The sequence below is a fragment of the Medicago sativa genome, chromosome 1 (genome assembly GCF_051527215.1).
Source record: "Medicago sativa cultivar Bolivia chromosome 1, Bolivia_mono, whole genome shotgun sequence".
NCBI classification, from domain to species: domain Eukaryota; kingdom Viridiplantae; phylum Streptophyta; class Magnoliopsida; order Fabales; family Fabaceae; genus Medicago; species Medicago sativa.
In genome coordinates this window covers 72,256,776-72,319,683 of record NC_140749.1, presented here as the reverse complement: position 1 = coordinate 72,319,683, position 62,908 = coordinate 72,256,776, and the positions used below count along the sequence as shown (strand labels likewise).

At 34.2% G+C, this 62,908-nt stretch overlaps 10 protein-coding genes and 1 non-coding gene across 13 annotated transcripts; 7 read left to right on the top strand and 4 right to left on the bottom strand.

Moving 5' to 3' along the window:
- The first annotated feature begins 4,545 nt into the window (after positions 1 to 4,545).
- LOC146957108 (pathogenesis-related protein PR-4-like) lies at positions 4,546 to 17,202 on the top strand. 2 transcript variants are annotated; one of them, XM_085734129.1, is made up of 2 exons: positions 4,546 to 4,831; positions 16,941 to 17,202. In XM_085734129.1, the coding sequence occupies exons 1-2, from the start codon at positions 4,562 to 4,564 to the stop codon at positions 17,103 to 17,105; spliced, it is 435 nt and encodes a 144-aa protein (XP_085590255.1). In that variant the 5' UTR covers positions 4,546 to 4,561; the 3' UTR covers positions 17,106 to 17,202. The 2 variants fall into 2 exon arrangements, with proteins under 2 accessions (XP_085590255.1, XP_085590248.1); XM_085734122.1 differs by lacking the exon at positions 16,941 to 17,202 and adding an exon at positions 5,092 to 5,691.
- A 1,617-nt stretch (positions 17,203 to 18,819) lies between these two features.
- Positions 18,820 to 19,851, top strand: LOC146957107 (pathogenesis-related protein PR-4-like). Its single transcript, XM_085734136.1, has 2 exons — positions 18,820 to 19,105; positions 19,585 to 19,851. The coding sequence occupies exons 1-2, from the start codon at positions 18,836 to 18,838 to the stop codon at positions 19,747 to 19,749; spliced, it is 435 nt and encodes a 144-aa protein (XP_085590262.1). The 5' UTR covers positions 18,820 to 18,835; the 3' UTR covers positions 19,750 to 19,851.
- Positions 19,852 to 20,487: 636 nt separating this feature from the next.
- LOC146957106 (uncharacterized) lies at positions 20,488 to 25,156 on the top strand. The gene is made up of 2 exons (XM_085750065.1): positions 20,488 to 20,517; positions 24,205 to 25,156. The coding sequence occupies exons 1-2, from the start codon at positions 20,488 to 20,490 to the stop codon at positions 24,556 to 24,558; spliced, it is 384 nt and encodes a 127-aa protein (XP_085606191.1). The 3' UTR covers positions 24,559 to 25,156.
- Positions 25,157 to 25,573: 417 nt separating this feature from the next.
- Positions 25,574 to 28,561, top strand: LOC146957105 (pathogenesis-related protein PR-4-like). Its single transcript, XM_085734111.1, has 2 exons — positions 25,574 to 25,863; positions 28,220 to 28,561. Exons 1-2 carry the CDS (start codon positions 25,594 to 25,596, stop codon positions 28,388 to 28,390), a joined length of 441 nt encoding a protein of 146 aa, XP_085590237.1. The 5' UTR covers positions 25,574 to 25,593; the 3' UTR covers positions 28,391 to 28,561.
- A 3,134-nt stretch (positions 28,562 to 31,695) lies between these two features.
- Positions 31,696 to 32,750, top strand: LOC146957104 (pathogenesis-related protein PR-4-like). Its single transcript, XM_085734091.1, has 2 exons — positions 31,696 to 31,992; positions 32,465 to 32,750. Exons 1-2 carry the CDS (start codon positions 31,735 to 31,737, stop codon positions 32,633 to 32,635), a joined length of 429 nt encoding a protein of 142 aa, XP_085590217.1. The 5' UTR covers positions 31,696 to 31,734; the 3' UTR covers positions 32,636 to 32,750.
- Positions 32,751 to 33,589: 839 nt separating this feature from the next.
- On the top strand, positions 33,590 to 37,047 carry AIP3 (ABI3-interacting protein 3). The gene is made up of 3 exons (XM_085734100.1): positions 33,590 to 33,646; positions 33,728 to 33,838; positions 36,563 to 37,047. The coding sequence occupies exons 1-3, from the start codon at positions 33,638 to 33,640 to the stop codon at positions 36,821 to 36,823; spliced, it is 381 nt and encodes a 126-aa protein (XP_085590226.1). The 5' UTR covers positions 33,590 to 33,637; the 3' UTR covers positions 36,824 to 37,047.
- A 1,410-nt stretch (positions 37,048 to 38,457) lies between these two features.
- On the bottom strand, positions 38,458 to 38,618 carry LOC146957102 (U1 spliceosomal RNA). Its single transcript, XR_015025133.1, has one exon. It is a non-coding gene; the product is annotated as a U1 spliceosomal RNA (small nuclear RNA).
- Positions 38,619 to 41,944: 3,326 nt separating this feature from the next.
- Positions 41,945 to 43,766, bottom strand: LOC146957101 (PRA1 family protein E-like). 2 transcript variants are annotated; one of them, XM_085734074.1, is made up of 2 exons: positions 42,971 to 43,766; positions 41,945 to 42,137 (listed from the first exon to the last, which is right to left on the bottom strand). In XM_085734074.1, exon 1 carries the CDS (start codon positions 43,590 to 43,592, stop codon positions 43,011 to 43,013), a length of 582 nt encoding a protein of 193 aa, XP_085590200.1. In that variant the 5' UTR covers positions 43,593 to 43,766; the 3' UTR covers positions 41,945 to 42,137; positions 42,971 to 43,010. The 2 variants fall into 2 exon arrangements, with proteins under 2 accessions (XP_085590200.1, XP_085590206.1); XM_085734080.1 differs by having other exon boundaries at positions 41,945 to 42,100.
- A 3,792-nt stretch (positions 43,767 to 47,558) lies between these two features.
- On the bottom strand, positions 47,559 to 49,331 carry LOC146957100 (1-phosphatidylinositol-4,5-bisphosphate phosphodiesterase epsilon-1, putative (DUF1685)). The gene is made up of 2 exons (XM_085734069.1): positions 48,687 to 49,331; positions 47,559 to 48,103 (listed from the first exon to the last, which is right to left on the bottom strand). Exons 1-2 carry the CDS (start codon positions 49,165 to 49,167, stop codon positions 48,012 to 48,014), a joined length of 573 nt encoding a protein of 190 aa, XP_085590195.1. The 5' UTR covers positions 49,168 to 49,331; the 3' UTR covers positions 47,559 to 48,011.
- A 4,426-nt stretch (positions 49,332 to 53,757) lies between these two features.
- Positions 53,758 to 57,211, top strand: LOC146957099 (receptor-like protein kinase ANXUR1). The gene is made up of 2 exons (XM_085734051.1): positions 53,758 to 55,515; positions 55,701 to 57,211. The coding sequence occupies exons 1-2, from the start codon at positions 54,129 to 54,131 to the stop codon at positions 56,918 to 56,920; spliced, it is 2,607 nt and encodes an 868-aa protein (XP_085590177.1). The 5' UTR covers positions 53,758 to 54,128; the 3' UTR covers positions 56,921 to 57,211.
- A 1,402-nt stretch (positions 57,212 to 58,613) lies between these two features.
- On the bottom strand, positions 58,614 to 61,782 carry LOC146957098 (receptor-like protein EIX2). The gene is made up of 2 exons (XM_085734060.1): positions 59,220 to 61,782; positions 58,614 to 58,897 (listed from the first exon to the last, which is right to left on the bottom strand). The coding sequence occupies exon 1, from the start codon at positions 61,769 to 61,771 to the stop codon at positions 59,267 to 59,269; it is 2,505 nt and encodes an 834-aa protein (XP_085590186.1). The 5' UTR covers positions 61,772 to 61,782; the 3' UTR covers positions 58,614 to 58,897; positions 59,220 to 59,266.
- Between the last annotated feature and the right edge of the window lie 1,126 nt (positions 61,783 to 62,908).

Sequence of the window (62,908 nt, the reverse complement as noted above, 5' to 3'; positions counted from 1 at the left end):
GTTGGAAATATAAGAAGTAGAGCAACAACTTGCATGTTCAACCCAAAACCTAATCCAGATGTCTCGCAGGTCACAAATGTGAATATCTAAAGTAGCTGACTACGGTTTTGCGCCACTTGTTTTTTTCATGGGCTGGGATTTACTTGTTCAAACTTGGATCCTTATTATGTAATACCCTAAGATTATAAATAAGGATGTCGTAGGCAGCCGAAAATCATCTTCACATTACACATTTTTCCATTCAAACATTATGTGTGAACCTTCAATGCGAGGCTAAAAGTCCTAGGTCGATTCACTCATTACATATTGTTTATTGAGATAATGAGGTCGATTTTTCAATGTTATTCATTTTCATTCAAACTTGTTATGGTTAAAGATTGTTCATTGAGATATCGAGGTACTGTTTTTTCTACAAACAAACCCTTCAAATTGATTATGTCACCGCTCTTATTTATGGTTATTGTTATTTCATAGATCCTTGAGAAACGACCAAAGTTAAGTACCTTGTACTACATTTTTAAATATGCAGAAAATTATGTAGACTAGGAAACCTGGAAAAATTAACAATTTATAATGTAATTCAAAGCAAAAGTATTAATATATAATAATAATTAAAAAAAATTATATTTACTTATATTGGTCAGTCTTAGTAGAGCAAAAAGACTTTTTTTATAGCTTGTGTCTTAGTCTATTTAACTAAATAGTCTTATAGAAACGTCTTAGCATTCTCTATTTTAAAAAATAAAATAAAATAAATTGGCTTGGTCCAGGACTGTCGTAGGCTTGTTTAGATCGGTCTGACCTATTCACACCCATAATCATCATATACAAGCTACAAAACATGGTACACATCTACACCTACTATATAATTTAGAAAATAAAAAGTTAACACAAAGACAATATTAACCTTATTTAGGTTTTTTCCACATGTGCCATTGAAGGTTTCCATTCTAGCTTGGTGTTTGTTACGTGACAGGTTGCCGACAAAAATCAATCTATTAAATCGTGGCATTCTCTCTGCTACAAACTCATATTACTCGGCGGGTTGTGGACAGGTCGAAAGTGCTCAACATTTGTTTATTCACTGCGATCATTTTGGCATCATTTGGCAGCAAGTTCGACATTAGATTGGTGTTGCAGGGGTTGATAATCACAGCCTTCATGCCCATTTTTTTCAGTTTACTCATTATTTAGGCGGCACAAGGAATCGTAGATCATTTTTACAGTTATTATGGCTTCTGTGTTTGGTTAGTGTGGAATGAGCGAAATAATAGACTCTTAGCTCTCACACTCCCAATATGGAGCTTATAAATAAGGTTAAGTTTCATTCATACTGGTAGTTGAAGGCTAATAATGCCGCTTTCGTTTTTGGTTGTCAGCAGTGGTGGTCGGACCCGTTAACTTGTTTGGGTATCGGCTGACTGCGTCTTTGTGTATTTGCTTATTAGAACTCTGTATTTTGAGCGTCTTTTTTAGCACGTCTTGTGCTAGAAAGACGTCTCTGATAGTGTGATTATAATTTCATTTTTGATTCTTAAAAAAAAAGGTTTTTTCCACATGTCTTCTGTTTTGGTAAAAAAAAAAAAAATCTTTTTTTCCTAGGTAAAAAAATCTCTTGCTCATTTTCACTCATTCTAAAAAGTGAGAAGTCGTTATTTGTCAACTTTGTCTTCTATTTTGTATGTCACTTCATTGTTTTCACATTATTTTTTGAAAATGAGTCACTAAAGAGTGTCATTGAAAGTTACAATCTAGATATGAGACAATTGTTTTTCACTAATCAATATTTTTTTTTTGTATATCTTCTACGTAAAAATGAGAATAATTAATTTTTTATAAAAATCATACATGGGAAAAATATTTGTAACTAAAGAATTATAAAAAAAATTGTGTTTATTTTAATATTTTTGACTTAAACAAGAGAACAATTATAATTCACCAATTAATTGTTTTTACACTTCTTTGTCAATTTTTTTTTTAAACTTCATTATTTTCACTTTGTTTTTCTATAAATGAGTCACTACATAATGGCGTGCGTATAATTCATACATGAGACAACTGTTTATCAATAATCACTTATTTAAATTTAGTTTTTTTAATATCTTCTAAATAAAATTGAGAATGATTATGATATAGCACTTTTTTTTTATAAATACTTTACACACGTACATATTTTTCAATATCTTTGACATAAAAAAGAGAATAGTTATAATACTCCAATTATAATTTTTGCAGATTTCATTATTTTCACGTTGTTTTTCTTTAAATGAGTCACTAACAAGTGTCGTTGGAGCGTACAATTCATACACGGAACAATTGTTTATCACTAACCAGTTGATTAAATTTAATTTTTTTATCTTCTAAATAAAAATAAAAATAAGAATAATATTGAATATACTAACTATAATTTATTATAAAAATCATACACGAGACACATATTTGTTTGTCACTAATTAGTTAAATAAATTTAGTATTTTCTAATATCTTTTTTTTTATATATTTTAACATATTGACTAACTTTTTTTTAAATGAGACGCATTACGAGAATCTTAAGTATTTATATTTTCTCTATGTTTTCTCTTCCCCTCACACACTCTCTTTCCGTTTATACACATTCATCACACTCCGTTGGTGCAGGGGTCACTCTTGATTGGTCTAGGGTTCGCCAAATTTTCTGCACAAAGGTTAGATCTATCTAAATCGTATTTAGTTTTCAAATTTAACAAATAGTACTTGAAACATATTGATTAACTATTTTCAAATCATACTTGATTATATTTTCTAGATTATTTCTTTCCCTCACACAATCTCTTCTTCGTTTTTACATATTCAATCATACTGTGCTGGTGCAGGGTCACTTTGTTGGTGTAGGGTGCGTCACAAAGGTTAGATCTATCTAATTTGTATTAAATTTTCAAATTTGATATATTCTATTTGTTTTATTGTTAGATTAGATGTATGAATGACATTTAGTTATTATAATTTTTTAAATGATAGAAATATCATTTTTTTATCAACACTTTTGATAAATAACATTTAGATATTATAATTTTTTAAATGATAGAAATATTTTAAAAAACTGTAGCTATCAAGTTAAAGATTAAAATACTTAGAGGGCTGGTTTATAATTTACCCCCTCCGTTTCCAAATGAGTGTCGCTTTAGCCAATTGCACACAAATTAAGGAATGGAATAAAGTAGTCCAATGTCATAGCAATTTTACCAAATTATCCTAATCAACTACTGATTTGTTTTTCATTAAAGAAAAAATAATACTTTGGAAGTAGTGTAACATAGTATTAATTGAAGGGTACAATTGAAAAGAAAAAGTTACTATTGCATTGAAAACCGAAAGCGACATTCATTTTGAAACAATTTTTTTTGGCGAAAGCGACACTCATTTTGAAACGGAGGGAGTATTTTGTTAGGGGGTCAAATTCGCAAGATCGTGATATTTAGAGGGTCAAAACTGCTAGTAAGCCAAGATTAAATGTATCCATACATGTCAAATTGACACCTTGGAAATTCTAAAAAATAAAGTTGTTATTTGAACGCATTTTCTTTTAGTTCTTATTTACGATTGTATGCATGGATCATCTAAATATTTATCTCGATTTATATAGATTGATCGAGAAGACAAATCAAACAACAATTATATAAAATGTTCATGAAAAATATGGAAAAACTAGACAAAGAAAAACCAAATACAAGCCAAAGAAAAATCAAATCAAAAGGAAGAAAAAACAAGCATATGACTGAGTCAAGAAAAAAAAAATCAAATCAAAAGAGAAAAAACAAGCATATGACTCGGTCAGAACAATATTCCCCTTTCTTCCTCTCTCTCTTCCCTCCTTCTCAAACCCTAGCCGTCACCCCTTTCTTCTTCTTCTTCTTTTTAGAGGGGTGATTTAGGGTCAATTTTGACCCAAAAATCACCCCTCTGAATTGTTTTTCCTTCTATTTCAATTAAATAAGTGATTTCACATATTTTCTGTTTTCTTTGGTTTGTTTTTGTGATTTCGTCGTCTCTGAACGACTCTGTTTGTTTTGATTTCCCGTCTTTGTGCGGTGTGTTTTTGATTTCCCGTCTTAGTGCGGTGTTTATTTGATTCAGGTTGAAAGATTAGCTTTGAGCAAGTGCAGATCCGATCAATGACAATGACTTTGGCGTCGTCAACGTTGCAGATCCGGAGACATGAGTATTCCGGAGACATGAATATAGTCATATTAGTCATATTTGTAGGCATAGGTACTTTGTCGTTTTATGCTATTAACATGGATGTTGTGAGTTTGTTCACAGATTCACCCTTTTTGTTTTTAGCGAATTTGGATTTGTATTGTATCGATGTACTCTATCAATTTGAATGAATGAATATCGTTTATTTTTGTCAAAAAAAAAAAAAGCATATGACTCGGTCAAGAAAAGAAAGCATGATCAAACGGTTGAAAGGCATTAATTGTTAGACTTGAGATTATGTGGTGTGACTTCGTTTACCTCTCTCTCTCTCCAAGTCAATAAATTTGTGCACCATGCTTCTACTATGAAACACAAAAAAGAGAAAATGGAGAGCACACAGAGAACTTTGAGCTTGTTGGTTTTGTGTTTCCTTGTGGGAACGATGCTAGTGAGTGGTCAGAGTGCAAACAACGTTAGGGCAACATACAACAATTACAACCCTCAGAATATTAACTGGGATTACATTACTGCCAGTGTATACTGTGCTACTTGGGATGCAAACCAGCCCTTGTCATGGCGTAGCAAATATGGTTGGACTGCCTTTTGTGGACCAGCTGGGACAACAGGCAGAGATTCTTGCGGCAAATGCTTGAGTGTATGTCCACTTCTCTCATTTTAGAAAAATATTAAATGTACATCATTTTGAACTCAATTCAATTTTTACTGAAATTAATCCCTCTAAAATCTGACCAACACAAACTCACTAGATTTCTTCATTTTGGGCCATTTTTTGATTTAGTAGTTGTTGTCATGTGCATGAACTTAATTATTGCCAATTAGCTAGTCAAAGAGAATTGTGGATTACTTGTTAAAGTTCAATTAATGATAGTATTGTGGTGATGACCGATGATGCAGGTGACGAATACTGCAACTGGTGCTCAGGTAACGGTGAGAATAGTGGACAAGTGCTCCAATGGTGGACTGGACTTAGATGTGAATGTCTTCAATCAAATTGATACCAATGGACAGGGTTACCAGAAGGGTCACCTTACAGTTAACTATAGCTTTGTTAATTGCGGCGGTGATTTATTGACTCATCACTGGTGTAATAATTCACTCTTTATACAAATAAGTAGCTAGAGTTTATAACCCCGTAAATAAAACTAATGTAGCAATCAGCTCAAACGGCTATTAGAGAGAGTACAACTACAACAAAAATGGTTTAAAAGAAACCCGAAACAAAGGCACATATACCGCATGCACTATCTAGTGAACCTGCGTACAAGTGCGAAATCATGTAGTAAAAAATAGCGTCATGTGAACATTCACGTCCAGCGGCGTATCTAAGACCCTAGGTTAGGGGGTGCGAACTTTTTTGACCTATATAACTTTTAATTTTTTCCTCACACTTTAGTCCTCCAAAATATATATTTATGTTTACATAATTGGTCATTGTTGACTTGTTGTTAGCTTAATGCTGCTTCATTTTTAATATCTCTGGTTATTGGCTATTGCAAATCGAACTGATCAAATAATTGTTTGAAATCTTAATCCACTTGCAAAATGAGGGCATACATGTCTTTTTTTACAATTGAACTAGTTACAAACCCGTGCTTCGCACGGGGGTTCAGTAACGTATTTGACAAAATATTATATTGGAAGGATAGATTGTGAAATGACAGATAATTATAAACCATAATACAATATTTAGAGTACTCTTACATTACGGATTACAAAATTAAATCTTTAAAATGGTTTGATCACAAGTAACAAATGAAAACATATTTTGTCAGCTGTAGAAACACTTTTCCAGTAATAATTGATATCTATCTATAAACCAATGAAAACCCTATTACCAAAGCTGCCTGATTTATATCATTTTGACTTTCAGCTTCAACATATATAAATCATTTCACATGATCTACAGCAAAGACAGATATTAACTGCAATTTAGTATCTAGTTCTTTCAGGCGAACAAACTTCTGCATCAGATAGATAGCTGAAAGCCTCTCTACCTAATTTATATCATTTTGTGTTTTTAGCTTCAACGTATATAAATCTTTTCACATTATCTACAGCAAAGGCTAGGGATGTCAATGGATACCCATGGGTACGGATAATATGATACCCGTCCCCGCCCCGTTGGATAAGTATGATACCCGTGCCCGCCCCGTATCCTCGTGGGTACTCACTATACGGGTACCCGTGGGTATTGAGGTATCCATGGGTACCCATGGAGTTTTGAATTTATTTATTTTTTGGTACAAATAATAACTTTTTTTAATTACCAAAAAACTTCAACTTTTAAACATCCATACATAATCCACTCAAAATTTCATAAATCATACATAATTCATAGAAAATTCATGATTCTTATATAATCTATATGTTTTATGATGTGAATGAAGTGGAAACGGTGAACTTAATAAGATGAATTAAAAAAATTTAAAATAAAAATAGGTTATTATTGAGGATTTTTAGGTGGGGGGTAAAATTTTCTTCAATAAGGTACCAACTTTAAGTAATAAGATATGATATATAAAGATATATTAGTAATTTACTTAATTTATTATCGGGTATGGGTACCCATAGGTATGGATACAATCCAATCCGTGTCTGTGTCCAGATAATAATGGGTAGTCAAATACCCGTTTATTATACCCGTGGATACCAGTTTAGCTACCCGCTCCATACCCGTGACGGATTTTACCCACGGGTACCCGTGGGCATGGGTATTTTTGCCACCCCTAGCAAAGGCAGATATTAAATGCAATTTAGTACCACGTATATAAATCCTTTCACATGATCTACAACAAAGGTAGATAGTAACTGTAATTTAGTATCCATTCCTTTCAGGTGAACAAACTTCTGAATCAGACAGATAGTTGAATGCCTCTCTACTTGATTTATATCATTTTGCCTTTCAGTTTCAACGTATATAAATCATTTCACATGATCTACAGCAAATGCAGATATTAACTGCAATTTAGTATCGAGTCCTTTCATGTGAATTATACGCACTTTTAAAAACTTGTTTTAAAGGAGAGATGTTCAAATTACGGAATATTACCATTCTTAGTAAATTTGAGAATGAAGTTCGCATAATCCAAATATTTGTGATGCATGGTTTAAGGCATGGGGTTCAGTAACGTATTTTGTAAAAAAAATGTTCCGAAGGAAAAATGAACAAATTAATGAATATTGCACAAAAATTAAGAAACTTTATCAAAATATTTATGAAAGCTTTGTCAAGAGCAGGAAAACATCATAAATTACATAATAGTTAAAATTATAAAAGTGAGCGCTACTGTCATAGAGTTACCAAAAAGGGATTAACACCAATATTTATATGACACAAAATGAACGAAAGAAACACATTAAACTCTTTAGCGTCTTGTGTAGGAACTTGTTATTAATATTTTGACCGTTAAAAAATAAAAAATCTCTTTGACGTCAAAAAAGTAATATCAACAGAGCAATATTCAGTCTCTTCACATATGCTTAGTAATATTCAGTCTGGAAGATTACATTGAAAGGATAGATGGTAAAATGACGGATAATTGTGAATCATTGTAATATGTCAAAATATAAACCTTAAAAACCATGAACCATCAACTTAGTTTTAAATAGTTAAAAATAAAAAAATTGTAAAATAGTTAAAAGTTTTTAAAAATATAAAAATTGGAAAATATTTAAAAAAATTGGTGAGGTAGCACTCAACCAAGCAACACTAAAAAAATTATATGCATTAGCGTAACAAAAAAACAGACAGACGGACATAAAATATTACTCTAAACGTTAATGTGTGTATATATTCGCGAGGTTGAAGAAAGGAGATAAAAATATTTGGGATCATTAAATGACAGCGTGAATAAAAATATTTGTGACATTGTGATGATTAAACGATATTGAAATTAAATATATAAGTGATAAAAAGATAATAAAATTCCTTTGAAAAAAAGTAATAAAATTAAATGGAATCTCCTTAAAAAATTAATGGAACGGTTAAAAAAAAATAAAGTTAAATGGAAGAAAAAAACATATTGAAATATAATATTGAAAAATAAAGAAAAAGTTTCCGGCGTGAGTTGAAAAGAGGTGCTTGTGAAATAAATTGTCGAGAAGTAGTTTTTTAAAGTAACATTCAACAGCTTTTGGTCAAAGCTCATTCCATTCAATTTTATGCGTTCAAAAAAAGTACTTTTTTTAGTAAGTACTTAATTGATATTGTATTCGGCCTAACTTCTCCTTAAAAATGTAGAGAAGTTTGAAAAAAAGTCGGGTCAAACGATACCTTAATCTCCCACAACGGCAATGTAGAAGCAATTGAATTTGGGAGGAAAAATTGAAAAAATAGTTAAAAATATAAAAATTGGAAAATAATTAAATGTTATTAAAAATATAAAAATAAGAAAATAATTAAAAAAATTGGTTAGGGGCAAAAATGGAAATTCATAGGTCAAACCTTAAAAAAAAAAAAAAAACCCTCCAATAATTGAATTACCAAAATGCCCCTCATAGGGGCAAATTGGTAAATTCAATGGACATTTCCTTTCTTATATATATAAGTAGATTAGCACAGACCACGTAAGTCAACGTGAATTGAGTTCCAGTATACCTATGTACACTAACTTTACTTAAATCTATGTATAGAATTCACTGTATGGTTTGCAGGTGCATAAAAAAACGAATCGAAAACATTTAAATTGTTTAAAATTTCATTTTCCTGTACAATGTTAGTGGAAGATTTTTATTTATTTTGTCTAAAGAGTGGCCGGAAATTGTTTACTAATGCGTGTAAGATTAACTAATAAAGAAGTGCAGGATGGGACCAATTGTCCATGGTGTAATATGGAGCCAGAAACACCAGAGCATGTTTTACTGCAGTGTATTAAGAGTTCAAAGACTTGCAGTGCCGTCAAAGGTGAGAAATTTTGTATGGAGAGTGGCCCGAAATTGTTTACCAACGCATGTAAAATTAACTGAGAAGTGCATGTTGGGACCAATTGTCCTTGGTGTAATGTGGAGCTGGAAACAGCAGAGCATGCTATACTGAAGTGTAATAATAGTATACAAACTTGGTGAAATTTGGATTTGTGGCGTTATATAGAGAGTGCGCTGCAGCCGTAGATAAAATCTTTCAAATTTAGGATGTTCTTCCTGAAGAGGATATGTGTATGTTTGCTATGAATCTATGGAGTTTATGGAGGAGTAGCAACTCATAAATTTGGGAAATTGTTGTTTTATAATCCATAGAGAGAGCAGCTTGCTGGCAGAATGGCGGACTGGGCGACAAAATGTAACACAAACTACATCAGAACAGCATGTGCAGCAGGCCAGGTTGTATTGGCAACTTCCTCCAAATTATATTAAATGTAATGTTGAAGGTGTGGCGGAAGGTGGTTAGAATCCAAAGAGAATTTCTTTGGGGAGGGGTGGGAGGAGGGAAGAAGATTAGTTGGGTAAAGTGGGAAACGGTTTGTCAACATAAGAAGATGGGGGGTTTGGGGGTGAAAGATATTCGGCTCATGAATGTGAGTCTTTTAGCAAAGTGGCGATGGAGGTTACTAGATGGGGAGAGAACCTTGTGGAAGGATGTTTTAGAAGAGAAGTATGGGTCGTGTGTGGGAAGTTTATTAGAAGGTAATGGTTATGTGTGGCCGCGGCACTCTTCATTGTGGTGGAAGGAGATTAAGGTTTTATCTTGGAGATGGATGCTTCAAAGAATGAATACTCCGGTGTGTCTTTACTACGAGTGGTGTTGGGACCCAATATATTGTCTTGGGAGGGTTCAATTGGGCTTATAGCAGGTTTGGGGTGTGGGAGGTGTGTCTGTCGTCTGAGGAGTTCTGGCTGTTTTTTGGTTCGTTAACAGCAGGCCTGGAGGCAGCATCGTTCCCTTGGCTGACCTGCTGTCTTTTAGCCGCTGCCTTCTGGTGTGCAGCCTTTCTTTTGGCATGTTTCTGTTAGGGAACTACTACTATCACTAAGCTATCTAAGAAAATAAAAAAATACTGAAATCTTGCTTGTGTTTTATTGATGGTTCAAGTCCCTTTTATAGGGGATACAAGGAGCACATATAGGCCAGCAACGGCACTCCCAGTACAAGGGTAAAACAAAGGTAAAAATAAGACAGCAAAACAATGTTTGGAGTTATCTGCCAGCAACCAATGACACTGACAGTAGTTTATTTTGGGCAAGTTAATCCTCCAAGTTACCAAGGAAATTGTCCTCTAGTGCCATAAAAGGGATCCCTTATTTGGGCTGATAGTCACTTAGGTATTTGGGCTGATGTATTGCTCTCTTAGGGCGGCCCATGCTAACATTACCATCCGGTGGGAAAACCACCTTGTCCTCAAGGTGATACTGCAAAGTGAGAGTTTCCCAGTCTTCCCAGCTGGTGTCTTCCGGAGCTAGACCCAACCATTGTACCAGAACTTGACGGCGAGGTGGAGTGGTGGACATATCCATTTTAGAATCAAGGATGGCGAGGGGGGTGATGAGGGGGTGATTGTTAAATGCATCTGCTGGGAGAGGTTCAGTGATGGTTGTGAAGGCTCCATGGTGAGACTTAAGGAGTGAAGAGTGGAATACCGGATGGATTTTGGAAGAGTCATGCAAATCTAGTTTGAAGGCAACTGGACCGCATTGGTCAATGATAGTGAATGGTCCGTAAAAACGGGGTGAAAGCTTATTATGGGAGTGGCCGGTGAGAGATAGTTGGCGGTATGGGCGGAGTTTAACATAAACAAGGTCACCTACTTTGAAAGTGCAGGGACGACGTTTTAAATCCGCGTAATGTTTCATTCGAGCCTGAGTTTTGAGGAGTTTGCTGTGGACTTTGGCTAGCATTTCTTGGCGGGATTGTAGTATAGTATCGACTGCCTCAATGTTGGAGTTGTTGGCTAAGTATTAAGGGATGGATGGAGGGGGTTTGCCATATGTAATTTGGTAGGGGGAGAGTCCGGTGGATGAGTGGACAGATGTGTTGTATGACCATTCTGCGAGGGAGAGATAAGAACTCCATTGTGATGGTTTGGAATGTGTAAAGGAGCGAAGATAGTGTTCCAAAACACGGTTCAAGACTTCTGTTTGACCGTCGGTTTCGGGATGGTAGGCTGTACTCATGCGAAGCTTGGTACCACAAAGTGTAAAGAGGTCCTGCCAAAATCGACTGATGAAGATGGGGTCACGGTCTGACACAAGGCTGCGGGGCATACCATGGTGTTTGCAGATAAGATCAAGGAAAAGTGTAGCTACTTTGTATGCGGTGAAGGTAGTGGGTAAGGCGCCAAAATGGGCTCCCTTGGAAAAGCGATCCACAATGACCAGAATAGCTGTGAAGCCGTTGGAGGGAGGTAGGCCTGTTATGAAATCCAGAGAAAGGTCTTCCCATATTGCAGTGGGGACAGGTAGTGGCTGGAGTAGGCCGGAGGGGCGCCTGGTTTCATATTTGATTATCTGACATACCGGGCATTGAGCTACAAAGTCACGAACATCTTGACGCATTCCTGGCCAATAAAAATTATCTTGTAGGCGATGGAAAGTCTTCAGCGTTCCCATGTGTCCAGCCAGTGGAGAGTTATGATATTCTTGGAGGAGTTTGAGCTTGAATTCGCTTGCGGAATCAATCCATATTTTACCTTTGAAAAAGATCAAGCCGTCCGAAATGATATAGTCCTGGTGAGCTGAGGGCTGAGTCTGGATGTTGTTGAGCAGTGTTGTGAAAGCTGTAGAAGTGTGTAAGTTCTTGCGCAGGTCTTCCAGGAAGGCAAATTGAGGCACAGACAAAGTGTAACATGCAGCAGGCTCCACAATGCGGGAGAGTGCATCAGCAACGACATTCTTCTTACCTGTTTTATATTGAATTGTAAAGTCATAACCCAAAAGCTTAGAAAGGTATACCTGCTGCTCCGGCGTCTGAATTACTTGGGAAATTAATTCCTTGAGGCTTTTATGATCTGTATGTATGGTGAATTGGTGACCTAACAAGTATTGTCTCCATTTCTTGACAGCGGTTGTGATAGCATGTAGTTCCCTGACGTATGTTGATGCACGAAGTAACCTTGGGCAAAATTTTTGGCTAAAAAAAGCAATGGGGTGGTCGCGTTGCATGAGGACGGCACCCATGGCAGTGCCGGAGGCATCAGTATCCAGGTCAAAGGGAATGGAAAAATTTGGGGATGAGAGTATGGGGGCAGAGGTCATGGCCTGTTTGAGGGCTGTGAATGCGGATTGAGCATCGGGGTTCTATTGGAAGGAGTCCTTTTTGAGGAGGTTGGTTAATGGAGAGGCAATAGAGGCATAGTTGCGGATAAATTTTCTGTAAAAATCGGTAAGTCCTAGGAATCCTCGAAGGGCAGTGACAGAGGTGGGTGTGGGCCATTCGACCATGGCTTGGATTTTGGTGGGGTCGACTTGGATACCTTGAGGGGAAATAATGTGGCCGAGGTATTCCAATTGGCATTGGGCAAAGAGACATTTGGAGCGTTTGAGGTAAAATTGATGGTTAAGTAGTGTTTCAAAGATTTGTTCAAGGTGGTTGAGGTGTTCTGTGAGGGAGTTGCTGTAGACGAGGATATCATCAAAAAAAACAGCTGCTGATTTTCTGAGGAAAGGTTAAAGTAGTTTGTTCATGGTGGCTTGAAAAGTGGATGGGGCGTTGCAAAGACCGAAGGGCATCACACGATATTCGTAGTTGCCTTGGTGAGTTCGAAAGGCTGTTTTGTGTGTATCACTGGGGTTCATCCGGATTTGATGAAAACCTTGTTGAAGGTCCAGTTTTGTGAACCAGGAAGCAGGGCCCAAATCGTCAAGCAGCTCATCAATTGTGGGCATCGGAAACCGGTCTTTTATGGTGACAGCATTAAGAGCGCGGTAATCAACGCAAAAGCGCCAAGTTCCGTCTTTTTTTTGACCAATAAGACAGGAGAGGAGAAGGGGCTGTGGCTGGGTTTGATGAGGCCGGACTCTAGTAATGAAGAGATTTGTTTCTCGATTTCGCATTTTTGGAAATATGGGTAACGGTAAGGGCGTACATTTACGGGGTTGGCATGGGGTTGAAGGTGTATGTGGTGGTCGGAGGGTCGTGGTGGTGGTAGTGAGGATGGAAGGGTAAAAAGTGGTTCATATTTGTTGATGAGTGTGGTAATATCTGGAGGTATGTGTGATTTGTTGGGAGAGGTAAGTGGGGGGTCGATTGGAACAATGGCTAAGTGAAAGAAAGAAGAAACAGCATGGGTTTGTAAGCATCTTTTAAGTTGAGGGGCAGATAGGTCATTGGGCCTGTTGGTAGCATCAGCTTTGAAAGTAATGGGCCGACCCATGAGTTTGAAGGACATAGTTAGGGCTGAGTAGTCTGTGAGGATCGGGCCAAGACTTTGAATCCAAGGAATACCTAAAACTAGTTCGGTACCACCCAGAGGGAAAACATGGAGATCCAGATTAAAGTTTTGGCCTTGAATAGAAAGAGGGGTGTTGGTACAGATCTGTTGACAGGGCATAGTTTCACCGCTGCCGATCATGACATTGAGGGGTTTAGGGGAGTCTGTAAGGGTTAGGTTGAGATGTTTGGCAAGCCTGGTTTGGATGAAATTGTGTGTGCTACCACTGTCGACTAAGATTGTGACAGGAGTACGATGAATGGTTCCAGTAATGCGAAATGTATCGTGAGAAGAATAACCTGACATGGCGTGGAGACTGAGTTGGGCTGCGTCGTTGGTTGTATCTGTAGAAGTTGATTCCGGCGGTGGGGATTGCGGCATTTCTGGTGTCTCTTCAGAATCTGGGTCGTCATCTGAAATAAGGAGATAGAAACGACCTTTGCACTTGTGATTGGGTCCGAAACGCTCGTCGCAATTATAGCATAAATTGCGCTCGCGGCGAGATGCCATTTCTTCCGGTGTGAGTTTTTTGAAGCGGATGTTTGGGTTGGTGTTTGTAGTTGGTGTTGTGGAGGGTGAAGGCAGATTTGCGATGGTGGTGGGAGTATTATTGAAGGTTGAGGGTAGTTGGGGAGGTGGTGAAGGCAGTGTGGGGTTTGTTTTGTTTTTGAAGTAGCGGCGACGGTCATCAATTTTGTCTTCTTGGATTTTTGCTAGTGCTGTAGCATGTGGGAGGGACATGGGCTGAAAAGCTTGGACTTCTCTGCGGATTTCTGGTGATAATCCAGAGACGAAGCAGCTAAGGAGAAAGGCGTGAGGTAACCCAACCACACGGTTGGCAAGTCTTTCAAAATCGGTGAGGTATTGGTTGACGGTGCCGCGTTGGGTTAGTTTGAATAACGCACCGCGTGGGTCATCGTAAAATGAAGGTGCGAAGCGGGTTTCAAGTGTGAGGAGAAGGTCCTGCCAGGTGTTGATAAGACCGTTCTGGACATCCATTGGAACCAACTAAGTGCTGGTCCGTCCATATAAAATGAGGCGATGGTGAGGCGTTCGTGGTCGGGTGTGTTGTGGTAGTCAAAAAATTGGGTTATTTTGAAGATCCAGCCGAGAGCATCTTGGCCATCGAAGCGTGGAACTTCAAGCTTCATATGTGGTTTTAGGTTTGGTGGTGGAGGAGGTGGTGGTGGTGGTGGTGTGGAGTTGTTGCTGCTATTTCGCAGACTAGCAACGTCTGTGGCAAGAGAGTCCAGCTTAGCACTAAGGGCTGAGATAGCATCTATAACAGAAGGTGATTGGTTGAGATCATCAGTGGACATATTTCTGGGTAGGGTAGAGAAAAAGACAATGAAAGCACCAAATTGTTAGGGAACTACTACTATCACTAAGCTATCTAAGAAAATAAAAAAATACTGAAATCTTGCTTGTGTTTTATTGATGGTTCAAGTCCCTTTTATAGGGGATACAAGGAGCACATATAGGCCAGCAACGGCACTCCCAGTACAAGGGTAAAACAAAGGTAAAAATAAGACAGCAAAACAATTTTGGAGTTATCTGCCAGCAACCAATGACACTGACAGTAGTTTATTTTGGGCAAGTTAATCCTTCAAGTTACCAAGGAAATTGTCCTCTAGTGCCATAAAAGGGATCCCTTATTTGGGCTGATAGTCACTTAGGTATTTGGGCTGATGTATTGCTCTCTTAGGGCGGCCCATGCTAACAGTTTCGGTCTATTGTTGGTAGCTGCGGCTTGGAGTGTTTGTTTTGGTGGTCAGCTGGGTTGCTGGGCTGGTTTTATCCGTTGTGGGTGGTGAGGCGTAGATATGCAGGTGGTATTTAGCTTGTATAGCTTCGCCTCACTATTGGGCGGTTGGTTTTTTTCTGTGGTGCTTGGGTCTGGTTTTCCGTCTATATGCGGGACCTTTATTGTATTTGTCGTTTTTTTTTCCGCGGTAGATGCTTCTTGCATTTTATCCGACGTGAATAATATTAGCCATTTCAAAAACAAAAAAAATGTAATGTTGATGTCGTGTTTTGAGTATCATAACAACGCGGGGATTGGAATCTGTCTTCGAGATGAGTTTGGTATGTTTGTTGGATCTAAAACTGTGCAGTTGCATCCGGTTCTGACAGTTGATATCGGTGAAGTGTTAGACCTGCTAGCAATTTAGGAGTGGATGGGAGAGCTGGACTGTTCTATTTTGCTTGGATTCTAAATAAAAGGGTTGTGGATGCTTTCAACTCAAATGTGAAGATAACATAAACGTCATGAATTGAATAGGTGATGTCATTGTTGAAATTGGTTAACCAACGTGGCTGCTCTGGAAAATACTTGGGTGACATAATGTCACCGTGACATTAAATTTGGGTCATACAAAGGTGTTGTGTTGTGTGGCCCAGATGTGTTGTATGTGTTGTGTGGCCCAGATGTTATGTGATAATGTGTGTTGTGTGGCCCAGATTTAATGTCACGGTGACATTATGTCACCCAAGTGAGTGAAGAAGAAGAGGCACATAATTGTTTTAATAGAGCATTTAAATCTCAGCCATTAGTTTTTAATCCAAAGGCTGAAAATCATTCCTACCATTCTCACATAAAAATATCATTCTCACTTGATATGCCCCCTATATATATATATATATATATATATATATATATATATATATATATATATATATATATATATGAGACAGCTTATGAGTTATGATATGTTTACGAGATGTTTTGTCCAAAACACGATCTTTATATTCATCTCAAGTTTTAGTTAAATTAAAGAGCAATGCTATATCTTTAGAAAAATAACATCAAGAATTCTTCAAGAATAAAGAATAGCCAATCACAATGCACTATTTGCCACAATTCAAGGAGGTGTGGCTGAAAAATAGGAAGTGGACAAATAAATCATCCAATTAAAATTTGCCAACTATTTCTTGAAAAATTCTTGAAGCTATTTTTCTTGAGAAGTAGCATTTTCCTAAATTAAATAATTAAATTAGCAAGGAAGAGTTTCTTTATTGTGAAGATGTGGTAGCAAAAATATTAAAGCTATACAATTGAGTTTTCTAATATTATTGTACTAGCTTCTACTCCATATATTGGGCTGTCTTTACACTACACTTTATGTGTATGATTTTGATGTAATGTTTTAATATAATGGATTGAATTACCTTTTACTCTTGAATAACAATATTTTTGCGTAAAAAATCTTTAATGCGATACAAAAACGATGGAGTGCTAGCCAACAAAGATTCAAACACCAAGTTTTTCTGTGTGGCTTTTTGTGGACTTGTAAATGGACTTAATTATTATCAATTAGTTAGTCAAGGAGATTTTTATCTTTACCTTTGATAGTTGAATTAATATTAGTGGTGATGATGCAGGTGACAAATACTGCAACTGGAGCTCAGGCAACAGTGAGAATAGTGGACCAGTGTGCCAATGGTGGGTTAGACTTGGATGTGAATGTCTTCAATCAAATTGATACCAATAGACAAGGTTACCAGCAGGGTCACCTTACGGTTAACTATGTCTTTGTTAACTGTTAATTAATGCGAATGAATCACTCTTTGTGATGATAAGTTGTACTACTGTCTAATAATACCATAAATAAAACAAGCGGTGCTACGCGTATACTTGAATAAATCTATCTATATTCTTGTGTCTTGTTCTTATTTGTCATTTACTATATATATAACTTGCTATTTTGGATCTTATCATCTCTCACATATTGGAAAGAAGTAAATTCGAAGCTAGGCATATCAATTTTTTTTTTACTAAAGCACGGTTAACTCATCATTAATAAGAAAAAGTTCAATACAAGTAGGAGAATACTCAAAAACTTGGTGACTTCCTCAAGAAACGGCCTAGCTAAAGTATGAGCTGACATATTTGTTTGTCGCCTAATAAACTTCACCTTGAAGATGAGATTTAAAGATAACTGGCTCTTAATAGCAAAAACTATTGCATAAAATTCAAAAGCTCCATGTCGTTGTGTTGAAAGGGCAAAAGTACTAGAATCTTTTTCAAAAATCACTTTATCCCACCCCTTAGCATTGGCAAAAATCACCAAGATAAAAAAAAAAAAAAAAAAAAAAAAAAGAGTGATTTGGGATCTCCTTGCCTTAGCCCTCTCCCAAGCACAATAGGTCCAACCCAGTCAAAGTTCATCAACACCGAGTAAGTGACAATCTGACACTTTTTATAATAAATAATAAATGCAAATATATTTTTGTTTGTGAGCTTAGTTTAGTTGGTAAGAGATTTCATAATATATGCATAGATCGGAGTTTGAACCTTAGACAACTCTCTTATTCACCTTAAAAGATGAATTTATAACCATTAAACTACTTAAAAATAAAAATAAAAATAAAAATTGACAAATGTCAAGTCAAGAAAAAAAACTAGAGGGGAAAAGGATGTTTTTGTCATTGTGCTAGCCCTTTATTTTCTCGCCAGCCCTTTATTTTCTCAAGTCTATAGTAGATAGATGTATCCATACATGTCAATTTAACATTGTAGAAATTCTCAAAAATAGTTGTTATTTAAACACATTTTCTTCTAGTTTTTTTTTTTTTTACAATTGTATGCATGGATCCTCCAAATATATTTATCTCGATTTATATAGATTGATTGTGAAGACAAATCAAACAACGACTATATAAAATTTTCTTGGAAAATATGAGAAAAGAACTAGACAAAGAAAAATTAAATACAGGCCATCAAATCAAAAGAAAACCAAACAAGCATATGAAATTAGTGTTTTAGTCAAGAAAAGAAACACATTAGTTGGTCAAGTAAAAAAATAGAGAGGGGAAATGATGTTTTTGTCATTGTGTTAGTCCTTTATTTTCTTAAGTCTATAGTAGATAGATGTATCCATATATGTCAAATTAACAATGTAGAAATTCTCAAAAATATATAGTTGTTATTTGAACACTTTTCCTTTTGGTTTTTATTTACAATTGTACGCATAGATCCTCGGAATATTTTTCACGATTTATATAGATTTACTGTGAAAACAAATCAAATAACAACCATATAAAATGTTCTTGAAAATATGGAAAAACTAGAAAAAGAAAAATTAAATACCCACCATCAAATAAAAAGAAAAACAAACAAGCATAAGACTTAGTCAAGAAAAGAAACACATAATTACTTGATAGACTTTAAGATTACGTACGTAGAACAACGTCGTACGTGTGACGTCACTTATCTTTCTTAAAGTCTATAAATTTGTACACCATGCTTCTACTATGAAACACACAAAAAAGAGAAAATGGAGAGCACACAGAGAACTTTGAGCTTGTTGGTTTTGTGTTTCCTTGTGGGAACGATGTTAGTGAATGGTCAGAGTGCAAACGGTGTAAGGTCAACGTACCACCTTTACAACCCTCAGAATATCAATTGGGATTACAACAGAGCCAGTGTATACTGTGCTACCTGGGATGCAAACCAGTCCTTGGAATGGCGTAAAAAGTATGGTTGGACTGCCTTTTGTGGACCCCAGGGCCCTCGTGGTAGAGAGTCTTGTGGCAAGTGCTTGAGGGTATGACCGTACTTACTCATTTTATAAAAATTTATCAAAATATACTAGCTTATTTCATTGATTTATTTGAGTTTATTTGCAGACATATAATATAAGTATATGTAAGATAATTTCATTGATTTATTTGAGTTTGTATGAAGACATATATGTAAGATCGTTAAACACAGACTTGACCTAAACACATTTATAATTAGGTCATAAATCGTTTTCGGCTTGTTTCTATGAACTCTATAATAGCTATGAAAATAATTTATAACACATTTATAATTAGGTCATAAACCGTTTTCGGCTTGTTTCTATGAACTCTATGATAGCTATGAAAATAATTTATAACTTAAGAGTATATATAACAAAATATGATATCTCTATGAGATTTTTTGTCGGGGGAGAAGATCTTTATATTCAACTCAGTTTTAGTCAAGGAGATTTTTTTATGTTTACTTTTGATAGTTGAATTAATATTAGTGGTGATGATACAGGTGACAAATACTGCAACTGGAGCTCAAGTAACAGTGAGAATAGTGGACCAGTGCGCCAACGGTGGATTAGACTTGGATGTGAATGTCTTCAATCAAATTGATACCAATGGACAGGGTTACCAGAAGGGTCACCTTATAGTTAACTATGTCTTTGTTAATTGTTAATTAACGCAAATGAATCACTCTGTGATGATAATAAGCTATACTACTGCCTAATAATACAATAAATAAAACAAGCAGTGCTACACGTATACTTGGATGAATCTATATTCTTGTGTGTTATTTATCATTTACTATATAACTTGCTATTGTGGAATAATAGGGGATTTTGGAAAGAAGTAAATTCGATGTTATAGGCGTATCATTTAATTATGAACAAATAACTTCTTAATTTTAAGCGTTTTGTCGGTCAACAAAAAAAAAACTTCTTAATTTTAAGCCTCTTTATATAATTCGATTAGATAATATAGATAAGAGATTAAATAACTAATTAAACACTAAGGTTAACTAATTAGGAGATTGATCTTCTTCAAAAAAAAAAAACTAATTAGGAGATTGATAAAATCTGATAATAGTCTAAGTGTTAGATTGTTCTATTAGGTTAAAAAAAATAACCGATTAGATATGTAGATATAATCAATTATGATGATTTATAATCAATTAGGCATGTAATATAATCGGTTGTGTGCCTAGCAGAAGCGTAATAAATTATGAAGTAATTAATGAGTTTTGAGAGGGTTGTGGAGTATATATAATGTTAAAACTTAATAATCAATCAAGATTAAAGAATAAGTTACTAACTTTGTACCAAAAAATAAAATAAAGAGCGCTGCGATATAACAAGACAAACTCAACACACGAAAGCCACACGACATGTTGAACAGCACCCAATTCACTTTATTAATGGATTTCTTTTTGGCTATTGATGCTTTTGTATATAGTAGTATATTAAAAAACAATGTTAAGCAATAACTGACATACATAACCCACTTCCAATATTATATATTATAAAACATTTTTACCAAAGCAATGGTGAGGTAAGACACGTATTTAGACAATCGAATGAGAAGTTTTTATGATTTCTCATAGGAAATATACAGCACAAGCAAAATTTATCATTTTTTGTTGAATTCAATTTGGAAAAAAAATAGCAAATGATAGTTACAAACTTGTTCGTGCAAATTACACGACAAACAGTGTTTGTCGTGTATTTCAGCATTTTCCTAAAATAAAATAAGTTACTAACTAAGTTACTTGGGCTCCAGTGACAAAAAACTCATTCCAAAGACATACTTAGGGAATACCGGGTTCGATTTCTAGGGGAAACAACGCTTACCCAGTGTGCATGCCTCTACGCATGAGTCAGATTAGTCGTCCACCATTGGTAGAATGGAAACCGGTGCGGAAAAAAATTACTAGATAATTATTGTTGATGATATGGTGATATTAGCTATTGGGCATTTATGAGCTAAGTCAATATTAATATTGATGATGATCATTATGATTATACTCCCTCTGTCCCAAAATATAAGAAAAAATTGGCCAACGAAAGTTAATGTATTTGGTACAAATTTTTAACCAAATACATTAGCTTTTGTTGACCAATTTTTGCTTATATTTTGAGACGGAGAGAGTATGTAATTTGATTAATATCCTATATTTATATGCACGTGCATTCATATAAATAGAATATATTAGAGGTTATGGCTTGATAAAATCTAAATAGAAGGCCAAGAATGTTTGGTGGGCGACATTGGTATGAATATCTTAAGTTAATGATGCACTATAAGAATATTTTCGTTGAATACTAAATCACTTTGAGACTCAATTCATGGGATTGAAGGTGACTTTTTTTTACCCGTATCAATATGGAGTTGGCTAGAATCATATCGTGAAGTAGTTGATGATATTCGTATTTTTGAGTTATTACTTAGAATTAACTTAGAGACATAATAACATTTAGAGTTTATATTATTTTATTATATATTCGCATAATTTTAAATTTTCTTTTGAGTGACTTCTTAATTAATTTTTTTTTCAAGTAATCTAATGGTTGAAAATTCATTTTGTAAGATAAATAAATAGAGAATTTAAAGTTTGAACCTCGACTACTACATATTACATGTAATATTTCTATCAATTGAGTTATGCTCCCGTGTGCGACTTCTTAATCTATTCTAAAAGTTATTATGTGGACCAAATTGTCTCGTAATTTTGTCTTTATTTTATTTTATGGTAATTAGGGTAAATTATGTCCACTAAGCCATAAGTCTCTATCCGTTGGTCAGAACTATTCTCTCCCCTAAGTGCAAGCAATTTGAGGTCGGGCTAAGGTGAGGATAATTGACTAGTGCACCACCAAGTGGGTCACTAAGTAATTTTTCAATAGCTGGAGTAAATGTTAATCTCTTCAATAGGCTGGAATATTCAATAGGCTGGAATATTGGACACGGTCACTAATAAGTTTTACTCGGGTCCTGACGCTCTCAGTCTGAAGTAAAGATGAAAGCTTAATTTTAGGGGGAGAGAATGAGAGGACAAGAGATGAAAATCTTTCACCTTATTTGTAAGAGTGTTTTATAGAAAATGAAAAGAAACAAAAATTGTTCATGATCAATATATTTTTAATTTTTAGAATATTATTATGAAGACATTTGAAAGGATTGAATGAATTTATTTGAGTCCTCCAAAATCTTCTTCCACTATAATTTTTTAAATTCTCAAATTATAGAGATTTAATTATAGCAGGAAATAAACCTTCAATTTAAATTGGAGACTATAATTTTTTATTTTACGTTTTCTCTCTTCGAAATACCTCAATCTCCTCTCTTCCTGAACTTCCAAACATAGTCTCAATTGTCAACTATCAATTTGTTAATTGAGGTGATTCATTAGTGGTTGAATAAATCAATGCAGCCTAGTAACAGCATAAATTAAACAAGTGGTGCTTAATGGATAGATGTCATCTTATAATAGGGGTACGACTAGTACTCTAGTAGTGTTTAAATTTGCAACTTAAAAATTCATAGTTTTTTTTTTTTTTGAAGGATTAAATAGTTCTCTCTCATAAATGTAGTAAATAGTTCTCTCTCATAAATGTAGTATTAGTTCGAAAGTAAGCATATAATTTTTTGGATTAAATATGGTATTCATATAAAATAAAATCACATTTTTTAGTCATAAAATTTTCTATCAATATTTTTTTTTTAGCAATTCTATCAATATTTTTAGTCCTTGTAAAATTAACCATCAATATTTTCAATCCCTGTAATATTTTTCGTCAGTAATTTTGGTCCCTAAAACTGTTAAAAAAAATGTTACAGGAACTAAAAAATATGATTTTATTTTGTAGGGACTAAAACATAATTCATAATATTTATAGAGACGACTAACATATTTAACCCTAATTTGTTTCCTCTAAACTTAAGCATATCATTAATTGAGTAAATACCACTCTCTCTGGGGTCTAAATATATATATATATATATATATATATATATATATATATATATATATATATATATATATATATATAATTTCACACCCTTAAAAATAATTGTCTGATCTAATTTCACATATAAGGTTTGTGTGCAATACTGCACATGTTAAAAGAGCTAAAAGTATTAACTTTTTTATTAAAAAAAACAATTATGTATTAAAAAGTTAAATAATAATATTATTTTTTAATATAACTTTATGATTTGATTGGATTGTCATCTATTAAAAATTGTTAATGGATTCATTGGATTTTTTGCATGATTAGGATGGACATAATTTTATTATTTCGGTTTTAGCAGAATTTAAATAGATTAATGAATTGTTTTGGTGTGTATACTACAATTCAAATCAAACTTATCCAATCCATCTATTTTGTCATCCCTGTTTTATTGTTTTATTGCAGGTGAGACACTTCGAAATTGATTCCTTCATCAATGGGAAAGCCTATGAAACTATCATCTGTTGATTGCATCATGGAGCTAAGACCATCAACATCTAATAAAAATATAAACGGATAAAGATAACCCCCTACAATAAATCTTCTCCGTAAAGAGAATATTTCAGGTAGACTCTCATTAACAAGTGTTGATGCAATGACAAAACTAACATAATCTAACTTTATAATGATTTCTTACTTTTTTTCTTTCACTTATTACTTCCTCAGCAACCTCATTAACAATAGGCTTAAATATGTTTTTCGTCCCTGCAAATAGGGGTCGTTTAAAATTTCGTCTCTGCAATCGCTAATCCTTTTTTTTTGCCCTTGCAAAGTTTAATCACTTAAAATTTCGTCCCTTGACCCAGTTAATCAATGCCACGTCATCAAATTAGCAAAATGGCATGGGAATGGACAAAAATACCCTCGTTGACTAAGCAAAGTATGGCTTGAAGTGACGAAAATACCCCTGCTATCATTTTCTTTTCTCTTTTACTGCTCCTCCACCATTACCTTCTTCTTCCTTCTTTCTTCTCTCCCACCAACAGCAATAGCAACAACAATAAATTTTCTCAAATTTGTGACAATCTACCTCTTGAATCTACAATACAGTAACAACAAGAGAATGCGATCACCAGAAGCTTAACAAACCAAGTGTGGATTTAATTCTTTGCAAGATGAATTAGTGGTTGGGTTTTGATGTTTTGGGACACGGTTGCAGAAGAAGAGAAGAGGATGAAGAAGAAAGGAAGAAAATTGAAGAACACGGTCACAGAAGAAGAGAAGAAAGAGAAGATAGAGTGCCATCGTCGCCAGGTCTCGGTCGTAACTCTGCCTGCCGTCACCTCAACCATGCCTTCGCCGTGTGCCTTGTCTCACTTGCCTGTCCTGAACAATCTGAGGCGGTACGCAACCTCTGCTCCAGCGCCGGTACCGCTCTTAAACGCCGGCAATGTCAACACAGTCACAACACTTCAATCCACGACACAGTCACAACACTAATTCAACAACATCACAACATCAAAATCATATTCCGGTAACCGCAAAACAACATCATCGGAAGCTTATTGAAATTGTGTTGCAGTTTTCGGCGACCGATGACGGAAAAAGCAGCTTCCGAAGATGATTGTGCAAAATGAATGGTGAATGGGATTGTAGGACAATGAAGGTGTAAAACAGATTGATGATGGTGTAAAACAGATTGATGGTGTAAAACAGATTGATGATGATGGTGTAAAATGAACAAGCCATGTTTATTCATAGCCATGTTTATTCTTCAATCATGGAACACGAGAAAGAAGAGGGAGAAAGAAGATGAAATCAAGGGCATTTTTGTCCTTTCATGTTTGTCTGTGAAATCAGATGTTAATTTGATGACGTGGCATTGATTAACTGGGTCAAGGGACAAAATTTTAAGTGATTAAATTTTGCGGGGGCAAAAAAAAAGGATTAGCGATTGCAGGGACGAAATTTTAAGCGACCCCTATTTGCAGGGACGAAAAACATATTTAAGCCTTAACAATAATTTCTATGAAAGAACTCACGATTTCTTTGATTCATATTGCCATTTTAAGGACTTTCCTAATTAATACGCACTTTTAGAATTTTTTTTTTAATGATAAATGTTAATAGTTAGTTTGTTATATTAAGATTTACTTCTTCGTTCAAATTTGAACTCGTGACCTTCAACTCATTTTTGTTTAATTCAAACCAATTGAATTACCCAACTTAAATATTTTCTACATTGTTCTATATTTGATGTACTCCTAGAAATATTACTAAAAAGATATGTATGATGAAGAAGACAAATCAAACTAGGACTTTATAAAATGTTCTAGATTAATATTACGAGGAAACTAGACAAAGAAAAATCAACAAAATCAAATACACACGCTAAATAAATTTCAAAGCAAAATAAAGACAAGCATGGTAACGGTTCAAATGCAGTGTTGCCTTGTTGGACTGGAGATTAGTTAGGTGTAAATCATTAATGTCGTGTCGTGTATGGTTTATCTTTCTCCAAGTCTATATATTTGCACACAAACCTCTACAATGAAACACAAAAAATTGAGAAAATGGAAAACACACAGAGAAAGTTAAGCTTGTTAGTAGTGTGTTTCCTTGTGGGAACGATGTTAGTGAGTGGTCAGAGTGCAAACAACGTTAGGGCAACATACAATAATTACAACCCTCAGAATATTAACTGGGACTACAACACTGCCAGTGTTTACTGTGCTACCTGGGATGCAAACCAGCCCTTGTCATGGCGTAGCAAATATGGTTGGACTGCCTTTTGTGGACCAGCCGGGCCAACAGGCAGAGATTCTTGCGGCAAATGCTTGAGTGTATGTCCACTTCTCTCATTTTAGAGAAAAAATATTTTAAAAATATAAATCTTTTTATACTCAATTCAATTTTACCTTCAATAAACTAACAAAGAATACAATTTAATTGAATGTCAAGATTTTTCTATATTAATTAAAGTGATATTAGTTGATCATTTATAAGGATTTGAATTCCTATCCTTAATTTTTTTTTTGAAAGAAAAAAAAATAAGGTTAAGTTCTCACCACTCATCTCAAATTATTTTTTAGTAAAAATTAAGTTATTTTCTTGGTTGCGGTAATTCAGTATTCTCCTTTGTTGCACTAACTTGTTGGGTTGTCTTTAGTAGGTTTAGATGATTTTTTTTATTATACTTTATAAATATTACTTTATTAAAAAAATTAAATAAACTATCAATTTAGTCTTAAAATATCACTCTTCTCAATTTAGGTCCTAAACCATTATAAATATAATGAGTAGTCTTTAAAGTATTTAAAATATATCAATTTACTCTTTGTTGTTAAGATGTTAGAGACTAAATTAACAAGTTTTTATATGATTTAGCGGTTAAACTAACAGATTTTATATACTTTAGAATAGATGAAATTTATTATTGTGTAAAAAAAGAGACTAATTATATTTGTATAGTTTATGGACTAAGTTGAAAAATGAGACACTTTATAGCAATGTTTTAAAATCCGGACCAGTAGTCGATTCAGTTAAGGCATTGGATCACTGAGTCAGTGGTCGGACCAATGTGTCACTGATTGGACCGCATGACTATTGACCCAGTCTTAATAAAAAAAGTCATGACATAAATTTCTTAATATAAAAGTTAATAAAACTTCTTCTATGAAAAAATTAATAAAAATTCACACATTTAAATAATTACTGAATATATATCAAAATCATATTCACATTAACAAGAAAAAGTAAATGAAAAATATATTTTATAATATGTGACATATTATTATTTTAGGAACATGAGAGTTTTTTTTTTTAACAAACATGAGAGATATTTATATCATATATTAATAAACATGTATATATATATCTATATATATATATATATATATATTCGTGAGAAATAAACGTTTCAGTTAAATATATATAGTTCAGATGGAAATTTAACAAACAAGTTCACATAGCCAACTGGTAAGTGTTAACAATATTGTGCTGCATGTAGGCATGGTAATGGGGCGGGGTGGGGACAGGTTTTACATTTCCCATCCCCATACCCGATTCTCATATACTTACCCGTTACCCTACTCATACCCAACGGGGATGAGAATTTGAACCCCCATCCCCGTTCCCGACGGGTTCGGGTATCCTCGCCCCATCCCCGTCCTCGCATTGAATAATTTTTTTTTAATAAACAATAAAAGTTATTTTTTGCAAACCCTAGACAAATGTTGTAATGAATTATCCAGCAATATGTTCACTTAACATTTGTTAGACCGATTGATTTAGTCGCTCCTTTAAATATAAATGATAGTTTTTATAACACGACAATTATCAAACAAAATAACATGGCATATCAACGTAAAGTAATTTTCTGCATTCGAGACGGGTTTGGGTATGGGCTCGGGGTGGGTACCTATATACCCGTTACCCATCCCATATCCATGTTTTGAAATCGGGGAAAACCCAAACCCATACCCAAACCCAGTCAAAATGGGAAAAACCCGTCAAATTGGGTTTGGTTCGGGCGGGTAACCACAGGTATGGGTTTTGTTGTCATGCCTAGCTGCATGTACCCGGTTCAACTACCACTAGCCACAGTTTGATAATTTTTTATAAAATAATTATTTAGAATCCGGTCCGGTTCGCTGGTGGGTCATAACGGTTCACCGATTTGTCCACCCGACCCGCACGGGTCATACCGGGTTTCCTGGGTTGCTTGCATATCCGGTCTGATTAACTGACCAACCCACCCACCCCTCGGGTTGCCGGTTCGACCGGTCGGACCGACCGGGTCGGTCTGGGTTTTAAAACACTGCTTTATAGAATATATTGATCTTTTGAATAAAATTAAATTTTGGCCAACAGAGATTCTTTTATTTTGGGTTTTCTTTATGACAAATGTTAACATATGTCGTAGAAGTTCATGTTAAGGAACTTAATATCGAAAGATTTGTTTTAATAATCATTTATTCAACTTTTTAAAATTCAAAATCTTGTATTTTCAACTTAAATTTCTACTTTTAGTTTTAGGTTTCTTAACATGTGTTTTTTGAGTACAGGTTAGCAAAACTTTTTTTATTAGTATTTGTTGACATGAACTTAATTATTGCCAAATAAGAGAGAATTGTGGGTTACACTTTGCTTGTTAAAGTTTAATTAGTAATAATATTGTGGTGATGACTGATGATGCAGGTGACAAATACTGCAACTGGAGCTCAGGTAACGGTGAGAATAGTGGACCAGTGCTCCAATGGTGGACTGGACTTAGATGTGAATGTCTTCAATCAAATTGATACCAATGGACAGGGCGTTCAGAATGGTCACCTTACAGTTAACTATAGCTTTGTTAATTGCGGTGATTAATTGATTCATTCAGCAGTGTGAATGAATATATCACTCTTTGTAATAAAAATTATATAGTAGTACTACTGCTTCCTTAAATACCATAAATAAAACTAATGAGCGGTGCTACGTATACTTAATTGGATGAAATTAATGATGATGAATCTATGCTTGTTCTTCTCTTGTCGTTTACTGTACATGACTTGCTATTTGGATTTCATTTTTTGTCCAAATGTCTCTCACACACATAACAAGATTGCACTTGTGGCCAGAATGTCATGTGTGAAAGAGAAACATAAATGTTTTGTTATATGTCATAATTGAATTGATCAATGTCACGTAACATTATATCACTTAAACGCAATCTCACATGATGACAAGGGATCTTAGAAATAAATTAATTTGAAGTTAGGCATATCAGTAACTTTCTAATTATCTTCTTAATATTATAAGTCTATGCCGTCTATCACTTCAACACCGAGGAACATAATTTTCAAAGTTAGCATACGATGAATTAATAAGTTCTCTATTATAAGTCTATCATTTGCGTAGCTAACTATGAAAATAGTTTAGTGTCTTGAAAAATCTACTTCTAAAGTGAGAATTGTCTTTCGCTTATGAATTTGTGTTTAAGCTATATTTCTTTTAATGTGAAACTCTTAACGGAAAGCCGCTGAAATGATGATAATAAGGAAGATTGATAATGTGGCTTAGTCTACAATCCACAAATATATAATGTAATTATCCATTTTTTTCTAGGAAAACCACCTGACATAACCATACACGTAAATAATTTCGCATTTTCATTTGGATTGCATTTTCCTTTCTACTCAATCTTTTTTTTGGTTATGTACCTTTTTTACTCAATCTAAAAATTATATTACGTGAGTACATCAATATGTTGGGGCCTTAGTACTGCTCTCAAATTAATTTTATATTATTTATTTTGAAAATATGTAACATGTTGACTGAATAAGTTAATTTAAGACTTTTCTAAAAATCTAGTCAAATTTCTAGTCTAAACTTTTTAGGCAAGAGCCGATATATCAGATTTTTGAGACCACACCGCTTGTAAAACGTCAAGCCTGTCTTAATCGAATTAGTCTTGGTATTTCTTACAAAATCTATCTATTAATATATAGAGTTTGTTTAACATGTGTAACATTACACATGTTAAAACAACTAATAATAATAATTTTTTCTTGAAAAACAATAATTATATATTCAAAAAAATTATATTTAATATTAAATGTTTAAGTTTCAATACAAATTTTTTATTTTGAGCTTTTAACATGTGCAAATTTGCATATAATAGAAAAACTCATGTATAAAATCATGCCATGTTTTGTCATGTGTCGCGATTCTCTTTAACCAATTCTTGGATTGAGAAAATCCAAGTCAAATATATATTGAAAAAAAAAAAACATAAAACATAAAAAGAATTCATAAAGAATTCATAAAGAGTGGTGCTCTCACTTTAGAAAGTTATTTTTGTAAGTAAATCATTTTGAATATAAAAATTTAGGCTTAATTGCAGTTTTAGCCCTCTTACTTTTCCAAAGTTGCGATTTTGGCCCCTAGCTAAGAAAAAAACTACAAAACCGCCCCCTAAGTTTTGCTATTGTGGCAGTTTTGGCCCCCAATGTCCATTTTGACTCGGTCTACGCTGACGTGGCACCCTAAGTGAGGTGTCACATGTCATTTTTTTTTAAATTTTTTTGGCCTTGGGGGGCCAAAACTGCTACAGTTGCAAAACTTAGGGGGCAGTTTTGTAGTTTTTTCTTAGCTAGGGGCCAAAATCGCAACTTTGGAAAAGTAAGGGGGCTAAAACTGCAATTAAGCCAAAAATTTAATATAACATCATAAGGTACGATTTGAGTCGCTCGTTATATTTATCCACACACAACATCTAATAATATTGAGAGTAAGGAGTGTGTTAAGAAAAATTGTTCCGAATATAGAAAAGATTTAAGACTTAAAAATAGTTATAAAGAGTGACATTGTTACTTTGTGGGTCGATTTTTATAAGGATGAGTTATACTTAACATAATTCATATTTCTCTCTCAGACAATAATTATTTATTTTTTTTATTTCCCAAATCAAATATTTTATCATTCACTTTTAAAATAGTTAAGTACAAACAACAACCTAATCCATTTTCACGCGAGAGAGAATATTTAACACTTTCTTTCAAAGCAAAAATCCTTTGCAGGTGGAATGGCCAATCTTTTTAGCGAGTGAATCAGAAGTAGCTACCAATTAAGTTGTGAGCTAGTAAAAAATTGTGTGTGATCTTCTTTTCCTTATCCTTTTACTTCTCAACTGCTAGTATATATATGTTTATATCTTACTTAAGTTTTTAAATGGATTTCTTCAACAAAAAGAAATGTTTTGTAAGGAATTTCTCAAAATTGTTTAAAGATAAAGGATCTCATGATACATGAAAAAGAGAATAATTAATTTCTACTTCATTTCTCACATCTTTCACTTTTTTCACATCCTTTCTTGTCTTTTTTTTTTTCTTTTCACTTTCTTCCTGCAAGCAATTAGCAAACAAAGCTTACATGTGAAGCCAGTAAGCCAATTTGCTACTACTTTTCACGTTTTGCCGATTCGGACAACATATATCATGGCTCTACACCTCTACACAAGGTAAAATTTAGAAACGACGAAGTAGAAACAGAAGGACTAGATTCTAAAAAAAAATTATAAAAATAATTGCATAAATATTTACCGTTGGTTTACATTTTAAAAATAAATTTAATAATTTTTTAACGAGGAGCATAACTGGGATTTAATTTAACAATGATGACAAAGCTTACACTATGCATGTTGTCCTTTGTCCAAGCCTCATGTGGGATTGTGAAGTTTAAGTGACAAATATACAGAGCATTGACAATGACAACAAACATGCATTGTGTGCAACCTATGAATTAATAGTGTGGCACAAAGATGCGTTAAGGACTATGTAACATTTTTTTATGAACAATGACTACGTAATACTTGCAAGTAAAAATAATAAAGGAAAATGCTATTTATCTAGAAAAATAGCATCAAGAATTTTTCAAGACACATGTGGCAAGTTTTAATTGCATGATTTATTTGTCCACTTCCTATTTTTTAGCCACACCTCCTTGAATTGTGGCAAATAGTGCATTGTGATTGGTTGCTTTTTATTCTTGAAGAATTCTTGATGTTTTTTTTCTAGAGATATAGCATTGCTCAATAATAAAAATCTATGTTATAAGCAATGATTTTACTGGCATCAATTAAAGCCGGCAACCATGAAGCCTATAAATTCAAGCGTTTCTAGGCAGAAGTCAATTACAACAATTTGCAAAACAAAAAGCTTAATTAATTAACAATGATGACAAAGCTTACCCTATGCATGTTGTCATTGTTCTGTGTTCTTGTTTTGGCAACTGCTCAAAGTGCCACTGTGCAGTCCACATTTAATTTATACAACCCTGAGCAACATAACTGGGACTTACGTGCAGTGAGTGCATTTTGCGCAACATGGGATGCAGACCAGCCTTTGTCATGGCGTAGCAAATATGGCTGGACTGCCTTCTGTGGACCTGCTGGGCCTCAAGGCCAAGCTTCTTGTGGCCGTTGCTTGAGGGTATGCTTGGACATTCTTGAAGTGTTTTCACATTATTTAATAAGTATTTTCCATCTAAAAGTATTTAAGTCATCTATCTATTTTAAAATTTATATATTGGATGGTTCTTTTTCGATAAAATAAAGTTTACACGAGTTGGATTTTAGGGCGAGTCGGTAAAAGCTTTAAGCTTACAAAGTACGACATAACTACTTACATATTTATCAATCAATGAGATCATCACATCATCATAATTTGAACTTTAGTCCTTTGTGGGATTTGAGTTGAATTCTTACCATATTATTGGATGAGTGTGTAAAATATTTTACACTAATAACAAACCGAAAATAAGCAAATAAAACTCTAATACACACTAGTGCATACATGCTTAACATGTGTTCTATTTTTTTCTTCATTTTTTTTTCTTCTATTCTCTTGTGATTCTTCTTGATCCTAAGTATAAAGCATTAGCTTTCATGTTTGTTGATGATAGGTGACAAACACTAAAACTGGAGATCAGCAAATAGCAAGAATTATTGATCAATGCCACAATGGGGGATTAGACTTGGACGTTGGTGTGTTCCAAAGGCTCGACTCAGATAGAAGTGGGAATGCTCAGGGACATCTTATTGTCAACTATGCTTTTGTAGATTGTGGTGACTAAATTATATTGTAACTGCCCTCTTCACATAATGTGACCATGTGGCTATATAGCATGACATAGTGCTCTACTTTTTTGTAATAAAAGTTGGACAAGCTTCTTTGCTCCTTGATAGATAGATAGAATAAGAGTTATTCAAAAAAATAAAAATATATATATATATATAATAAGAGAGTTGGATTAAAATTAAATAAGATATCAAGACATGAACATGATAAGCTCTTATCATATCTTGTGTTTGATGTTCATTTCATATCAAACTATATAACATTGTACTATTAGAGTATAGCTGTCCAATGTTATCTATCACCCACCCTTTGTTTTCGAAAATGTTCATAAAAGAAATGTATCTAGTCAAATATCATCCATAAAAGAAAATGGTATTTACTTTCATGAGAACTATTTTTTTATTGACAAATGCTTACATGGCCCAACCGTATATGCTAAGGAATTTAAAATATAAATAATTGTCTCAAAAGTTGTACATTGAACTTTTTAAAGTTAAAATTTTATTCTTTTATATATAAAAAAAAACTTTTAAATTTAGATTCTTTAACCAGTGCCCTAAGGGTACAAGTTAACAATATCTTTTTTTATTAAATTAAATAGGATTATCATATCATATGTCTCTTCCATAAACTAAAATGAAAGTCCATGATAGCTCTGATCCCAAGATCAAAGTCACAATCCTTAACCCAAAAAACTTTTGATAACAACTCCTTCAAAACTTAACTTTTAAAGATTCTTTTTTCAACCACCGAGATTTTTAAAAACCGCTCTCGTCGGGATCAATAAATCAGGAGGAGTGCGGTTTTTAAAAAACAAGTGGGGTAAAATTAGCTTTCTTCAACTTTCTCTAAAACTAAACCAACTCAAATTGTAAGCCCAGTTCTTAAAATTTGAGCCAGGCCCATCAACACTCTTTGATTCTCAGGTTCTGGTCAAGCTTGCAGTGGTACTGTCTTCTGTATTGTGAAAACCATACATCGAATTTGAATCAACAAGATGCAACAGGTAATTTGAAACCCTAAATTGAATTTTTGAGATTGCATTGTTTGATTTTGATTGAGACTCATTTGTTTGTGATGCGTAAAGGGAGGAGGATCCGAAACGGAAGTTACCTGGGAGGACCAGCAGAACATCAACAAATTCGGAAGGTTGAATAATCGCTTACACGAGCTACATGATGAGATCAAAATCGCTAAGGTAATCAATCTTTAGGGAAATCATGTTCCAATCATATTCAAAGGTTTTGGAATAGAAATGGGTCCAAAATCAAAGAGAATCCCTATATGAGTAGTTTATATCCTTTGCTACATGCTTTTTGTTGAGATAGTGCTATAGTGACTTAAAACCCTATCTGTTTGGCAAGCCACATATCTGAGCTTATAAATTATGTCTTATAAGCTCATTTGACCACCTTAAGCTATAAGCTACTTTCTCACGAGCTTATAGCTTATATTTACTAGCTTGTAGTGTTGTTTTATAAGCTAATTCAAGTAGCTTATAACTTAAATCTTACAGCTTAAAGCTCATAGCTTATCATTTGTTTTATTTCAATTTTACCATTGTAGCCTTAATTGAAAAAAGTTATTAATTAAGCTAGTTCAACCGCTAATTTTATCAAACACTACGTACAAATTCAATCAGCTAGCCTATCCGTTATCAGCGATTCGCTATTTTATACCAAACAGAGACGTACAGTTTCTTCCACAAACAATTCTTATTCCCACACATACATGTATACATCACCTCATATGAACAAAGACAGAGTGTTTCATTTATTTTAAAGGAAAACAAAAATGGTTGGATGTGATTTCATAGATGAAATTAACCCACCACAACCAGAATCATCCCGATAGGAAATAGGAACCAGAATCATACAATATGAATCAGAGAAGGTTTCCTATTTGAATGGAAAAAACAAAAATACAAAATCTGGAGATTTAAGAACTCAACATACATTTTTATTTTGGAGTTCACCTCTTACTTTGAACTCCTAGCACTATAGAACTGATCAAATTTATGAAGAGTCATGTTTAAGAATAATAACTCGCAGCACAAAAGAAGCTTCCTCGATGTGCTAGACTTCCCGCAAAAGAACATGCTTGGGGGTGATGGTTATTAGAGAAAGCGTTCATCGGAAGAAAAAGAAATTAGCGGTAAGAAATACCGCTATATCGTTCTTATAGTTTTTGAGGAACCAGATAATTATCATTATTTGAGCTTAACTACTGGCATAAGCGCTTGAGAGACTGTTTGGGAACTTATGAAAACAGCTTATGACATGTTCATAAGCCTGTTTTCAATTTATTTCCATAAAGGCCCCGTTTGGATAAATAGCTTATAGAGATGCTTATAACATTAGAGCTTATAGACTAGAGCTTACATCATAAGCTCTTATACTCGATAAGCTATTTATGTTTGGACATGTACACTAAAAAGTACTTACATAATTTGAAGTGTTTGGATGTGGCATTATATAAGCAATTAAAATAAAAAAAATATTTTTAATTTAAAAAAATTAAAGAAACAAACCACGACTAAAAAGCTGTAAAAAAACTATTAAATAATTTTAATATAAATAAAAAATTATCAATATTCGAATAGAAGAAAATTAACATTAAATAATCAAAACATCACCATTCACAAGAATTATATATATATATAATAATCAAACATATGTAAAAGTTTAATAGTCATAGTTGAAAAAAATATCATGTAATTTTCTCAAGTTGTGAGTTAAGTACTCTTTATACTTCTCACCTTTCTAATAAATTTGGTTGTAAAAAAAATATATCAGCAATAGGGAAAAAAATTTATAAGAAAAAAATGCACGAGAGATGAAACAAAACAACTATAAAAATTTACCTGGTATTTGTATTTGTATAGTGTCAACTCTCTGTGTAAATTATTTTGAGAAATATGGTTGTATAAATTGAATGAGTTTAACATATATCATATATGTATATATGCTTTGTAAAAAAAAATATATGTACATATAGATTAATTAAAGATACGTGTGTTAATTAAAGAATAAGGTATTCTAGTTAGGTATAAAAGGCATGTATATTCCTTAAAAAAAAAAATGTATATAATAAATAAAATTAAAAAATATAGGCTTTGAAGAAAAAAGGTAAAGCGAGTATCGAAGGGGGTCATATATATACTGGCATAAGCTCCGCATAAGCTATGTGGTAAGCTCAAAATTATGGCTTATTAAAATATGGTATAAACGGCTTATGAAATTGTTATAAGCTATTTTTATTATTTACCCAAACGCATTTGAAAAGGCTTACGTTAGTAGATAAGCGCTCACATAAGCTCAAAATAAGCCAATCCAAACGGGGCCAAACTCTCCATGATAGCTTATGAAAACAAACAACTTATAGTTTATATGAAAACAGATTGACTTCATTTATCTTAAGTGCCTTTTATATAACAAGTGCTTATGACGTAAACTGCAAATAAAGTTGTTTATCCAAACAAGGTAGATCTCCTTGACTCAAGCAGAAAATAAATTATATATGAATTGTGTGATCTCGTCTGAAATAAGTTGAACCTGTTGCCTACCTCGAGTTCTTTGCTAGGTTTGAGGAAAAGGATGAGAGTGGACTGAAAAGTACAAGACAATGAAATGATTATATCCTCGAAAATCAATTATGTGGTTAACTACTTGACCCTTTTCTCATGTGTGTCGTGTGTGTCTGAGAGGTTACTCATACATATACAGATTTAAGAATTCATTACTTCATATGTGATGTCTTTCAACTTCTCGGTTTGGTTAAATAATATTTAGTTGTTTGAGGAAGCATCTGTTTTTTCAAGTCTTGTTACAGTTTTAGTTTCCCCTCCTTCTAAGCATTTTGCAATGACAAATCCATTGTTTTATATTTTGATGTTAATGCATGGAGATTTTGTTTGTCACAGGAATCAAATGATAATTTGGAGGATGCAAGCAATGAGTTAATTCTCACAGATGAAGAGGTCGTTCGGTTTCAAATAGGGGAGGTATTTGCTCATGTGCCTAAGGATGAAGTAGAGAGCAGGATAGAACAGATGCAAGAAGCGACAAGCCAGAAATTGGAAAAGCTTGAGGAGGAGAAACAATCCGTGGTTGCTCAGATGTCTGAACTGAAGAAAATTCTGTATGGGAAGTTTGGAGAATCTATCAATCTTGAGGAGGATTAGTAACTTATTTATAGATTTCTAGGTTACTTTCTATGGTTAATATGCCTCATAGAACTTTGACTGATTTGAGCCAGATTGTGTCTCTTAATTGTAGGTGTATTGCTTGAACCTCATTTCACTGTTTGCCAATGTTTCTAACTTTCCGGCTTGTTCATTCTGTGAGATTTTTACTATTGTATTCTATCCCAAAGAAAGGAGTCTTTATTGTCTATCAGTAACAAAAATGTGGTCGATCCAACCTAGTAATAACTGGTCAACGGTACACAGCTTAACATATTTGAGCATGTTGGTTGAATACGTTTTTTGATAACATTTGATACTTATGCTTTGGAAAATTCATTCAAACATTATAATGCTTTTTTTTTTTTCTGTTAGATGTATCAGGGATTCCTTAAAACTGCACTACATCCACATGCCAGTTACTAAATCACAAGAACGAATTCAGGTAAAGATTTATGGGAGATTCTCAGCGAAGTGAAGTTTGTTGGTCTGATTTACATCTGTCAAAATTAACATGGGAATTTGTGAAAACCGATTTGTGAAAAAACTGATAATTGGATCATACCATATATTCTTTCTTTTCCTTTCAGTTTAATCCTTTATGTTTATACTCCCTCCGTCCCTATATGTAAGCATCCTTTTATTACCACCTTTTATTAGAGGTAAAGGGTGCTTACATATAGGGACAGAAGGAGTACATGTTTGCAATATCATTCTTTTTTACATAAAATTCCATAAACCCGGAAAATTCATTGAAAAAAAACTCAGACAACTTAAATCTTCTTCAATAAAATTTATATCTTCATACGAATCCTAGAAACCTAAATTTTTATCCAAAAAAAAAACTTAGATTTCATTCTTTGGGTAATAACAAAACCCCGAAATTGTAAGATGGAGGCATATAATTTCAATTGCTTCTTCTTCAAAAAAAAAAAAAACTCAATTGCTTTTCTGTCTCAATTTGTCCCAAATTCTACACGTTTTTCAATTGCTCGGTGGTGACGGAGATGAGGAAGATGGTGCAGATATGGATTTAATGGTAGACATAATAGAAACATGAGACAACTTGGTTACAAAAGTAATGGGCTACCTCTCGCCAAGTTCAATTAGAGGAGTATAAAGCTACAAATTAAGGTTGAGACGTTGAAAATATAGAAACAAAGATTCAATTGGAAGAGATTTAGTAAGAAACTCAAATCATATAAAAAAAAACCTGATATTTCAGATCTGTTTGTGTTTTGAATGGAGGAAGATTAATGTTTTAAGATTTAATTTTGGAAACTCTTTTGCTTTGATGAAATCAACTTTTCATTTGGAGATTTATTGTCATTGAACTCAATTTTAGTCTTAATTGATGAAAGATGATGAAGATTTGAGTTGAGATCGAAAACTGTTAGAATCAATTAGTTTGGTTGATTGAGACAATGAAGATGAATATTTCTGGATATTAAGGTATAAACTTTTTTAATGCGATCTTTGATTTGGTTGATAAATTTCATGGGTCAACTAAAATAACAATATCACTCTCCCACCCTTCAATCAACTAATAAAACAAAGTTTACCACCAAAACTAACTCTTTACCCTTACTAATTAACAAAGTTAATTATTAATTAAAAAATTTATACTAGTATTGAAAGGGGCCGCGCGAACGCAGGCCCCCGCAGCAACAAATTATGATGTAGGCTCCACCACTTGGGTAGACCTTAGGCTAGCACCCCTCCTAAGTGCAATGGAGGTCACTTGCCTAGGCCATGGGCCTTCTTGATCACCCATTGACCCCATCCAGGTAAGTATGTAATCCAATGCCATACCGTTTTATTTTATAGTCTCCTTCCCTCACTGTCTCAGCAATTCTCTCCGATGTGGGACTTAGTATGAAACCTTGTTGTACTACCATGTGCTCAAAGAGAGCCACCATGAAAGAACAAATAAAATTATTTGCAACAATTTACACTCCTGAATCGCATAACAAACACCATTAAACATGCTAATCTTCAGATTTCCAACAAAAATCCTATGACCACGTTGTGAGAACCCAACATCACCATCGTAAGGATGGAAAGCTCTAACTTGAGCCCCCATATCAACAATTTCACCCCTTCCCTCTTGTCATGCATGTGCCTGTTCTCAGCTTTTCACGCCTTGTGGCATGAAACTTTGATGTTAGAAATGAAGATAAGAAGAGAAGAAGCCTATGACACCCTATTGCTCATGGCAGGAGAAATCATATTTAGACAAGATTTCATTTTCTCAGAGTATGAATAAGCTTTAAACAGAAGTTTATGTTTGGACTTTATATATAGGCTTAATTACACCACAGGTCCTTTAAGTTTGACGTTTGTAACATATAGGTCCTTTAAGTTTGTTTTGTAACAGATAGGTCCTTTAAGTTTGACGTTTGTAACATACAGGTCCTTTAAGTTTGTTTTGTAACAGATAGGTCCTTTAACTTTGTAACAGTGTGCAACTAAGTCATTCTGTTAACTCACCGTAAAAAAAACGCTGACGTGGCTGTGAAGTCTGTCAATTTCGTCTCCTTTACCCTTACATTTCCCCAATTCTCAAACCCTGACTCCATTTTTATTCATACCAAAGCTTGAATTCGTCAAATCAATGGCTTCCAAGTGTAATACCAGCATTATTGCAGGGGAAGAACGTAGGATAGATGATAACAATTTCTTATATAGAGAGTTGAGTATATTTATCATCGGTTTCATCATCTCAGTTATTGCCTTTGCAATGTACTTGGTAATCTTGGACAAGAACTTATAAAGTCCAACAATTAGATTTCGTGTGGTAGAACTGTTGTCTTCTTTCCTTCGGTTATCTTCTCCTGATTCTTCAAAAAAAACTGGGTGTAGTAAAGGAGATTAAATTGACAGACTTCACAGTCACGTCAGCGTTTTTTTTACGGTGAGTTAGCAGAAGGACTTAGTTGCACACTGTTACAGAGTTAAAGGACATATCTGTTACAAAACAAACTTAAAGGACCTATATGTTACAAACATCAAACTTAAAGGACCTATCTGTTACAAAACAAACTTAAAGGACCTACATGTTACAAACGTCAAACTTAAAGGACCTGTGGTGTAATTAAGCCTTATATATACTAGTTTAAGTTTAGTTAGTTATTTAGTGGTTAAATGTTAGTTATGTTTGTACTCAACTAAGGTTGTTAAAACTGTGATTTAAGTTTGTTTAAAGAACCGCGAGTCTAAGTATCACTTTCGAGTAAACTAAAATGAAATAGTGTTTACTCAACTAAGTTTGTAGTGAACTTGGTAAAGTATGATAAACTCGTATAAACTCTGATAAAGTTGCAAGGAATTTTAACGAAATTTGTTAACTTTTCTTACCTCAATTTTTACATTTGGTTTATTTTCTTATCCGTTGGCTTAACGTATGGATTGAGGCAACATTTAACATTTTGTGTATTTATGGACAAAAACACTAATTTTCTTTCCAATCCATAAGTGTATTTTGGAAATCATGTGCGGCTTTTAAGAATCAGTTATGTGGGTAAAGTTTGATGAACCCATCTTTAATGACCCAAAAAACAGACGAAGAAAAACCATGTCCATGTCCATCAATTTCTTCATTTTCATTTCATGTCATGTCATACTTGATGAAAAATAGTCACTACATGAATTAACTGTGCATTAGATACTTTGGTTAGTAGTAAGTTTTAGTTCCTGCAGTTTCACATGGATGAAGCTAGCTATATGTGAAGATATCCTTGTGTACAAGTCAAGAGTATATATTTTCCAGCAAAAACATGATTTTAACATAAATATGCATTCAAGTTGTGAAACTTTCAAAAATGCATATTTATTGTATCAATTTATATCTCTAATCAACTGCCAAGTTGCAACCTTCAACAACTTCATGAGAAAACCACCATATTCGAGGACAATAATATGCAGATGGATAATATATCTTACTCTAAAGACAATACGGACACCTAGCAAGAGCATAAGCGAAGGACACAGAGACTTTCATTGAGTGTTCATCATGACAGGCATGTTTGGACATAAAAACTGACAAGCCGGTGTCTACAGTATGAAAATACCCTCATGCATCTCATTTAAGAGAAAATGCACGCACATTAGAGCAGCAATTTGACTTAGCTCCATCCAAAACAACCGAAAATCAAGTGCAATATTCAAAGTAGCATAAAATCATTATATCGTATATGAAAATCACAAACAAACAAAAAATGAAAACAGAAATGATCTTCCCATACCACCATAACCATAATTACATTGATCCTCTCTAAAATAAAATAAAACATGAAGAAACCAGAGTAAACAAGGCAACATTTCCAATTCTAGGGAGACATGTTGCATTCATCATTGCATCTACACGCACAAATCCGCTAATAATCATTGCTACCCATATTTTGAATAGCATCTAAATAAGCTTCATTATAATATTCTGAGAGGCTGTGTTCCCGAAATTCTCCTTTTCAGGTCCGGTCTTTAATCTTTACCAGCGAAACAACATCCAACAATGATGAATCTAGAGAAATACCCCCAATAAAGTTGCTAGAGAAAAATAATAATTAAATAGCTATGTAATAAAAAAAAAAAAAAGGCAAACCAATTTAAGTTACATACTTTCAAGGTCCCCTGTACCAGATTTGATGAAATTAACAGGTAGTATAAGACTACATAGTTGAAATTCTAAAATACCATAATGTACAAACAGTATGGCATAGCTACTTCAAGGTAGGACAAATGATCAAAAAATACTATGACCATTGACCAGCACAGGGAAAACAACAAACTAACAAAAGTAGAAACATTCACAATTGTGATTTATTAACTAAGATTAATAGTAAGTAAAATGAGGTTGTGCAGCAAAATCAGAGAACTCGTCAAATCATATGTAAAAATGGAACCAGTAACAGAAAATGTTGAACAAGTAAAACAGACCCACCATCTATTACTACTACATTAACAGATCCTCTTCCTCTAAAAATTCTCAAATCTATCCAACATTGACAAAATCACACCTAATTCTGATTCAATGCGATCTAGTCATTGCTACATGAACATTGTTACATTCTCATGACATCAGCAGCTTCAACTTTTGAAGACACAAGCCACTGAATACCCAAAAGAAAAATCAACACGCTTGGCCAATTCACCGCTGCTGTGACCAACTCAGCTTTAAAGTCTACTTTCCCTTCTTAACCAAATCATCAATTTGACAAGGCAAAGCAAAAAAACTGAACACTTTCTTCATCAAATTCGAGTGTATACGTGCAAGGGACCCTGTACCAGATTTGAGGAAATGAACAGGTATAAGACACTGCACAGTTGTAAAATACAATCAGTATTACATAATCATTTCAAGGAAGAGTAATTGATCAAAAATACTATGACCAGCATAGGGTTAAAAACAAATTAACAAGACTGAAGACCCATTTTGGTCCTTCACAATTTCCTTGTGGCCCAATTCAGTCCTGACAAACAATAACACCAAATTAGTTCATGACATTTTCATACAAGGGATAAATTAGTCCCTCTGTTACAATGAGTTAGGATCTGAATTGGGCCCCTTACAAAAATGTATGGAACTAATTTAGGTACCATTCTTTTGTCGGGGAGTGAATTGGGCCGCAAGGAAATTGTGAAGAACCAAATTTGGTCTTGACTAAATTTACAAAAACAGAAGCATTCACAATTGCAATTAGCAGTGCACAAAAAAGAAAAGTCCGCAAACGCAACAAATCAAATGCAAAAATGGAACTGGGAACAGAAAATGTTGAACATTTGAACAAGAAAATCAGACCGACAATGGCACCATCTATTACTACATTAAAAAATCCTCTTCCTTGCAAAATTCTCAAATCTATCCAACAGAGATTGACAAAAACAGAACTAATTCCAATTCAATGCGATCAATTCATTTGTTACATGAACATTGTTACAAGTTTATCCGCACAGGATAAACAAAGTGATATTGTTCAAAACAAAAGTAAGAGCCACTGAATACCCAAAAAACTAACAAATGGGTCAATTCATCATTGCAGTGACCAACTCAGCTTTGAATTCCATTTTCCCTTCTTAACTAAATCATTAACTTGATCACTTGACATTGCAATACTTCAAAACATTCAAAGCAGGAAAAACGATACTAACCGTGAAACCGAAAGAAAAAAAAAACACTTTTTTTTCTTCATCAAATTCGAGTGTAATTTGTTCTTGTAGGAGCAACTTGGGTTCCTCCAACAACAGAAAGCAACCCACTTTCCTCATCAACATACAAATCCTCAATAACCCTAAAAGAACCATGCAAACCCACAACAACAACACCAACAATCAAAGCCACCAAAACATTAACCCCAACATGAGTAGCAACAAGCCCAACAACACTCACAACTCCCAAACCACATATCACAATTCGATCATCCAACGTTCGATTAAAAACAATAAGAGGACCATCTCGCGAGAAGTACAGAAAGAACCACGCGACGAGAAGGATCAAGAAAACGATCATGGAAACTGGGTGCCAAAGAAGGCTGAGGAAAACGATGAGGAGGATTGTGGTGGTGTAGTTGAATTGAAAGTAGGTTAGGTTTCGACGGAGACGGAGCATTGCGTCGTCGTAGGAGTAGGGACGGGAGAGGGAGGAGAGGGAGAAGAATTCGCGCCATGAACGGGGTGTGGGGATGGGAGTGGAGGTTGGTGGTTGCCAGGTGGCGGTGGAAGGGGAGGGGGATGGGATGGCGCCGTAGGTGGCGGTGGTTGTGGTGGTCGGCATTTGGGAGTGGTGGATCTGAAATCAGTGAAATGTGTGCATGTTTAATTTTAGGGTTTTGTTAGAGATGCGAATCGAATTAGATTTGGGAATTTGAGAGAGAAACGGGATGCATGTGTTTTTTTCCTTTACTTTGTCTCTCTCTCTGGTGTTTTTGGTTTGGCTTGCCACATTTTCCCGGCAAAATATGTAGACTCTCAACTACGGATTTTTTTTTTTTTTTATTTATTATTAAGAGAAGAGATTTATTATTGAACATTTGAGTCGATTGTTGTTAATCATTTGGTTTAAAGTTCAATTCTAAACACAGGGCCGGCCCTAGGGCATAGGCTGCGAGTGCGACGGCATAGGGCCCCAATTTTTTTTTAAGATAGGGGGTGTATATAGAAATATTTGGATTTTGGGGGTATATATAGAAAACTTCTCTGAAAAAGCCCAAACTTTGACATGATAAAGGAATGGGCTGAAATCTGTTAATGTTTTTGGCCCTTTTATTGAGATTTGCTATATATATCCCATGTAACACAAAAATTTCTATATACACCCTCCTATGTATATGAAAAAATATTTGTTAAGAGATATTGGTATTTTAAATGGATCTATGTTATCTTAGATTCATTTTCGTTGTTGTTTGCAAATAATACTTTGATTTAAAAAAATATTATTGTTTTCTTTTAGGAAAAAAAATATTAATGTTGTTTATTTGATTTTATTTCTGTAGTTTTGGATTTAAACTTTGAAATTGTAAAGTGTTCATTAAATTTTGTCAAGTGTTTGTTTGCAATGAAATTTGAGAATATTGGAAGAATATATATATCTACATGGACAAATCACAATAACACTTTCATCAACCGTACCCGAACAACTTGACGGGTGGAGCAATATGATTAGTGTTGGACGATTCGAGAGAACATTTTCATGTTTCGTAAAATGATAGTTTAATCGTTGCTAATTTAAATGTGTATGTATTATGATATCTTAATATATAATACGAAGGTTCACAATGCATGCCTAATATATGCATTATGATATCTTAATATATAATACGAAGGTTCACAATGCATGCCTAAAATAATTTTATCTTTCTGAAATGTCTCCGCAGGGAGTTAATCTTTCTGAAATGTCTCCGCAGGGAGTTGAACTCGCAACCCATTGCCTCCATCCAAGCATCCAAGCACTTTGACCACTTGACCAGTAGCTATTTTAGCGTTATAATATCGCTTCCACTAATGCATATCTTATACCAAACAGACATTTTAAAAGGCAATTAATCTCTTTTCCTCTCCTTCCCGACTTTAACGTTATACGGTTCTGAAGTCATGTTCTCCCCTTATTCATGCTATCTCAACCCAGAAATCCGCCATTTCCATCCCTTTCTTCCACCTTTTCCTTCGATTTCTCCGCAAAAATATGGTTCTGATGCATATTTCGTCCATGATAACTTATTATTGGTATGATCACCAAACTAATTTTGATATCAATGTTATTTTATTATTTTATTCATTTTGATTTTCTGGATAGTGATTAGGGTTTCAAAATTTGGGGATTTTATGATTTTTCAATTCAATTAAGATTGTTTCTCAATCCTTGAATTTTCAAATATACAGTCTTCACGTTTTCTGATATAGGTTAGGATTGGCAATGGTTATAATTTCTAATAGTGATTTAGTCCTAAAAAATAGGGAAAATTGCCACCTCAACGTATTTTTGTTATTGTATCCTTAAACACTGCTTAGGTAGTTTTTTTCAGCCTGAACACACGTGCAAATGTTGTTCCTAGAAAATAGCCACGCCAAGCATGACTGATGTGTAGTGGTCTTTCATAAATCCTTGAAAATATAGTCTTGACCCTGAACACGTACAATGTTGTTGCTTGAAAACCCTTGAAAATAGTCACTCCAACCATGACTGATGTGTAGTGGGTTTAGATAAATCCTTGAAAATAGCCACGACTCCAAGCATCGTGGGTGGTTTTTCATGATAACTTTCAAATTCTCACTTTATAAATAGGTGTCTTTGTTGTTGCCCTTCGTGTTCTGTTTTCCATAATCTCATAAGTCATTGAAAATAGGTAACGTTCCAAGGATAACTAATGTGTAGTGGGTGGTTTTACCTAACTGACTCCCCCTTTATAATTCACTCATCTGATGAATCCTTGAAAATTGTCACCACTCCAAGCATAATAACTGATATGTAGTGAATAACAATTTATTTATTTGTACTCACTAATATGAAAACCCTAAACCTAATTCAAATCTCACAATTACCTTTGTGTCCCCCACTTTAATTTCTTTTTCATTTTCCAAAAACGTTACTTTATCTATGTCATCTCTTTTTTTTCAACTTCAATACACCATTTTGTTTCATTGTTCCATCTCCCTCTCTCTCACTTCTCTGTTCACTATCACCATTCATTATCCACACTATCAGTGCAGTAACCAAAAAATAAGTTTTCACGCCGTATCCATTTGTCATCACTAACCAACCGACGATATATTTAATGTTAGTTTCAACAAATGAAACACCTGTATTTGTTAGTATATGGTGGAGATGGTTCTCATATTTTAGATTGCGGCGAATTTTTGAATCATTTAAATCATCCTAAATACAATGTTGTTTACAAGGTAATTTTTCGTAATGTACCAGCATGATTTGTTCCCTTTTTTTAAGTTGTATTACTCCCTCTAGTCCTATTTATAAGAGAAAGTTGAGTCAACAAAAGTTCATGTATCTAGACTGAATTTTTAACCAGATACATTCATTTTTGTTGACCCAAATTTCTCTTATAAATAGGACCGGAGGGAGTATTATTTTTAACATTGTATTTGCACAAATAGATTATGAATTAACAGTGTAATTGAATATTTTGTTTGCCATCAATATGACCCGTGCGGCAGCACGGGTGCAAGGTCTAGTTTTTGGTAAAGGTTTCGTGCATAATGTCTGGATCCTCTCCAGCTTATTTCTCTCCAACAGTCTCTCCTGCACTTCTCTTACTCGTTGGATACATCCAACGGTGGATAGATTAAAAGGGCAATAAATGAAAAACACAAGCTTACAAATCTAAAAAATGAGACAAACACCGTGAACAAAGCAGCCATCAGCGACGGTGACAGACTTTGCAGCGCCAACTGCATTCTTTTCTAAATGAAGGAGGTCCGAACATGTGATCTGAAACTCCAATGGAGGCACTTGTGTTTTGGAGTTAAAAATTCCAGTAATATGTAATTGCATGATTAATTTTAGAAAATTGCTTTGCATAAAATTTGCACAATATCACAAAAACAAGGTGTGGCATTGTGTTTTACTCAAACTTGATAACAGTGGAGGAGGTATGCAATTGTGGTCAGAGCGGTGAAGGTAAAGAGAACTCTCTCTCTCTCTCTCTCTCAAGTCAGTATTTATTTTATTATTTTCCTCTTTTAGATTCTCAGCCAATAGATCAATCTAACAACTCAAAACAGTGCAGGAGAGACTGCTGTAGACATTACAGTAGGAGAGGATCCATTCGCTGAAATACATAGTTATACAACATTGAAGATGGTTTAAGAGGGAGATAATGGGTGGTTAGTGGTATTTTAACGTTTCTAGCTTGTGCATTCATGACTTTAGTAAATAGGCTCATTTATACTCAATAATAAAATAACGGAACAATTTTCGTCTTTCTTTTAAACAAACCCCCTAAATCATCTGCATGATTAGGTTTTTTATTTGCTAAGTGCGTGATTAGTTTCGCTCAAAAAAAAAAAGTGCGTGATTAGTTAGTAATTGACATCCCAATCAACTTTTTAATTTCTCACCGTGAATGCCCCTATGATTGTGAATTTGATTGCAACAGTATCAGAAGAACTGTTAATTTGCCTTTTTTTTTACCTTGGTTTTTAAAACATTGTTGAGGAAAAAAAGGGAAAAATGAATTAAAAAAAAAACATTGGATTGAGGAAAGATGGAAACAGGATGGAACGCATATTTGCAAATATTACACTTGTCTGTATCATTTATAACCAAGTCATTCCAAGTCAAAGGGTATGTTCTAAGCTAAAGAAAAGACCAAACTTATCTACTCACATATCAGTATTACATTACCTTCAAGTTTAATCTTCCACATGGTAAGGAAATTAGGCCATAATACATGCTAACAATATTTCACAGCTCAAAAATTTCTATATGAAGTGACAGTTTGAAATTTAAATCTATATGAAGAGAAAAGGTAAATAAAATGAGGGGTTAATTTGGTTAGACCGTTATCCTCTAACCTAAGTTGGAGCCAAAAAAATCCCCAATAATCTGAGTTAGTGAATTTTAAACCGAGCCCCTCTTCTTCTTCTTCTTCTTCCTTGTTCATTCTTCTTGTTTTTCTCATCCCTCTTTCTTTGTATGTGCATCTTTCGAAACAACATCAATCCCTTTGTGGAAAACAGCTCAACTTCCACTTCCAGAAGACTGCATCACGGAACATGCAACAGCTTGAGCCCAATGTCTTAACTTGGTCTTCACCAATTCAGGGTCATCCCCTGCATTGCACAAAGGTGCAAACCCCATCAGCAAAACTATACATGCATTTAATCTATTCATTTGTACAACAGTTTTTAGAAAAGTTTGGCATATTTTGTGGCATAGTCACATTATTCGTTGCTCTCCTATGAGAACCGCGAACCAATTCGTACGCACCGGTTGGCGGTTCTTTTTCGTACCAATTCATGCAAAAACAAGGTAATATGGTGTATGAGAAAAGATATTTGTACTATATTTTTTGACAACTTATGCGGCAACTTTCTTTCTCATACTCTTATTATGTTTTTACTTTCTACATCTATTGTTTTGGTTTTCGTGTCAATACCTACTTTCCTTTGTAAATTTATGATTGTCCAAAAAGTTGTCACCAAAAATGGTTATTCAAATAACACATCTCTTTTTTGCCAATAATGTATAACATAAACACATTGAGCATGCAGAAAGAAGATGGTTAAAATATATGTATATATATTATCGGTAAGAACTCCCGACCAAATTCTGAATTATCGCGGTCTTATTCCCGTGAGAACTAGAGGATTAAGGCGAAAAAATAATTGTTAACAAAAATGCAAAGAAAGTAACCTGGGCTACAAATCTTCCACGAGTCAGCATCACTTCTAGGACTTCCAAAGGAAGAAGAACGAGCCCCAAGAGATGAAGCACGACTTTGAGGTGTAGAAACAGGGCTTGGTGACAAACCTCTATTAACAGCAAAATAAAGATCAAGAGCAGGCAATGTATTACACAATCTCTGACCATCTTCTTCATTGAATCCAAACCCAAGTTCAATGCAACCTTTAAGTTCATGCAAATCATCATCAGTTATATCATCACAAACACAATCTTGAACAATACTCCTCCTTATTTCTTGTCTCCTCCTTCTCTCCCAAGCCATATCTCTTGGCTTCTCGCACATCGATAGCTGCTTCGATAGCCTCTTCCTATTGTTCCACGCCACCGGCGCCAATGGCATGTGCTGCAACTCCTCCTCCGATTCGCTTGGTAGCGGAGAAGAAGATGAAGATAATGACATTTTGTCACACTTTTTCTCTTCTTTGTTCATAGCTACAAATAATTATTGTATATTTTTAACAAAAGATTGAAAGTGTTATTTTTAATTTTATGAGAATGTTGATGATGGCTGAGGCAGCAAGCAAGCGGGGGCTGTCTTGCGTTGCCTCGCCGCGCCGTTGAAGTGGTGGTAAGTGGAATAGGAAAAAATGGAAGGAAGGAAAATGAAAGGAATAAGAAAAAAGGAGTATTTGATGTGTTCTATTAATGGAGGGTTTTATGGTTGGTGTTGTATATTCTACCATACGTTTGTAACCGTCAGCACCAAAATTTTAGGAGCAATATTTAGTAGTGCTATCTATGTATGTACTATGTTGTGTTGTGCTTGATTGATGGGTGCAACTACATTCGGGTAAAATCTTTTCTTTGTATAATAATAAAAGAAAAAACAATAACAACAACAATAGGGTTTTGTAGCTGATTTAGTTGCTTCTTATGTGTCATTATTACCTGATATTGTTTTGTTTTTAACAGAGTGTAAAATTTAGATTTGTCACTATATTGCTTGCTTTCTAAGTACCAATCTGTCACTAACTGATATAACTGCTATTTGTTTGAAAACGAAAAAAGAACCAATGAACCGTCCATATTTAGTAGGAGTACTATTTAATACTAATTAATTACCATTTACGCCTATTGAGCTCATATGAAAATGGAATCAAGCGTGTTAGTTAGGATTTATAACAGAATAGGATCTTAGTAATTTCAAATTTTATGATTTTTTTTGGGTTCAATTTTTATTTTATTGTAAGGGTATAATACATTTTTGTTTTTAATTTAAAATATTCTTTATAAAAAATATTCAAGTTTGCATCCTTAATGATGTGGCTTACAGAAATCCGGTGCTTACCACGACTCACGTGGATCAATTTCATGACATGGCTTCCACGTTTGAGGTTCGATCAAATTTTCATTAATATTAACAACAAATAATGATGATCATGATAATGATAGTATTTTTTTTTTAAGAGAATCATTATAATAATTATTATTATAATATTTTTTAGGTATAATATAGTTAAAAAAATCCTTTTGATTAGAAAAGGATGTTCATCTATGTCCTAATTTAGTTCCAAAAATATTTAGCGGCGCATCTTGTTGTTTGTTTGTTTTTCATTTGTGTGTAATTTTTTTTTTGTGTGTGTATAAACACCGTTCCTGGTAACATCTGGTAACAATGGGTGCAAGACTAAACTCTTGTTCCCAATTTTGAATCCTTACTTTTAAACCTACAAAGTGTTTTAGTCGTTTTCTTTATGTCAAAAGATTTCCAAACCCTAAATATTTCTTGCAAAAATACTTTATTAGTGTCTAAAAAATTGAAGTCGTCTCATGGCACATCACCACATGATTAAGATACTTGGTCCTAGATTTCCTTTGCCTCAAACTAGAGTACTCCCTCCGGTCCTAATTATAAGAAACAATTGATTTTTTTAGTTCATAGAATAATTAATGTATCTTGTTATAAATATAGACTAGATACATTACTTACACAATGAACCTAAAAAATTAACTTTTTCTTATAATAAGGACCGGAGGGAGTACTTTCTAACCTCAAACTAGAGGAAATACAAGATTACAATTGAATACTTTGAATGTATACATAAACTCATATAGTAGTAAATTTATTGAGCATTGTACAATTCAATGACTGTTTCTCGACAAGGCAGAATTTGTTCCTACTTATAGGAAAACTTGAATATCGTAAGTGTTGGAAGATCCTTGTCTTACAATACTCGATTGTTTTTTGTAGTCTTTGATTGATTACAATTGACAAATCATTGCATTTAATTTCACATTTGAATGCACTTCAATGTCTTTCCTTATGTACGCAAGTCAATGCCTGCTTTCCTTATTTGTAGAAAGAGTTGTCGCGTCATTGAAGTATGAGAGTAACGCCTTTGGTGGTGAAGATCACTGGTCCAGATGATTGAACAAAGTGCGTTGACTTCTTTTCTGATCATAGAATCTTGAGCCCACATAGCTTTGTCTTTATATCTTAGCACAAATTATGATATGAGTCCACATAGCGTTGACTTGTGTTGAACTCATAGTGCTTGTCTTTCATAGTCCAAAAAGTTGACTTCTATAGTCTAGAACATTGACCACAAACGATCAACTGCATGTATTTTCTTGCACACTTAAACAAACATCAGCATATCCAATTATTCGCAAATACTTTGTTATTATCAAAATTTAAAGGCTATTGTTTTTGATCCATTTTGGTCTAACGTTTTTAACCCGACACATTGAACAAATGAATATTACTTTTAAACCTCAATCCTTAATTTAGTGTGTGTTTGGTTCAGCTTTGAATATAATTGATTCTGACAGAATTGATTATGATAGAATTGATTCTGACAGAATTGATTCTGAGAGAATTGATTTATGTTTGGATACAATTATGTAGAATTGATTAAACAAACAGAATGTTGTTTGGATGATTTTGATCAAAATTGCTTTTGAATTTATAATTATTAAAATAGACATAGCTAAAGGAAAATTGATAAAGAAGGAGAATTGATAAAGGGCAATAAAGGAAAATAATAGGTTGTAATAATAAAATATAAAATTTATTGGAGAATTGATTCTAGAAAAGCTAGAAGCTAGGATTTGTAGCTTCATGGAGAATTGCTATTGGAGGATAAAAGCAATTCTGAAAAGCCAAACCAAACATATTGGAATATTGTATAATTGCTTTTGGAACTGTATAGAATTGTTTTTGGCTTTGCAAAAGCCAATCCAAACGGACCCATAATGTGTTTCGATACCTAAAAAAGAAACAACAACATGGGATAAGACATGCTATCTTAGTGAGCTCCCAAAGACAAAGAGGGATAAAACATAAACATGTCCTCGAAAAATCATAATATAAAACTCATTAAAGTAAGTATTATGTTTATAAATTTTATACTATCATTCTAAGGTTACTCAAATTTGCTCTCCAATGTTTAACCATTCTTATTCAAGATTTGTTCATTTGTGTGTGTTCGTTCATTCTTGCGTATGCAGCATCTCCTAAGCATGCTAAAAAATTTGTAAGTGGCCTTCCGCCTACGTGTCTGTACAATAAACTCTACATAAGGTTACCCCTTTCTCTAATGTTACATGTCTAGCCCATGGTTGTCAGTTTTAGTAATCTTATATTATTTTCCTAGATGCTTGATTACTCATAGTAACCTTGTTATCTTTAATTTTAGTTGTTATCAATAATACACCTCAAGATACAAGTATTCCTTATTAATCACCCTTGCTAACATTCATATAACTATCAATTATACTTATCATTCCTATCATTAATTATATATATAATATTTGGGATGCACATCACTAATTACATCTTAGCACATTCATCGATCATATACAAATTTCGCATTAGTTTATTCACAGAATACACTAGTCATTAATTGTACTAGTATTCCTATCTTAACCAATACTAATCACTGGAATCTTAGAAACTCCTAATGGTTATTTATACCTCTATTGATATCCCTACAAGTCTATAAAGTACTAAGGTTGCGGTTATATGAGTTGAAAATGATTTGAGACAATGAGGATCATGGTTAAACGTTAAAAAACCTTAAAATATTAAATACAGGAAAATTTGGGCAAAACATGCTCTGGCATCGAAGTCGAGAACCTGTGAATCGCAACTTGCTAAACATGCATGGACAAAGTGAAAGCAAGCCTAAAAACAGAGTTCTAGAAGATTGGAGACAAATTCGATTTGCTAAACACAAGGCAGTTACCTCTCCACGAAGGAAAAGCAAAGGCGGTTTGCTAAGCATGAAAGTAGTGTTTAACAAGCATTTTTTGGTATTTTAACTAACAACAACACTCAAAACAAAACCCAATTGTAATCACTACCAAAAAAAAAAACCAATTGTAACAAAAAAAAAATATGCGTCACAAAATCTAATTGTAATATTGCACGAAGAGTTACCACATGTCTGCAACAATTTTGTGATTTAGTAGGTATGTGTTTGAGGCCGGATGTCTATGACTTAATTTTATAACCGAATTTATTACAAAATTAATCTTTTGCTGATATTAGTCCAAAATAGTGAAAACCTAATCTTTTGTTGATATTAGTCGAAAATAGTGAAAAATGAGGTTTTTTTGTCAAAAAGCAGATAGGTATAAGTTGTTATTTAGGTGAGAATAAGTTAACGGTGTGTGTGTGTGTATATATATATATATATATATATGGGGTTTGCTAGGATACACCCACTAGTTTTTATTAAGGTGTGTTTTAGCAAAGATATAACTAAAAAGTTGTTAAATACACCTTAAGGTGAATGTTGCTAAAAAAAACATTCCTTGATAATGTGAGCAAATTGTTGTCATAAAAAAAATATAATGTGTAAATTAAACAAAAACATTCCTTGATAAAAACCTAAAAAAAACAAAAACATATTCCATAAATTCTATGGAAACTGAATACTAAAAATAGATAAGTTTCTTCCCTTCCAACTTGTAACAAATCTAACTCATTCCATTCAATTACGATCCTCACTCCCTATCACTGCTTCTCAACCATGTAAACTTAACGTTCATGAAACAACAAAAATAAAATAAAAAAAACTGCCAAAATAATTAATAATAATTTAGAACGAAAAAGAGCAAACCAAAAAACCATAGTAACTGCCCCTAGAACAAACTAAAAAAATAATAACAATAAAAACTTCACCTTAATTTTTGTTCTTGCCTGGTTTGGAACATGTTCCACCAATCCAGGTAGGTAATTTCTACATTCATGTCAACACAGCAAAACAAACACAAAACTAATAACCAATTTTCTGTTTTTTTGGCGTACAGGAAATTATTATTCCTTTCTTATTCTCTCACAACTTGTCACCAAGAACACCCAAAAAGCCTTCATATTTTTTTCCTGTACGCCCAAGTATTATATTACATGCATATTTCTTTGCATTTCATTGAATTGATCAAAAAATGAGAATGCAGAAGAGTTTATGTCTCTTCCTTATAATGTATATACCTATTTTGTTGAATGCACAAACCAACAAAGATGAATCTTTATTATTAGGATGTGGTTTAGGTGACAATGGTGGCAAAGATTCAGATGGAAGACAATGGAATCCAGACAACAAATACCTTTCAGGAGGAAATTCAATAACATCAAAAGCATCGTTTCAAGACCCTTCTCTTTTATCAGAAATTCCATACATGTCAGCACGTATTTTCACATCAGAATCAACCTACAAATTCCCTATTCTACCGAATAAACGTTATTGGCTAAGACTCCATTTTTATCCTTCTGTTTACAACAATTTAAACCCATCGGATTCGTATTTTTCTGTAACGGCAAATGGTGTTACACTTCTCAACAATTTTAGCTCGTCGATTACATGTCAAGCCTTATCACAAGCTTATCTTGATAAAGAATATTCACTTGCACCTTTGAATTCAAATGTTCTTAATCTTACTTTTAAGCCTTCTGATAAACACAATGGTGCTTTTGCTTTTGTTAATGGTATTCAACTTATTCAAATGCCGGATTTGTTGTTCGATTCACCTTCGTTGGTCGGTTATGATGATCAAACCATGGATGCTAAAAATTTGCATTTTCAAACAATGTTTAGATTAAATGTTGGTGGGCAATTTATATCTCCGGTTCAAGATTCTGGTTTGAGTCGATCATGGTACGATGATACGCCTTATCTTTATGGTGCTTCCACCGGTATTACGAATCAAGCTGCTAAGGATGTTAAAATTGATTATCAAACTATGCCTCAATACATTGCTCCTCATGATGTTTATTCAACATCAAGATCAATGGGAAATAATAAAGATGTCAACATGGGATACAATCTCACATGGATGTTTCAAGTTGATCCGAATTCGATGTACTTAACAAGGTTGCATTTTTGTGATTACTTTTATTCTAAAGTTAATGAGATTGTTTTCAATATCTTTGTCAACAATCAAACGGCGCAGGCTGGGGCGGATGTCATTGGTTGGACAGGCGGTAAAGGAGTGCCTACTTATAAGGATTATGTGATTTATGTTCAAGATCAGGCAGGTGATGATCAACTTTGGCTTGCATTGCATCCATCACCCGATTCAAAGCCGGAATATTATGATGCTATACTCAATGGTGTTGAGATATTCAAACTCAATGATACTGATTTGTCTGGACCAAATCCTCAACCTTCTGATATGATGATTGAACATGACAATCAGGAAAAAACTTTTCAAAACAAAAAAAATGGTCATAATAAGAGTTTTGTTATTGGTGGTGCTGCCGGTGGTGCTGCAGGTTTTGCAATTGTTGCTGCTATATGTGTTGCTGTTCATCACAGGAAGAAGAGAGCACCAGGTAATGTTATTCTTGATAGAAGTCGTTGATAAGAAAAAAGTAGGAAAAAAGTAAAATGAGAATTATAATGCTAATGAGAGAATATGAAATGTGAATTACGTTAAAGAGTATATAAGATTTATATAGCCAACGAGAATAACAACTATTTAGTGTAATTAACTAACTAATTTTGTATCTGATAACAGGTTCATACACAAACACCACATCAAGTTGGTTGCCTCTCTATGGAAATTCTCACACAGCCGGAACGAAATCAACAGGATCAGGGAAGAGTACTATGGGCAGTGGTGCAAACTTAGCCATGGCTCAAGGACTATGTCGATATTTCTCTTTACAAGAGATGAAGCAAGCAACCAAGAATTTTGATGAGTCCAATGTTATTGGTGTAGGAGGGTTTGGAAAGGTTTACAAGGGTGTTATTGATAATGGTGTTAAAGTGGCTATTAAGAGATCAAATCCACAATCAGAACAAGGAGTGAATGAATTTCAAACTGAAATTGAGATGCTTTCAAAGCTTAGACACAAACATTTAGTGTCTTTGATAGGTTTTTGTGAGGAAGATGATGAAATGTGTTTGGTTTATGATTACATGGCTCATGGAACCATGAGGGAGCATCTATACAAAGGAAACAAACCAATAGATACTTTATCATGGAAGCAAAGATTGGAGATTTGCATTGGTGCTGCAAGAGGTCTTCATTACCTTCACACAGGTGCAAAGTACACTATAATTCATAGAGATGTCAAAACAACGAACATTCTTCTAGATGAAAATTTTGTTGCAAAGGTTTCAGATTTTGGATTGTCGAAAACCGGTCCAAATATGAACCAGGGTCATGTTAGTACAGTGGTAAAAGGTAGTTTTGGATATTTGGATCCTGAATATTTTAGAAGACAACAACTGACCGAAAAGTCTGATGTTTACTCATTCGGGGTTGTTCTATTCGAGGCATTGTGTTCAAGGCCGGCTTTAAATCCTAGCCTTCCAAAGGAACAAGTTAGCCTTGCAGATTGGGCTTTGCTAAACAAAAGGAAAGGAAAATTGGAGGATATAATTGATCCAAATCTTAAAGGAAAGATCAACCCTGAAAGTTTGAACAAGTTTGCTGATACAGCTGAGAAGTGTCTGTCTGATCATGGACTTGATCGTCCCTCCATGAATGATCTGTTGTGGAATCTTGAATTTGCTCTCAACCTTCAAGAAAATCCCGATGGTTCAACTCATAAGAACACGTCACATTTAAATGAGAGTGAATTTGAAGAGGTGAACTTGGCACACAATAATGAAATGGCAGCACATTACAAAAACCTTAGCCTTGGAAGTGAGCATGACCTTAGTCATCATGACTCAACTGAGAATTCTGCTGCCATTTTCTCTCAAATTGTTAACCCGAAAGGACGATGATGATGACAAAAAATTCTTAGGCTGATGATTGTTTTGTTGTAGGGAAGAGCTTTTTGCTTCAACGTCAAGGAAGCTAGAGAACTCTAGAGTACAATACAAACTTTGAGGGCTACTTTTAGAGTATACAATACTTAAATAGATTATTGTATGTAATAGTCTGTAGAACTTTGATGCACAAAGAGGCAGAGAAATCAAGTTCATCCAGCCTGCTTTGTGCATTATATGTAATATTATCTGTATTTTATCATATTTGTTAATATGAATCTACGTGGCTAGAATTTTGATTATGTATCTATGATTTTGGTATAATCACTTAGGTACTTACCCCAACTTTATTAATAAGGAACTTCAAATAGTATGGTCTGCTAACATTGCAAAGGCAACAGATTTTAATTATAGCGAGAAAACTAAATACAATAAGGTTTATTCATATTTTTAATTAGTGTATAATTGATTATTTTTTCCCTATATAATAAATTCATAGTGAAAATTGGGAGCTAGGCTAGCGGCGTATAAGGAAGGTGGAAGTGTGGTCCGACCCATTGTTTCGAGGGCCTGTTCAAGTATTTGTCCTCCAACTAGAGCTTAGAAAGAAGGGAAGTGAATGCCTTAGTGGAAACTAAAAATGCTCCAAAAGGTAAAACTTCTTATGTAGAGAATTGTAAGAGGATGTCTTCCAAGTAGAGCTGATTTGGCTCGAAGGAATGTGCCTTGTACAAGTAGCTGTCCTTTTTGTGACTTTTTTGATGAAACAAAATGGCACAATTTCCTTGGATGTCATCATGCCAAAGAAATTTGGAGAGAAGTTGGTATGTGGGATTTGCTGGGAAATATTATGCAGGACACAAGTGGTTTTAATGATGTCTTATTAAAGTTGCTAGTGTCGTTTAGCCAAGAAAAACATCAAGACTTTGTGGTGCAATTTTGGTGTATTTGGCGATGACTGAATGAGAAAGTATGGAAGAATTGTGAGAAACGTATCAACCAGCCTGGTACGCGAACATTTGCAGCAGTGACTTGCTGCACGCTGACAATGCCAATTCCGCAACAAAACGACTCAGCAACAGAAGCAAAACGTGACAGTAGCATCAGCAGTGTGAGACAGCTCCATAGATTAAATATTAAATAATTATGAAAATTACTATATTTGTTGTGAAGGAATAAAATGTTGATGATCAATGGTTTTTACTATAACAAAGCTACAAAAAATTACATTATTTTTAATTTAGTTAATATTTTATCATGGTTGAGTTATGCGCGAGATGGATTTGGATCCTCTCGTGTTGAATCGATGCATCATGATCAGAGGGTTATGTTTGACAATCATATCAAATTTGTAGATATAATCAAACATTTGTTTATATAATTTGAGGACTTGAGGTACTAAATGATTTAGAGGATATCAAAGGTGTGACGGAAGTTTGATATAATGAATGAAATTTGCAAATGTCTAACTTCTTTCTCAAGTATAAATGTAGTCTTCAAAATTAGAAATATGTACCTTTGGAATGTGTTGACATGCTCTAGCTCTAAGTTCTAAAAAAAAAAAAAAATCCTAGCCTCTTTGGTGTTAATGGTGAGACAAATTTTGCCAAGCATTGAACAGAGCAAAAATGGTTTTACAAAATTGAGAAATATAGATTGAGGATGAATGCTAGAGAATTGTAAAGAGTGCTGCATAGGGAATGATGTAGCACATAAATATGTGAGGTGTCAATATTATAATAGATGAACTAGTTTTCAACTGTCCAAAAAAACTTGATAACATATAAACGATTACATTTCCATACAAGAAAGCTTAAGAAAACACAATCAAACTTTATTAAAGGAAAGTTTCAACAAAATGACATTCATTTTATTTAGTACACAACAAGAATAGGCATTCATACTACCCTTAGCCAAACTGAACACACCAACACTACATTATTCTAAAACAGCAAAAGATGTACTCATCCCGTACAGTACCAATAGGAGATCCTGTAAAAAAAAAAAAAATTAATTTTAGTTATTGGAAACAATATCAAAGCATTGCAATTTCTATGGCATAAATTGCATATGAGGGCAAACGAGTCATGATGAAATAAATCAAGTAAGTACCTTAGAATTTAATCAAGGCAAGTGAAATATATAGATTAACTAAACTTTGCAACTAATCGTTTTATTTTTTTTATACATATATGATGATATATATCAACAGTTGGTAGTAGTAAAGCATGTATCCCAAAACTAAAGATATTCATGTTTCGGTTAAAACCATAAACAAAAACAAAATAAAAAAAGCAAGAAAGAACATAGGTACCTGCCCATCATATTCATCCAACTTAGAGCAACTAGCAAGGTATACATTTACTGCTTCCACCACTTGAAGATTTTCAATATCAATGCGTTCAAGAATCTGGAGTAAGTTTCTCTCCAAGATGGTAGTAACAATATTGAGCCTACCAAGCCAACGAAGCCAATGAAGAATCCTATCCCCATGCTCATGTATAATGCTTCCAAAAATATTAAATTGTCATCTCCTGCATCAGTTGTTTGCGCTTGATGTTTTGCTGGCTCTTCACCTGGACACTTTATATCAAGTGGTTCTCCACAGAGATTAGAATTTTCTTCAAAACTTGAAGCGTTAAATGTCTGCAGTTGCGTTCCAATTGGAATTTTCCCATAGAGCTGATTGTTTGACAAGTCCAACCAAGTGAGACGATCAATATGGGCTAAACTGGAAGGAATTCTTCCTGAAAGATGATTTCTTGAGAGATCAAGAAATTCAAGTGACTTAAAGTTTCCTATGTTTGGAATGATTTCCCCACTGAGATTGTTCCTCGATAAATTTAAGGAAATCAAACCAAATAAGTACTCCATTTCAACTGGTATTTCGCCTGTAAGATGGTTGCTTGAGAGATCAATTGATTTTAAAAGCTTATAAGAATTTTTGTAAAGTTGGTCTACCCCTTTCCACATCAAGAATAGGTCGAAATCATAGGGTAAAATAAAAGACTCATTGTTGAGTGAAATCATAGGTAGAAATGATGTAGTTGAAATAACGAACTCATGAGCCATTGAAGTAAGATTCTTTACACAAGTCGGGATTCCTCCTGATAAGCTATTAAGTGACAAATCTAAGACATGAAGTTTTCTCAAAGAACAGAGATTTGAAGGCAGACTTCCATTGAATTTATTGAACCGAAGGCTTAAGATTATTAATTGGTGAAAATTGTCTCCAATCCATAAAGGTAATGGACCATGAAACATATTTTCTCCAAGATCCAACAAAGCCAAGTTTGAGCAATTCTTCAAGGAGGAAGGAAGTTCTCCCCTCAAATTATTATTTGCTAAACTCAAAGCCTCCAAATCAGAAAGGGCACCCATTGAGAAGGGAATCTTTCCAAACAAGTTGTTATTGCTCAGGTCAAGATACTGTAATGATGTTAAATTATTCCAACAATCGGGCAACTCACCATTTAATTCATTGTATGACAAGTCCAACAATACCAAAGTGTGAGGCTTATTTTTGTTGCATAGAAAGGAAACTAAGTCTGAAAAATTATTTTCAAAAAGTTGTACTGCCGTTGCCTTCAATAAAAAAGAAGGAATAGGACCTTCAAGTTGATTTGAACCCAAACTTATTATTGGATGATTGGTAAGATTGAGTTCCAAATTAGGAATCTTGCCAGTGAGATTGTTGTTTGAAATGTCTAAGTAAGCTAGTGTTTGCAATTTTCTCCAAAACCAAGTAGGTATTGGAGCTAGATTACCGACATTTGAAAGGAAAAGATAGGATAAGGAATTTTGTGTTTGAAGCCAAGTAGGAAATCTAGAATTTAGATTACAAGATGCTAAATTCAAATTTATTAATTTAAAGGGAGGAACCCAATCATAACTAACCTTCACAGTCAGAAAGTTATCTTCCAAATATAGGTCTTCCAATTTGGATAGGTTAGTGAAATGAGATTCAGAGATGACACCTTCAAAAGCGTTTGTGCTCAAGTCCAAATACTTTAACTCCGTAATTGATCCGATGGTTGTGGGTATTTCTCCAAATAATTTATTTCCATCAAGATACAACGTTGTCAAAGATGATAAGATTGAAAGATTCGGTAACATACCAGTAATTTGATTATTTGATAAGGATAGTTCCCACAACGAGGATACATTTCCAATGCAATGCGAATAGTTATTATGGACTATAAAGTATGAAATATCTCCGCCTAAGCGGTTATCATCAGCCCAAAATTTCTGCAAGGTACATATGTTCCCAATGGATTTAGGGATCTTACCTTCTAAACTATTGTCATGCAGATAGAGATTCACAAGTGAGTGCATCATAGTGCCAAAATCATATGGGATTGCTCCAATGAGTTTATTCCCGCTGAGATCAAGGTGTTGCAATGATGAGAGATTCCTAAGTTGAGAAGGAATCTTCCCATCATAACCACTATTTGAGAGATCAATGTATCGTAAGTTGCTGAAGGAGCCAATAAATTTTGGGATTTGACCACTAGTATTCAAAAAACCAAGGTTTAAATGTGTAAGATGTTTCAGTTTCGTTATTGAAGGATTGATTTTGCCTCTCAAATAGCGTGTTTTTGAACCACGCAAATCAAGACTTCGAATATAACCAGTTTGGTTGTTGCATTGAACTCCTTTCCATTTGCAGCAATCTGCATTTGGACTATCATTCCATGTAGACAACATACCGTACTCGTCTTGAAGGCCTTGTTTGAACCTGAGGAGAGCATGTCTCTCCCTCTCTTTGCACTTAGTATCTCCATTATCTATTGTTGAGTTGAACCCAACAATGGATAACAACACCAACAATGCATGGAATATAAGAATAATATTGCTTCTCATCATAATTTCACTAACAAAATTGTTGTGAAAGTGACTCAAAATTGGAGTTTGGAGGCCAAAATTGATGTTTGCTGAAAGTACAAATCGGTGGCCGATTTGGAAAATCGGTGGCCGATTTTGGCTGCCTTTTGGGAGGCTTTCTGTTCGGGAAAAATCGGTGGCCGATTTGGAAAATCGGTGGCCGATTTCGCGTGCTGTTATTTTTCAGAAACGTATTTTTGGGCCAGATTTGTTACAATTTTATGGGAGTTTCTTTTACTATAAATATAGTCCTTGTATCAGACTATTTTGAGAGAGATAGAGGGGGCTGAAACAAGGGTTTAGAAATCAAACTAGGGTTTGTATAGAGTTTGTCTCTTGGCAACAAACTAGGGTTTGAAGGTTGATTCACCTTGGGAAACACTATTAGGATTGAGTCTCTTGGTTACGGGAAGAGGCTGGGATTTGGGTAGAATTAGGCGGGAGACTTATTCTTGTAACCCATTGAAATCTCTTTTGTAACGTTACTCATCATATAGTGGAACGGAGGGCTGCTCTCTCCCCCAGACTAGGTCAATTTGGACCGAACTGGGTAAACAGATTCTTTTGTGTTCTCTCTGCTTTTCTCTCGCTGTTTTTTCTACTTTTGCTTGTTTAATTGCAATTCACTTTGATATTGGTTGCTTAATTATCCCTTGCTCCACACATCAAGTTTGTTATTGGTGTGTTTTCTCATCGAATCCGCAACAATTGGCGCCCACCGTGGGGCAAAGGTCAAAGGATAATCAAGTACCATGGGTTCGAAGTGGGATATTGAGAAGTTTACCGGAGATAACGATTTTGGGTTATGGAAGGTAAAGATGGAAGCGGTGTTGATACAGCAAAAGTGTGAGAAAGCTTTGAAGGGTGAAGGTTCGTTACCGGTCACCATGACACGAGCGGAGAAGACCGAGATGGTGGACAAGGCCAGGAGTGCCATTGTCTTGTGCCTCGGGGATAAAGTTTTGAGAGAAGCAACAAAGGAACCAACCGCGGCATCAATGTGGGCAAAGTTGGAATCTTTGTATATGACAAAGTCTTTGGCTCGTCGGCAATTCCTAAAGCAACAACTTTACTTATTCAGGATGGTAAAGTTAAAGATCGTCATGGAGCTACTTATGG

What these genes read in the sequence shown, in the direction of transcription:
- LOC146957105 (XM_085734111.1), top strand. Translation starts at nt 25,594, where the DNA reads ATGGAAAACACACAGAGAAAGTTAAGCTTGTTAGTAGTGTGTTTCCTT. An exon ending in CTTGCGGCAAATGCTTGAGT is followed by an intron (nt 25,864 to 28,219) that starts GTATGTCCACTT and finishes CTGATGATGCAG; the next exon opens with GTGACAAATACTGCAACTGG.
- LOC146957107 (XM_085734136.1), top strand. Translation starts at nt 18,836, where the DNA reads ATGGAGAGCACACAGAGAACTTTGAGCTTGTTGGTTTTGTGTTTCCTT. An exon ending in CTTGTGGCAAGTGCTTGAGG is followed by an intron (nt 19,106 to 19,584) that starts GTATGACCGTAC and finishes GTGATGATACAG; the next exon opens with GTGACAAATACTGCAACTGG.
- LOC146957098 (XM_085734060.1), bottom strand. Translation starts at nt 61,771, where the DNA reads ATGATGAGAAGCAATATTATTCTTATATTCCATGCATTGTTGGTGTTG.
- AIP3 (XM_085734100.1), top strand. An exon ending in ATGAGATCAAAATCGCTAAG is followed by an intron (nt 33,839 to 36,562) that starts GTAATCAATCTT and finishes TGTTTGTCACAG; the next exon opens with GAATCAAATGATAATTTGGA.
- LOC146957106 (XM_085750065.1), top strand. Translation starts at nt 20,488, where the DNA reads ATGGATTTCTTTTTGGCTATTGATGCTTTT. An exon ending in TTTTGGCTATTGATGCTTTT is followed by an intron (nt 20,518 to 24,204) that starts GTATATAGTAGT and finishes AAGATGAATTAG; the next exon opens with TGGTTGGGTTTTGATGTTTT.
- LOC146957104 (XM_085734091.1), top strand. Translation starts at nt 31,735, where the DNA reads ATGATGACAAAGCTTACCCTATGCATGTTGTCATTGTTCTGTGTTCTT. An exon ending in CTTGTGGCCGTTGCTTGAGG is followed by an intron (nt 31,993 to 32,464) that starts GTATGCTTGGAC and finishes TGTTGATGATAG; the next exon opens with GTGACAAACACTAAAACTGG.
- LOC146957108 (XM_085734122.1), top strand. Translation starts at nt 4,562, where the DNA reads ATGGAGAGCACACAGAGAACTTTGAGCTTGTTGGTTTTGTGTTTCCTT. An exon ending in CTTGCGGCAAATGCTTGAGT is followed by an intron (nt 4,832 to 5,091) that starts GTATGTCCACTT and finishes CCGATGATGCAG; the next exon opens with GTGACGAATACTGCAACTGG.
- LOC146957099 (XM_085734051.1), top strand. Translation starts at nt 54,129, where the DNA reads ATGAGAATGCAGAAGAGTTTATGTCTCTTCCTTATAATGTATATACCT. An exon ending in CAGGAAGAAGAGAGCACCAG is followed by an intron (nt 55,516 to 55,700) that starts GTAATGTTATTC and finishes ATCTGATAACAG; the next exon opens with GTTCATACACAAACACCACA.
- LOC146957101 (XM_085734074.1), bottom strand. Translation starts at nt 43,592, where the DNA reads ATGCCGACCACCACAACCACCGCCACCTACGGCGCCATCCCATCCCCC.
- LOC146957100 (XM_085734069.1), bottom strand. Translation starts at nt 49,167, where the DNA reads ATGAACAAAGAAGAGAAAAAGTGTGACAAAATGTCATTATCTTCATCT. An exon ending in GTGGAAGATTTGTAGCCCAG is followed by an intron (nt 48,104 to 48,686) that starts GTTACTTTCTTT and finishes TGTGCAATGCAG; the next exon opens with GGGATGACCCTGAATTGGTG.